General features: G+C 38.8%; 1 pseudogene; it reads left to right on the top strand.

Moving 5' to 3' along the window:
• The first annotated feature begins 15,143 nt into the window (after positions 1–15,143).
• LOC119046598 (elongation factor 1-delta-like) lies at positions 15,144–20,769 on the top strand (annotated as a pseudogene).
• Positions 20,770–60,948: the final 40,179 nt, after the last annotated feature.

Here is a 60,948-nt window from a genome sequence, read left to right as displayed (position 1 = left end):
ACAATCAATAACAGAAAACAAAATAAGAAAATGTAGAAGCTAAGTGGAGGATGCGATAAGAATTCACGATAAAAAAGACAGTGATTGGGCTAGAGACATCAATGAAATCTTTGTAGAGGCTGCAGCATGTAAGGAAAGACAAGAACTGCACAAACAAAAAGTACAGTGACAAGGACTAATACAGGTGTCTGTCTATCATAAAGAGAGGACACCAACCAATTAGGAAAAAAGTTAGAAGATCTGGGGCCTTGAGAGCCAGACAGAGGAGTTTGGCCTGGATGGGGCTAGACGACAGAGCACTGTGAAGGTTTGAGCTTAGGAACAATTTAGGGAAAGCAGAACTGCAACAACAAAAAACTAGTCAGGCAGGATGAAATTAGGAGAGAAATAGCCAGAAAGGAGGTGGTTACTAAGCTAGAAGGAGATGATGAGGACTTAGATTACAGAATAAGAAAGATAACTAGAATTAGTAGGGTAAAATGTGCCAGAGCTGAAATGTTAGACAATTTGGATTTAAAGTAATTTTTGTCACTGACTATTGTGTAACTATGATGTTGCTCTTAGGTAAACAGGAATCAGAATTTTGTGTGTGTGTGTGTGTGTGTGTGTGTGTGTGTGTGTGGTGTATTTTACACACTTAGGTAATTTTCCCTGTGCCTTCTCCTGCTTTTCTGTATGGAAATGTTATTAAGAAAATGTAGGTGATCATAGGAACTAGTACATATGAATATTTTGGGCTTAAATTAGTGACATTTCTTATTTCACTTAATAGGAAATCCAGAAGCAGAGCAGACTCCAAGCACAGTTCAATCAGGTGCTGTAACAATTGGGTATTCATACAAAGTAAAATGAACCTCAAACCTTACTTCATGACATTACACAATAATTAACTCAAAATGATTTTCTCAATCCAAACACTTGACATAGGACTTCTATTCAGAATATATACAGAACTCTTGCAACTCAATAATAAGAAAACAAACAATCTACTTTTTAAAATAAACAATACATTTGAACAAACAGTTCACAAATAACATATAGGAATGGCCAATAGGCATGGTAAAAGATGCTCAGTATTATTAGTCATCAACAAAATGTAAAATTAAACCACAATGAGATACCATTACTCACTCACTTGGATAGCTAAAATTTTAAAAATTTAATAATACCAAGTGTCAGTGAGTTTGTAGATCAACTGAAATTCATATATTGCTGGTAGTAATGAAAAATGGTATAGTGCTTTGGAAAACACTTTGGTAGCATCTGGTAAAGTTAAACATATAATAACCATACATCTGAGAAACTCCACTCCTGGCTAATTACCTAAGAGAAATGGAAACCAATGTTCAGAAAAAAGACTTACATATGAATGGGCATTGTAGCTTTGTTGATAATGACCAAAAACATAAAACAAATGTCTAACAACAGATGTCTAAAATGGTGTGTATCCATACAGTGAAATGCTAGTTAGCAATACAAAGGAACATACTACTGATACACTTACTGCATGTACAAATCTCAGAATTCTTATTCTGAACAAAAGAACCCAAACACAAAATTGAAACTGCCCTGGCTGGTATGGCTCAGTGGATTGAGTGCCAGCCTGCGAACCAAAGGGTTGCTGGTTTGATTTCCAGTCAGGGCACATACCTGGGTTGAGGGCCAGGTCCCCAGTAGGGGGCACGTGAGAGGCAACCACATCTTGATGTTTCTCTCCCTCTGTTTATCCCTCCCTTCCCCTCCATCTAAAAATAAATAAAATACTAAGGCAAATAAAGAACATATTTGGAAAAAAAGATTGAACCTAATGTGTGATTCATTTACATCCTTACTACAAAGTGTAAAACTAATTCATAGTGACATAAAGCAAATTTATATTTGCCTGAGGTGGTGGGATTGACTACAAAGGTGCATGAAAGAAATTTTGGAACAATGTCCATGTTCTACACTTTTATTATAGTGATGGTGTAATGGGTGTATATATTTATCAAAATCCATCAAAATCCATCAAACTACATTTTAAAAGGTGCATTTGATTGCATATAAGATGTTTAAATCTTTTTTAAATTTTTATTTAGTTATTTTTCAAGTACAGTTTTTTGTCTATTTCTCCCATCCTAGCCCCCCCCACCCCGTGCTCCCCACCTCCCTCCCATTTAAGATGTTTAAATATTTATTGTTCATCATGGCCCCCAAAATGGAGGTAATATAGTGTAGTGATTAATGAGTGTACTTGTATATTCATTACTTCCCCCTTTTTAGTAAAATGTATAAAATATCAATTAATTTAAGCACACATATTACAAAAAATAGTATACCAGTAGTGTACATCTTTGTGCTTACCACTAACATAAAACAGATGTAAACATTTTATCTTATGGAGCTCTTTAAAAAAGAAGGAACAAAAGAGATAACATTACTATTATAAGTAAAGTCACACTTCCTTCCAACCCTTCTCCTTCCCTCTTCCCTCCCCAGAGAAAACCATTTTCTTGGAGTTGATGTTTATTAATTAGTAGCTTGGTTTATACATTTATTATAACAATGTATGTCTATAAATAATGTGTGCCATTGCTTGTATATATTTGAATATATATAAATGGAATCTACTGCATGTTTCTTCTTACAAATTGCTGTTATCACTTAGCATTATTTTTTAGACTATACATTTTGATATAGATAGATCTAGTTCATTCATTATAACCACTGTGTGAATAAGACATAGTTTATTTACCCATTCCCAGCTGAGGAATGATACATTAATTTGACATTTTCACTTTTATACACAGTGCTATAATAAACACCCTCATATACATTTTTTATTCACACCTACAAGAGTTTATTAGGGTAGATATATAAATTGCTGGTTTGAAGAATATTTTGGTTACCAGTGCTACATACCAAATGACTCTAAAGCTTAGTGGCTTAAAAGAGTAACTATTATGCATTTTTACTCATGAATCTGCAATTTGGATGGGATGGGTCATTGCTACTCCACACAGAAGATGACTACTAAAACTAGAGTATCATTTTCAAGACAGATCATTCTCATTATTGGCAAATTGGTGTTAGGTGTCAGCTGAGAGCTCAGCTGGCACTGTCAACTAGGGAACTTAGTTCCTCCTATATATTACTCTCTACATAGCTGCTCGGATTCCTCACAACACAGTAGATGGAGTCCAAAAAGTAGCAGGCAGAAGATCAATGTTTCTTCTGATCTTATCACTAAGGTCTTAGAACATCACATCCATTTTATTCCATTATTCTAAGCAATTCACTAAAGCTAGCCTGGATTCAATGAGATGACTGACAAAGAATTTGCAGCCACTTAAAATCTATCACATTTCCCCTCTAAATTATTCATATTTCTCATACATGCAAAATACATTCAGCTCCTCACAAAGGCCTACAGAAATATCAGCCTATGTTGACATCAGGTTTAGGTTTGAGAACAAGGATCTCATCAGCTAAATCAGATCTAGGTGGGGATAAGGCTCTTTCAGTGAGATTCCTTGAGTACAGAACCTCTAGATCTGAAGACCTGTGAAACAAACAAGCCATGTGCCTCCACACTCCCAATGTAATGGTGAAATAGAAATATGACAACAGCAGTAGATATTCCCATTCACAAAGGAGGAGAACAGGAGACTTATAAGCAATCCATTGTAAACCTGAAATGCCGCTGGACATGTATCATTGTTTGTTTTTTTTGTTTTGTTTTGTTGCTGCTGTTGTTTTAAATTGGGCTCAGTCCTGCTCTCTGGGAATGACTGTCCATAGCTCTTGGCTTCACCTCCTGAATCATGCATCCTTATATACAAGAAATAGCCCATGGACAGCTGGGACTTCTGAAATGGTGAATCTTTGTGCAATGAAACAACCATTTAAGCATTGGACAATTATTTTTGAAAAACATTTAAAATCTCTGGAAATACTCTTAAGGACACAGAGCAAATTAAGAAACAATTTATCCAAGAATATCTACTAAATCTCAGTGAGAATAGTAAGAGTCTGTGGTATCTGAGCCATGACCCCATGGCTCTACTCAGGGCTGGTGTTAACAGGAAGAGAGGTACTCCCTTTTCTCACAGCTGCTAGTGTAGGGTTACAGTTTCACCCTGGGAGGGGAAGGAAGGTTTCTGGTTTCTTTATTCCTTTCCAGACTGATGTTTCAGAAGCTATTCTAGGCAGGTGACTTTGAGAGGACTGAAAACTCCCTATACCCATTCAGCTCATACTCATAGGACAAGTGTTCTGCCAGAGAAAAGACAGGCTGAGAATACTGGAGCCCAAGTGGCTCCACCCCAGCTCACTCATACAGTAGAGATTCTACTCCAGCAGCGGCAAGCTACCATCATCCCCAGTGCCCACTGATAAAACAAAAGTGTCACTCCAGAAGAATCAGGCCATTCCAATGCAGTGGTGCAAAGATTCTTCCCGAGGAAGGGGAGTGGGAAGGGGGAAGCCATAAGTACCAAGAGATTGGCATCTTTGCCCAAGATGATGGACTTTATTTAAAGGAGAGCATCAAGAAGTTCATACTTAAGGACATTGTTAAAAACAATGGAAATTTTGGTGGCAAGCATTTAAGACACTGGTTATTCCACAGCAATCATCAAAATGGCAGACCAGTCTGAAGATTAATAGAATCTTGAAAAGAGACAGCCAAGAAGAGCCTGTCCTGGGATCACACTCTACACAGCCCTAGATATGTTTGATGAGATATTGTCATTATACTATATTTCTTTAATCGTGGTTTACTTTGGTTCTTTGAACATATTTATAACACCTGCTTTGAAGTTTTTGTTTTTTCCATCACTTAACATTCAAAGACACGTTAATTAGTTCCATTATCTTATAAAAATTTGATCCCTTCTTTAAGGTAGTGACCTCAGCACTGCAAAAGTATCTTTTTCCCTTTGTAAATAATGCTAAAATTGTCCTAAGATTGACTAGTGAGAGGCCTTTTGAGTAAATTCTTATGTCCTTTTGCCATATCTTCATAGTCTTTGGGCACTTCAATTATTCTTGGCATCATAAATTATTCCAGGCTCACCTGCTTTTTCCCCTACCATAGATATGGATTCAGTCATTTATCCAAGGAACTATGAGACTGTAGCCCTTTGAGGGCTCTAGTCTTATGTAGGAGTCAATTCTATTTCCTCATCTCATGTAGGTCAAGGGGCTTATCTCCTATACTTATACAAAATTCCATAAACTCAGGTGCTTGGATTGCCAAAACTAACATCATTCCATGCCAGGCAAGCCTTAGGTTCAGCTCACATGCTTTCCACTCAGTTTCAGTTTCCTTTTAAGGCCTATACTCCTGGAGATTTGTCTTCTTAATTATATATTCAACTACACATTTGCAACAACTTGGATGCATCTTGAGAACATCATGCTAAGGAAAATAAGTCAGATGGAAAAAGTCAAGAACCATATGATTTCACTCATATGTGGGATATAAAACTGAAAACAAATGAACAGACCAAACAAACAAAATTCATAAACACAGAAAACAGTATCGGGGTTACTACAGGGAAAGGCGGTGAGAGGAGGTGGTAAAAGGTAAAGGGGGTCAAATATATGGTGACAGAAGGAGATTTGACTTTGTGCAGTAAACACACAATACAATATACAGATGATGTATTACAGAATTGTATACTAGAGACCTATATAATTTGATTAACTAATGCCACTCAAATAAATTCAATAAAAAGGAAGGAAGGAGAAAGAAAGAAAGAAAGAAAGAAAGAAAGAAAGAAAGAAAGAAAGAAAGAAAGAAAGAAAGAAAGAAAGAAAGAGAAAGAAAAAGATTTATCTAGCAATAGGTGTTTATAATCAGAATTTTAAAGCTATCAAATCTGTTAAATCATCTTTATCTCTAACTGTAGGCTTTGAAGTATTTAAGAACTGAGAAGAAAGTCCAGACAGAATTATCTTTGGTTCCTTCTTTCCTGGACAATTTCATGACAATTTTAATCTCCAGGTTGAATCAAAGACTACAAGAGCCCCTTCTCAGTTCCAGACCATTGTCCATGTTTCTTTCTCTATAGCAGGCTACAAGTCCCCAGCTTCCTTTCATTTCCTTTCCAAGGTTGCTACCTCTTCTACTCTCCATAGTTGTGGTTATAAAAAGGGGCCACAATCTCCCTAGCCTCCTCCTTCCTCAGGGCTCACCTACATTTAAGCCCTTCTCATTTGGAGGGGGCTTTATAGCTGACCATGTGAAGAAATATACAGAGGTTAGCAAACCATAGGAATAGCACACAACTTTTAGTCATGGTCCGTGTTCCTTCTACTGACCTTTTATATAAAAAGGTCCCTGACACAAGTTTTTCGCAAATATGAAGACCAGTGGACAGACCCCAAAAATCGCCTTTATGTCTCAACACTGGATCAACTCCCTTTGGCTCAACCTTGCCTCTTTTCCTACTCAATGAATGATAATTCTACTATTGAGGATATGTGCATTTTTTAAGATTTCATTGGGAATAGGAAGATGGTGATAATGTAGGTGGGAGCTGAGCCCACTTACCTATGTACTCAACTGGGTCACCTAGCCAATCTTCTGAAGAACAGAGTGAACAGCCAACATAATCCCAGCTGATAAGAAGTTTGGAAGACAAAGTATACAGAGGACACTTAAAAACAGACAGTAAGGAAATTTTGTATGCCAACAGAAAGGTTCCTGGGCCTTTTGCCAGAGACTGCAACTGTCCCCAGGAGCATTGGAGGAGTGATGGATCAGTGATAGCAACGTAGTAGCTCCCTCTTCTCCCAGAGCAAGGAAGTCCCAGACCAGTGCCAGGGAGACCGGGATGCATAAAGTCACTGGGGGGGACTAAAAGGCAGTAAAAGACACACAGCCAATGGCATATCCCAGCTGGGGCAGTGGTTGCCAGCTGAGACAGTGCCAGAGAAATTGGGGAGCCAGCTGACATTTGGAGCTGGAAGAAGAGAGAGACTGCCACTGGCCATGACACAGTCTGAACTGTTCAGAGAGTTGAACTGTGTAGAAAGCTGGACTCTTGTTAGGAGTGTCAGGCTGACCCCAAGGGACTTTCCCCAAAAGGGGTACTGTGCCTCACATGCCAAGGGACTTCATGCACAGTGGCCCTGCCAGCAAAGAGAGAGGAGAGTGGGCTCAATTTGCTACCACTCAGGGCACCTCACAGACTGATCAAAGGGTTGCAAAACAAGATGAATTATCAGCACCATCTCGGTGCAAATGTGCAGAGTGGGCCACACAGTGCTCTGAGGGCATGAGCTGGAAATAGCACCTGTGATTATTGCAGTCAAGACTGAGCCCCCATCCTTGAGGAACCACAGGAAAGGAAAAAAATGGAGCCCAATTTCCTCTGCCTCCAGGACCAGGGGAGATCTGTAAAACATGCTTGGCAGGTTTAAAATCAACAGGAGGCTTTTTTTCAAGAGTAAGCAAATAAGACCTGGAGCTGTAAGAAAAGCAGAGAAGAATCCAGAAAGAAGTCAGAAGGAGAACACCAACAGCTGAGACAAACTTCACTTTGCTATCCTTCAGAACTTGCATTTTTAAATTATTTTCTTTCTGCTTATTTAGTTTTTTTGTTTTCTTTGTTTTTATTGTTTGATTTGTTTTTGTTTTTTCTTTCATATTGCATTTTAATTTTTCTTCTTTACTTCATTCATATTCCAAATAACACACTACTCTTGGCCTCTTTTTATTCTTTTTATTCAGATTATATACTTCTTATCATACTATTGTTATTTCAAATTCCACACAGCACCCTTCTCTGGTCTTAATCCTTTTCACCATCTTCCTGAACTTTATTACTGTTGTAGTTAATTTAATTTTCTCTCACACTATCCCAAGTTTCTATCCCTTACTCTCACTATTTTTCCTCCATCTAATCTCACATAAGCACTTTTCTTAAGTCAGCTCACATTCTTTCCCTTCTAATAAGAGTCTCCTTTCTTTTTCACCTTTTATAAACAGTGGCTAGTTGAGTGAAATATCATGGTTATTGCTGTATTTCTTCAACAGAACTCCTGTTTGTTCACTACTTGTTTGTACTTTAAATCCCATAGAATACTCTCCTGCTGTCTTACTCTATTTCACCCACCCCTGGCCCCCTGTTCAGTTGAGTGAGGAATTTTATTTCATTGTTTTCTCTCTCTGTGTTTCCTGCATACTCTCAAGCTGGGCTTTACTCCTAAAATCATGAGTTTGCTTCCCCCATCCTCTCAAAATCATTTTTATTTGCTGTAGACATCTTATATTCACTTTTTGCTTTCTACAGTATTCTTATTCCTGTTCTACCATTATTAAACTTCACTCAGCTGTCATTGCTATGAACCCTGCTGAGGTTTCTTGGAAATTTTGCTCCCATTGGCCCAGTACCTTTTCAACTTTACTTAAAGCCTCACAGTATACTCTTCCCTCTTCTTAACCCATTGTTCTCATCACCCTTTCATGTTTTACTTATGTTGTAAATTTTACTCTCTCCCTTTCTTCACCTTGGTTATATCTTAACTCTAATCAATTCTCCTCCCTTTTACCACATAACATTTCCCCTTTTTTAGTCATTTCACAGTCCCTTTGTCATATCATATAATACCCACGATTTCTCTTCACCTTTATTAATCTTAGTTCAATTGTGGTGGAGACTGCTGATGTAGTGGTGGTGGTGGTTCTTTTTGCTGGCATAGGCTTGATTGGTAATCTTAATTTGTTAACCAACATCTGTACAACAGCACACAAGACAAGGTGGGAGTTGTGAATACCAGTAAAGCTACTGGAGGGGAAAACTCACCAAAAAAGGAGCCACCAACATGTAAAGCCCAAGTACAACAACAACAGAGCTCAGACAAATGGAAGAAAAGGCAAACTAAGGGCATCCGTGCAAGTAGATCAAAGAGACTGTACCACTAAACCCCACAGAACCTCTACCTCAGAACTTCACCCTATGAAGACAGCTGGCAAAGCAGAGCATCTGGAATTAGAGAAACACACAAAAAGACTCACCTAAAATGGGGAGACAAAGAAAGAACCTGCAATTGAAAGGAATGGATGACTCCCCAATAAAAGAAGTAAATGAAATTCAGGCAAGCAAACTATAAGATATAGGATTAAAAGAATGCTTATAAGGATGCTCAAGGAATTCACAGATAACTATAAGGAACTGAATAGGAAATACAACAGTATGAAAAAGGAAATAGAAACTAAAAATAAGAACCAGGAAGAAATGAAGAATATAATATCTGAAATTAAAAACACACAAGAAGGAATTAAAAACAGGCTAGATGAAGCAGAAGGCCAAATTGGCAAGTTAGAAGACAAGGTAGAAAGAAATACCCAAGTAGAGAAACAAATTTTAAAAAGACTGGAAAAGTATGAATAGTTTAAGGGAACTTCAGGACAACATGAAACATAACAGCATTCGCATCATAAGAATACCAGAAGAAGAAGAAGAAAGGGAGCAAAGGATAAAACAATGACAGAAAACTTCTTGAAGAAATAATGACAGAAAACTTCTCTAACTTGAAGAGGGGAAAAGCCATGCAAATTCAGGAAGCTTAGGGAGTCCCAATCAAGATGAATCCATAGATGCCTATTCCAAGACATATCATAATTAAGTGCCAAATTTTAAAGACCAAAAGAGAATCTTAAATGCAGCAAGGGAGAAACAGTAATGTAAAAGGGAGCTCCAATAAGGCTAGCAGATGATTTCTCAACAGAAACAATACAAGCCAGACTGGAATGGCAGGAAATATTCCAAGCAGTGAAAAGCAAAGGCCTGAAACAAAGACTACTCTACCCAGCAAAGCTGTCATTTTAAATGAAAGGTGAGATAAGGGGTTTCCCAGACAAAAGAAGGTTAAAAGAATACACCTCCACTAAACCAGCATTGCAAGTCATGCTAAAGGGACTGCTTTAAGAAGATGAAGGAATTGAGTGAGAGAGAGAAGAACACAGGTAGAAAGGGAAAAACTGACAATGAATAAGTACCGATCAATAATAACCTCAAATGTAAATGGATTAAATGCTCCAATCAAAAGACATAGAATAGCTGAATGGATTAGAAAACACAACCTGTATATATGCTGTCAACAAGAGACCCACTTCAAAATAAAAGACCTACACAGACTGAATGTGAAGGGTTAAAAAAATATTTCAAGCAAACAGACAGGAAAAAAAGCTGATGTAGCAATACTTACATCCCCAACAATCTTTTATCCAGTGGCTTTCAAATCCACTGATAATCTGTATCTGACTCAATGAGCAATTATTACACTAAGAGTTACACAGTGATGACATTTCTATCATTCTTTGACATTCTGCTTTGAAAAAGAGCTTTTCTTTTTTGATATTCTGATATAGATATATATAGATAGATAATAGATAAATATAGATAGATCACAATAGACTCATGGATTTTGAAAAATACTAAAGTGTTGTAAATATATAATTATTATTCTTTTGGTACTCAGATTGTCCTAAATTTTTTAAGTATATTTTATTGATTATTCTAGTACAGTTGTTTCCATTTTGTTCCTCCCCTTTATCCCCCTCCTTCCTGCACCACCCCCCTCACCCTCCCCACAGTTCATGTCCATGGGTTGCACATATAAGTTCTTTGGTTTCTCCATTTCCTATACTATTCTTAACCTCCCCCTGTCTATTTTCTACCTACCATATATGCTACTTATTCCCTGAAACTTTTCCCTCATTCCCCCTGTTCCCCACTGATAACCCTCCATGTGATCTCCATTTCTGTAATTCTGTTCCTCTTCTAGTTGTTTGCTTAGTTTGTTTTTGTTTTTGTTTTGTTTTGTTTTTTAGGTTCAGTTTTTGATAGTTGTGAGTTTCTTGTCATTTTACTGTTCACAGTTTTTGATCTTCTATTTCTTGGATAAGTCCTTTTAACATTTCATATAATAAGGGACTCCTGATGATGAACTCCTTTAGTTTTACCTTATCTGCCCTTCCATTTTAAATAACTTTGCTGGATAGAGTAATCTGGGATGCAGTTCCCTGCCTTTCATGACTTTGAATACTTCTTTCCAGCCCTTTTTTGCCTTTAAGGTTTCTTTTGAGAAATCAGATGATGGCCTTATGTGAATTCCTTTGTAGGTAATTCTCTTCTTTCCTCTTTCTGTTTTATAAGACTCTTTCTTTATCTTTAATCTTTGGTAACTTAATTATCATGTATCATGTTGTGCTCCTCCTTGGGTCCAATTTCTTTGGGACTCTCTGGGCTTCCTGGATGTCCTGGAAGTCTATTTCCTTCACCAGTTTGGGAAAGTTTTCCTTCATTATTTGTTCAAATAAGTTTTCAACTTCTTGCTCTTTCTCTTTTCCTTCCAGATCTCCCATGATTCAGATGTTGGAATGCTTAAAGGTGTCACAGAGGTTCCTAAGCCTCTTCTCTTTTTTTTTTTTTTTTTTTTTGCATTCTTGTTTCTTTATTTTGTTCTGGTTGGATGATTATTTCTTCCTTTTATTCCAAATCATTTATTTGAGTCTCAGTTTCCTTCCCTTCACTGTTGATTCCCTATATATTTTCCTTTATTTCACTTTGTGTAGTCCATTACTTTGTCCATTTTGCAACCACACTCAGTCAATTCTATGAGCATCCTGATTACCAGTGTTTTGAACTCTGCATTAGATAGGTTGGCTATCTCCTTGTTGCTTAGTTCTTTTTCTGGAGTTTTGATCTGTTCTTTCATCTGGGCCATATTTCTTTGCCTGAGCACACTTATTACATGGTAAGGGGCAGAGCCTTAGGTATTCACTGGGACTAGGCAACCCTCTTTGCTGCATTGTGGCACTGCATGTGGGGGAGGAATCAAAGAGGGAACAATACCACTTGCGGTTTTTGTCCTACTTTCCAGCACTTCCCTTGCTTCCCACAAGTAGATTGTGCACTTTCAGATGCTGATTTGCAGTTGGGTGGATTTTTGCTCATTTCAGGACCCTGTGGTTCTCTCCAATGAACTCCCTATGAGGCTGGGAATTTCTCCTGCCACCACAACATCCACAGATTTTTTACAACCTGGGGTTTTGAGTCTTTAGTTTCCCATGCTGAAACCCTGGGTTTTGCGGTCTGTCTCACTCCCCCATTGTTCCCCCAAGCTTATCTGCCCACAGATGAGGGACTGCCCATGGAGTCTGCCAGCCACTGCCTTGCTAAATGTCCTCTCTACCTGGTTTCCTTTCTCCACCCCTCCTATCACCTGGTGAATATTTAATTCCTTGGTTATTGGAGTTTCATGCAAATGTTTTTATGGGAGTTCTGGTTGTTCTTTGATGCCTCCATCTTGGCTGGAACTCCCCTCATTTTCAAGATTGCCCCAATTTGACCAGAGTTCCCCTTAGGGCTGGCTCATATGGTCCTTTAATATGACTCCATTATTCTTTGAGTACTTTTTTGCTTTCTGTCACAACAGTATATTCCAGGTTCACTTTGTAGTTTCTCTGCCCTAGATCTGGATCAGCTACTTCTATAAAAGGCCTCTGTTTTCTTTAAGTAGTAAATAGTACTTTGAAACCAAGATCTGAGTACCAGGTGTGTTCATTGATACTGGGGTATCATTAATTCTGAGCCATTTTAGTGGACAGAAATAGAAAATATGTTTTTTGAGTCATGAGTTCATGTTAATACAAGTAAAATTACTGTGACAAACATCTTTAAAGGAAGCATAATTTTCTTCAATAATTTTTATATTCTCAAAACCTATACTTTTTCTACTTTTTCTGGGGTTATACTTAATTATTTCTGTTGATCAAATTAATCTATTCTCATTCTAGAAAAAATATATATAGAAGCATATAATAAGAGCAAAAAAAGGAATCACTTAAAAATACAGCAACACCATATTCGACATGCTTGAATATTTCTTCCCAGTCTTTTATCTATATTTTTCCTTGGTGATCTTAAGAGCACATTTTATATAATACATTATATATTTGTATTTCATCTTGTAAGTACAGTAGTCCCCTTTATTCATGGTTTTGCTTTCTGTGGTTTCAGATACCCATGGTTATATATGCTCCAAAAATATTCAGTGCAAAATTCCAGATTCCAAATAAATAATTTGTAAGTATTAAATTACACATCATTCTGAGTAAAATATGCTCCATATTTCATCCATCAGAATGAAATAGGCATCATATTTCATTCTGATGAAATATGCTCCATTCTACTTCATCCTACCCAGGATTCGAATCATACCTTTGTCCACCCTGCATATCACACCCACCCATTCATCACTTAGTAGCTGTCTCAGTTACCAGATTGGTTATCAGAGAGAGAGAGAGAGAGAGAGAGAGAGAGAGAGAGAGAGAGACCACATTCACATAATTTTTAATTATTAGTTGTTGTTAATATTTTACTGTACCTAATTGGTAAATTAAACCTTATCATAAGTATATACAACATGTATAGGAATAGACATATTATATATAGCATTCAGTGATATCTGTGGTTTATGGCATCCACTGTGTATCGTGGAACATATACCCCATGGATAACAGGGGACTACTGTAGTTTCAAAAGTGATTGAATAAATTGTTTAAAAGATTTTATTTATATATTTTTAGAGACAGGGGAAGGGAGGGAGTAACAGAGGGAGAGAAACATGAATGTGTGGTTGCCTCACGAGTGCCCCCTACTGAGGACCTGGCCTGCAACCCAGACATGTGCCCTGACTGGGAATCGAACATGTGACCCTTTGGTTTGCAGGCTGGCACTCAATCCATTGAGCCACACCAGCCAGGGCTGAATAAATTTCCATAAACATAATTTTAAATGACTAAATAAATATATTTTTAAATTGTGTTAATTTTCTGTTGCTGAATAATGAATTACCACAAAATTAGTAACTTAAAACACAACTTAATATCTCACAGTTTCTAGAGGTCAGGATTCTAGGCATGAATTAGCCAGGACATACACTTAAGGTCTCACAAAGCTGAAATCAAGTGTCAGTTGGGGTTTTGATCTTATTTAAGGCTCAAGTTCCTCTTCTGAGTTCATTCAGGTTCTTGGAAGAAGACAGTTCCTTGTTGTTTTTTCTCAGCAGTTGTCTGTCAAGGATTACTCTTAGATCTTAGAGGCCACAGTAATAACCGGGCATGTGGTCCTCTCATGACATGACAACTAATTTCTTCAGAACATATACAGAACCTATGCAGTCTGCTACAATATAATCATGGGAATCAGTATCTCATAACTTTTTTCACATAATGTAACCTAATCAAGGGAGAAATTATCCCACCACTCGTATATCTTGCCCACACTTCAGAGGAGGGTATTGTGTCAGATGTGTTAAATCATGGGCTGGAAACTTGGAGGCAATCTTAGAATTCTGCCAAACAAAGTATATAATACTTCATTCTATCATTGTACCATTAATTGTTTAACAAATATTCTATTGTATGACATTTAGCTTGATTCCAAAATTTTTAAATTACAAGAAATATTGCACTGACTAATATGAGAACAGAATTTTTTATCAAGTTTCTTTTAATAAAGTCTCTTGTTATGAAAAGTTGCTTCTTATCAAAAGCATAGTATATATGTGTGTATATATTTATCCAATTACAATTCTAAACATGAAAATTAACACTGTCTTTATCACATGACACTTCAACTTTTAGACATTGATTTATGAACAGAATGTATCAGCAATAGAAATTACAACTGTTCTATTGGGTCTCCAAAAAAAGCCACTAATACCAATAACTGTAATGCTTTTATGAAATGAACAAATGGCAAATCCTTTTACATTTTTCATTAAGATTTTGACATTAAGACACTTGACCCAATGGATACATAAATTGATTCCGGGTAATGGTGTTGTGTCTGAAATATCAGAACATTTTTTTCCACCCTTAAGTATAACACAAGAAAAAAATGGAATAAACTGAAAAATACAAAAGGGAAGTAAATGAGCATCATTTGTAAGTTTTAAGGAGAAACACTACTCAAAACTAGAGGGAATAAACTGAAATTTAATTTGAACATTTGGGGTTGGTTGCTCCAAGCATGTAATATTGGAGAAGTAGACTCTTAGAATCAGAGATCTGAGATGACAGCATGGTGTTTTAGGTGACTATCCAAATCTTCCCTCACCTCATCCCCTCACACACATAGGACATGGGAAATTTAAGCATGAAAGAATATTCAACAGGATCTGAGGACAAAGTCCCACCTGTAAGAGTAGGCTTTGCTGATGTCCCATATACCTTGCCCTCAGTTATATGCAAAGGACTCTACTAATTCTAGACTTCAATGTTTCTGTGACATTCTAACTTTAGGATTCATATTACTTCCCAAATAATTTGAAATTAGTTTTAATATCAAGCATAATGCAAAATGGTACAAAAACATGAAAGCAGAACAGATGCCTTTAACAAAGTAGAGAAACTTGTACTTATCAGAAACTTAAGGAGACAAATACCAATGTAATGTCTTTCAGAATAGTGAGAAACTAAGATGCATTTGGAGAACATCACCAATTGTATCTAAACAAGAACTGGTGCCATTATATTTTTTCTTCTGAAAAAAAATTTTTTTTGAACCACTGGTTCCATGACCACACTGTCTATGTTATAATTCTTGCTAACATGATGAATGGCCCTCCATAATCTGTCCCATACCCATTTTCCAGTCTCACATCTTTTAGCATCCCCTTCTCACACTAGGTCGTGGACATACAGAAGTATTCCACTTATCTGAATGTACCATGCTACTTCAAACATCCATGCCTTTGCTCATTGTTCCTCTGCCTGTATAGCCTCACTGTCACCCCAATCTATCTGTCATATCTCATCTATGAAGCCTTCTATGAATCTCTTGTTGAAATGACCATTTCCTCATCTATGGCCCTGCCATCCATTGCAATGTTGTAGAACACCTACATATTTCCTGCTACAACAATATGATCTCCTGAAGGGGAAAGAACATTTCTTTTCATCTCGGTACCCTTAGTATCTAGTACATGCACAATAAATGACCAAATTTATCAATATCGAGGCTGGGTTATAAAAGTAATTAAATATCTATTTTTAACATCATTTAAATTATTACATAATCCCACAGTGACTACTTTGAAGGCAAGAACATTAATTTGGGGGATTATAAATTCTGGCAAATTAAAAATCAGTCACATTAACTTTATCCTCACTTTCAAACTGTGTCCTCAAAGACACTACTAGGTATTAAATTAAGGGACACTTTAATTTTATTTGGGGGGGCATATATATATATAAATCAAGACAGGCCAGGTTATGCTGTAATAGTAAATGATTTCTCAAGATTTTAGTGGGTTAAAACAGCATGAGTTTCACCCTGAATGGTATGGTTCAGTGGGTTGGGCATTGTCCCGCAAAATGAAAGGTCACTGATTCAATTCCTGGTCCCCCCAGCTGGGGGCATGCAAAAGGCAACCAATCAATGTTTCTCTCCCTCTCTTCCTCCCTCCCCCTCTCTCTAAAAATAAATAAGTAAAATCTAAAAAAATAGCATGAGTTTCTTATACTTTACAAAGTGTTCCCCAATGTTTCCAGTACCCACCTGATGGCATATGTAGTTATTACAATATTATTGACTGCCCATATTTTGCCATATATAATGTGTACTTTTTGCCCAAATTTCTGAGGAAAAAATAAGGAGGCACATTATACATGGGTATAATGATTACATACCATGGGTATAATAATCCTGTGTATAATGTGCACAAAAACATCGGCACACATTATCCATAGCAAAATATAGTATATTCTCTATGCTGTACTTTATATCCTTATGACTACTTTGTAACTATGAATCTGTACTTCTTAACCCCTTCACCTTTTTCACCCAGCCCACAACCTCTCCTCCCCTCTAGAAATCATCAGTCTGTTCTATGGATCTGTGAGTCTGTTTTGGTTTTGTTTGTTTGTATTGTTCTTTAGATGCCACATATAAGTGAAATCTTTCTTTCCCAAACAGTCCACTGCAGGTCTGGATGACTATTTAGGGCAGCTGTCCTCCATTAGATGGCTGAGCAATGTATTTCCATTATCAATAAGTGCTTCCCCATTTGACAAGGCAGAGGAAGAGAGCAATGGAGAGTTGAGAACTAACAAAGGCTTCCACTTAAGAAGAGACACACATCACTTTTGGTCATATTCCATTTACCAAAGCAAGTCATATGGCCACATCTAACTTCAAGAGAGGAGAAAATTATAATCCTAATCTGTGTTTAGAAGGAAAAGCATCAGCAGTATTAGTAAGCAGCACTAATACCTATCACAGCGAGGAACTAGTGGACCCAATCTAGGCAAGAAACAATGGTCCTTAAGCTACCTATTGAATTATGAGCCCAATTTATATATGTTAACTTAATTTCACCTCCTAATATCTCTGTATTCCCTATATTATTTCTTTTTCATTTTTTTAATATTTTATTTATTTATCTTTAGAGGTGAAGGGAAGGAGAGAGGGAGAGAAATATCAATGTATGGTTGCCTCTCATGTGTCCCCTACCGGGAACTGGCCTGCAACCCAGGCATGTGCCCTGACTGGGAATTGAACCACGATCATCTGGTCCACAGGCCTGTGCTCAATCCACTGAGCTACACCAGCCAGGGCCCCTACATTATTTCTTTATAGAGCACCCCTATGTGCCAGACTTTAAGCTAGGTGTTTTCCCATCTATTATTTCATTGGACTCTCACAAATACCCTAAGAAATAGACCCTATCATTACCCCCATTTGACAGTTATGGAGACTGAGGCTGAGAAAGATTAAGCAACTTCAACAATGTCATAAGTTAGTAACCAAGAACAAAGAACCAAGTCAGTAATACTATGAAACCTGTGGTATGTCCCTTGCACCACACATATATTCCTGTCCAAAGATGAACTCTGCAATTCTGCTCAGTCTCCTTCAGGAACTCATCCCATTAATGATTTACCACCCTCACCTACTGATTTGCTTGAAACCCAGTCTCTCCTCTACTACCAACTCCCAGTCAGTCATTCAAAATCACTTAGTAACCCCCCATGTGAAATTTGTTTTCTTCAACCTAAGATCTTCCCTCCCTGTTTGCCCTGTCTCCACCCAACCTCAACATACAGATGTGCTCTATCTTCTCCTCCCTTAATTCTCTACAGTCCATCCTCGGTCCTCAACATCCTACCAGTTACAACTGTTCTGAAGCATCCCTAGTGAACGAATCCAATGTTTGTGCACTTCCATGTTACCTTGTCCATTGGAGTGACTTAGAAACCTTCAACACTCTTGGCTTTGCTTCCTACACAACACTTACCTGCATTATCCTCATAGCACTGTTCTGACCAGTGTCTGTCTCCACTGGTTTCTTTGCCTACTCCTCTGTCTTCATGTAGACTCTCAAGTTCTGTTCAGTTGTCATTCTCTCTTTCTCTTCTTTTCTCTCCCCTCCTGCTACAGACTGAACTCTGTCCCCTCAAAATTGATATTTTGAAGCCCTAAACCCCAGTATGATGGTATCTGGAGATGGAGATTTGGAGAGGTAATAGGGTTTAGATGGGTGAGGTCATGAGGGTGAGGTCAAAATGGGATTAGTGCCCTTATAAGTGCTCTGTCTATCTCTCTCTGCCCTCCCTGCCCCAAATTATCTTCCTCAATGACCACATGTCCTCCTGGAGCTTCAACTATCACCACTGTGTACATAGCTATACAAATTATTCACAGTACAACTTTAGGCAAATTACTCTAACTCTCTGAGATACAGTCCCTTCATTTATAAAGTAAAAGTATTTTACTTTTATATTTAGTGCTCTCCTTTACTGCACTGCTAGCTAAATGACCTAGTGAATGCAGAGCAGTTTGTCCAGTTTATGGCACATAGTAAGTACTCAAAATATGTATTTTATTTTCTTGGGCTTTTTTTAATGATTAGTAGACAGCCAGCAGATAGGGAGCAGTTGTGGGTACAGTAGGGAGGCAATTTTGAGAAAATGATACTTCAGACACTAGTACCAGTTAAACCTCAGTTAAATTCCAGTTTCATCACTTAGTAACCTTGGAGCCATGGGAAGCTTTCTTAGTTTCACAGTTTTCTCATCAGCAAAATCAAAATACTTAAGTATAGATTCCTCAGGTGGGCATTTAAGCACCCCCCTCCAATAATCTGGCCTAATTGTACTTTTCTAGTTTTCTGACCCATTATTTTCCTGTATATACTATATGTTGTAGCCAAACAAGACTACTCAGTGTTCCCTTTGAATAACTGAATCATTAAATTAAATTCTTAAAAAAAATTTTTTTATCCTCACCCAAGGACATTTTCTCACTGCTTTGAGAAAGAAAGAGACATTGATGCAAGAGAGAAGAATCAATTGGCTGCCTTTTCAAATGTGCCCCAACCAGGGATCAAACCTGCAACCTGAGTATGTGCCCTGACTGGGAATTGAACCTGCAACTCTTTGGTCTTTGAGATGATACACCAAGCAACTGAGCCACATCAGCCAGGGCCAAATTGAACTCTTACAAAGCAGCATAGCGTAATAGAGTCAAATAGGCCTGGATTGAATCCCAGCTCTGTTACGTAGTAGCTGTGAAACCAGCAGCACACTATTCATCCTTTCTGAGACTCAGTTTCCTTACATGTAGACAGAATAATACCATATGATCTCACCTATAAGTGGAACCTAATCAACAAAATAAACAAGCAAGCAAAATAGAATATGGAAATAAAGAACAAACTGACTATAAACAGAGGGGAGGGGAGAAGGAGATAACAGGGGAAAGGAAGGGAAAGGGTCAAGTCAAGGAATGTGTATAAAGGACCCATGGGCCTTGGCTGGTGTGGCTCTGTGGATTGGGTGCCAGCCTGTGAACCAGAGGGTCATGGGTTTGATTACCGATCAGGGCACATGCCTGGGTTGTGGGTCAGGTCCCTGATGGGGGACACTGAGAGGCAACCATACAACTGATGATTCTTTCCTTTTCTTTTTCCTTCCCTTTTCCTCTCTCCAAAAATAAATAAATAAAATATTTTTAAAGATTTTATTTGATGCAGAAAGGACATTCCAGAAGCTGATGAATGGGCCTGTGGCTGGCTCCTCATGCCAGAAGAACAACGCAAGCATGATTCTCCAGGACACTGCAAGAGCCAGAGAGAACATCTATGGCCTGGTGGAGACCAAAAAGAGCTCATCATCCAGATCACCAGCCTGGAGGTGGAAAACAAGTGCCTGGGAGGCATGGTACAGAACCTGCAACAGGCCATCTCCAAGCTGGAAGCCATCTGAGTGTGCTGGAGAGGACCATGCCCACCCTCAAGGCCACAGCCCCACAGGCCCAGCAAATGTCTCCCATGTGCCAAGTGGAGCCTCCCACCAAGAAGGCAGGCACCACTGCAGAGGACGATGAGGACAATGACACTGACCTGTGTGGCAGTAACAAGGAGGATGACAAGGAGGCCATCAAGCTGTGGGAGGAATGGCTTCAGCAGTACACAGAGAAGAAGGCCAAGAAGCCTACACTGGCAGCCAAGTCCTCCATCCTCCTGGATGTTAAGCCCTGGGATGACAAGAAGGCCCAACTGGAGGCCTGTATGCACTCCATCCAGCTGGATGGGCTGACCTGGGTGTGCTCCAAGTTGGTGCCAGTGGACTATGGCATCCTTAAGCTGCAGATCCAGTGTGTGGTGAAGGACAATAAGGTAGGGACCAACCTGCTGGAAGAGGAGATCACCAAGTTCGAGGAGCAAGTGCAGAGTGTTGACATTGCTGCTTTCAGCAAAATCTAAGCCCTAGCAGGGAGCTTACTGTCCCTGCTGCTCTTTAAGACTCAGATTTCCACTAAAAAAAAGAGTTGTCAAACAAAAAAGAAGAATACACATCTAGACAGAATATTATTCTAAAGGGAAAGTCAATATGTGTTATCTTAAGGCCTTCAACTGATCACCTGAGGTCCATCCACATTATGAAGGGTTATCTTCTTTACTCAAATTCCACCAATTTCAATGTTATCATCACCCCCCCCCAAAAAAAAACTTCACAGAAATATCCAGAATAATGTTTGACCAAATATATGGGCACTGTGACTCAGCCAAGTGCCCCTAAAGCCATCACAACCACATAGAGCCAATATATACTAAGAACTCAATACAAGAACTAACTAATCTGGCCTAGTTTAGAAAACAATGCAGACTACCAGAAATCTAATATTTTCCCAGCAGATTCTAATTTATATATTTAAAGTAAAAATAGCATCCATGACTTCCCTAAAAAGCCCTTTTGCTAATCTTTCAGTAAATATACTAACCCTACAATAAGAGAGTCTCTACCAATTGCTGCCCTTTCAGGAGTAATTTTACTTTCTATAGGTTAGAATCTTTTTGACTTTTCAATGTTAATTGCTTTAAGTGTTAATTGCTCCCCAGACTGGGGAGAGTGGCAGGGTCATGGAGCAAGGACTCAAATGTAGTTGGGGAAGGACATACATGAGGCTACAACTGTATTGGTGATATATAATTATTTTAAAACTTGGGGGTGAGTACATTTGTGTTTGCTATATTGTTCTTTTCTACCTTTGGAATATTTGAAATTTATCATATTTATTTTTTTAATCTGAGGCTCAGTAAACTGAGGTCGTGTTTTCAAAATCACACAGAATTCAAACCCAAGACTGGGTAATGCCAAAGCCATAGATATTTGCATTATGGCCAAGTACCCATTAATAATGCCCTCTATAAAGTTACACCAATTTTCATCATCGATCACTTTATTCATGGCTAAATAATCCCTGTTTCTTCTTGACCTCAATACAGTCTTCACAGCACACTTTTAGTCATCTAAATTTCAGCAGCACAACACAGCCCTGGGAAAACACCATCAAGAGGATTAAAAGTGAAGGTCCCTGTTTATAAAAATTTCCAAGCATCTGTCATGAGATCTGATCTGTGTATTTCCCAGTGTAGATTAGTACTACATGTGCACTGACAATTCTTAGTAACTGCAACAGTGCCAGGATTAGGAGGAAGCTAGTCACTGCTATAAATTTCTTGGCTTTGATGTTTGGGGGAAAAATTATCCCTAGATCCTGTTACTGTCCTTTGAGATTGTAGTGACAGCTGTATTACCAAGGCAATAATATAAAGGGCCTATATTAACATGGCTCAAATGCATTGGCTTAATGGTGAGATGAGAGGATATAGCTGGATAGTGCTACACAAGTAGGGAACCTATAATAATACTCAAAAACTATAACTATATCTAGAGACAGCACATCTACCTTATGCAGCCACCAACCAAAACATATTCCTCAGAAATCTTCTAAGTCTCAAAATAAGCACAAGCAACAAAACAACAAAACAAGAAAATAATTTTATAGATTCAATAGAAGGCACAGGTGACAATCAGGATACTGATACCATAGACTTATTTTTTTTTTGCTTCCAAGTATGAATACAACGTAATCTAAAGCAGACAAATCTTGTTTGCTCCTATATCCAAACGAGGTCTCATTATAAAGTACTGATGGCAAAAAATAAAACTCAGTCTTCTGCAAAAGCAGTTCACAGATAATTTTTTTATCAATCCATTCCAAGTGACCATGTGGCTTAAAGGAATTGTTGGAGGACAGAGAGAGCCCAAGAAGGACTAGCCATGGGAGGCAGCCAATTAACAACAGATGCTCCAAATAAGTGCATACATGCATTTGATGAGAAAATCAAGGCATAATAAATAGCAGATGCAGATGTAATGCTTTCCTAGTGGGGAAGCGAAGTTGGGACAGGACATGCAGCTATAAGGCAAAAGAAAAACATCCCAAGGAGATTGTTATTGTCAACACTCATTATCGCATGGAAATGACCTTCAATCAGGGCACATGCTCAAAATATTGCATTCAATTACAAGTCGAATATGAAACATGATTGCTGGTGTCATGTTTGTATCTAAATCAGAAATTGGGAGACAATCATGCTAATGATGCATGGTGTTGGGGTGAACTCACATCAGGAGGAGAGGGCAAACCTTGTTTAAGGGCTAATTTCTACTCTGCAGGAGATGAATAGAGGGGAACTAGAGCTCTAAAGCCATGCCAACTAAAGAATACTAAGGGATCTCAGGCTGCAGACTGATTTGCAGCATGGAATGACCAGGAGTGCCATTGAGGTAGGAAGAGAATGAATCCCATTGACTCATGGTTTTCCAAGTAGGACTCTTGGACCCTGGCATCTCAATTATCTATGGTGCTTCTGATTCCTGGGTCCCATTCCAATCCTCCTTAACCTGAATTTTGGAGGATAAGAGCCCAAGAAACTGCAGTTTTATAGGATATCCAGGTGCCAATTCTTCTCTTGTGTCCATCAGAAAAAAAAATGATGGATCAAAGATAAACAAGCTGCTGGATATTTCAGCTAATACCAAGTATAGAATCCTGGATTCCACCATTTAATTCATTTTTTAAAATATGTATTGTTGCTCTGGCTGGGGCATGGGTGTGGTACAACCACTTGATGTTTCTCTCGCACATCTTCTTTTCTCTCTTTCTCCCACCCTCCCTCTCTAAAAAATTAATAATATTTAAAATATAAATGTATTTTACCAATGGTAATAGTGACATTATAAGTTATGTGACAAACCACAGAAGTTCATTATAGCCTTATTTGAGTTTTGAGAATTTTAGCAAAAGGTAGATTATCACACCCTTCTCATTGTAACTTAGCTTAAAATCTTAATTATGAAAACTTAAGATGCAAAGAAAAAAATGTATATATATATATTTCTTTATTTACCCCTCTGTCCTCATGTTTTTTTATTTTTTTAATTGATTCTTTTTTATTTTATTGATTATGCCATTACAGTTGTTCTATCCCCCCCTTCATTCCCCTCCACCCTACCCCCCCATCCACACCATTACCCCCTTTAGTTTATGACCACATGTCTCAAGTTCTTTAGATTCTATATTTCCCATACTATTCTTGCCCTCCCCCTTGTCTATTTTCTACCTACTGTCTATGCTACTTATTTTCTGTACCTTCTCCCCCCCTTCTCCTCCTCCCACTCCGCTGTGGCTAACGCTCCTTGAGATCTTCATTTTTATGTTTCTGCTCATGATCTAGCTGTCCTTTTACTTTGCTTTTGTTTTAGGTGTGGTTGTTAATAACTGTGATTTTGCTGTCCTTTCACTTTTCCTCTTTTTTATCTTCTTTTTCTTGCATAAGTCCCTTTAACGTTTCATATAATAAGGGCCTGGTGATGATGAACTCCTTGAATTTGATCTTATCTGAGAAGCACTTTATCTGCCCTTCCATTCTAAATGAAAGTTTTGCTGGATAGAGCAATCTTGGTTGTAGGTCTTTGGATTTCATGACTTGGAGTACCTCTTTCCAGCCCCTTCTTGCCTGTAAGGTCTCTTTTGAGAAATCTGCTGACAGTCTGATGGGGACTCCTTTGTAGGTGACTGTCCCCTTATCTCTTGCTGCTTCTAGGATTCTCTCCTTCATTTTAATCTTGGCTAATGTAATTATGATGTACCTTGGTGTGTTCCTTCTTGGATCCAACTTCTTTGGGACTCTCTGAGCTTCCTGGATTTCCAGGAAGTCTATTTCCTTTGCCAGATTGGGGAAATTCTCCTTTATTATTTGTTAAAATAAGTTTTCCACTGGTGGCTGATCCTCTTCCCCTTCTGGTACCCCTATAATTCAGATGTTGGAGCATTTAAAGATGTACTGGAAGACTTCCGCCAAGATGGAGGCATAGGTGGATGTGCCGTGCCTTCTCACACAACCAAGATTAGAGAAAACTAAATATTAGCAACAGAAAACACAGCCAGAACATGGAAAATTGAACTTTTCAGAAGTCCGTTAACAACAAATTCTTCAGCCTGACCGGTAAGGGGCGAGACCAGCAGCGGGTGAGGGGTTGCACAGGAGGACTTGGTGGGACGGACTCAGGTGCATGGAATCCAGACGCGCGGAATCCAGGCGCAGGGTTGGACCTAGTGAGCGACCGAGCAAGCCACCAGGCGAGACTGCGAAGGAGACAGTGGGGAAGCGGTGCTGCGTGTTGACTGTGGTCGCTCATTTGTGCACAAGCGGATGGGCGAGGGGGTGGGCAGTTGGACTGGGCCCGGTGGATCCCCGAGGCAGGCGGCGGTGGAGGGCGCCCCCATTTCCCTGCTCTGACCACGCCCCCACATACAGCATCACAACCCAGAGACATTGGAGTCCAAGGCGCCGCTTCTCACACTTAAAGGGCCAGAACAGACCAAAAATGTCACAAGATCTCAAAGCCCCAGAGCCCATAGATCTAAGCGATGAAGAAATAGCAAAACTCTCAGATGCACAGTTTAAAACACTGGTGATCAGGATCCTCACAGAACTGGTTGATTATAGCCACAAATTAGACAAATATATGAAGGCGAAACTAATTGAAATGAATGGAATTGCACAGGACACCAATAGCAATGAAAAGGAAACTGGGACTCAAATCAATGCAGTGGACCAGAAGAAAGCAAATAATGGCCAAACAGAAAAGAGTCAAGAAGCAAGAATTCAAAGAAATGAGGAGAGTCTTAGGAACTTCCAGGACATCTTTAAACGCTCCAACATCCAAATTATAGGGGTACCAGAAGGGGGAAAGGCACAGCCACCAGTGGAAAACTTATTTGAACAAATAATAGAGGAGAATTTCCCCAATCTGGCAAAGGAAATAGACTTCCAGGAAATCCAGGAAGCTCAGAGAGTCCCAAAAAAGTTGGACCCAAGAAGGAACACACCAAGGCACATCATCATTACATTAGCCAAAATTAAAATGAAGGAGAGAATCCTAGAAGCAGCAAGAGCTAAGGGGACAGTCACCTACAAAGGAGTCCCCATCAGACTGTCAGCAGATTTCTCAAAAGAGACCTTACAGGCAAGAAGGGGCTGGAAAGAGGTATTCCAAGTCATGAAATCCAAAGACCTACAACCAAGATTGCTCTATCCAGCAAAACTTTCATTTATAATGGAAGGACAGATAAGGTGCTTCTCAGATAAGATCAAATTCAAGGAGTTCATCATCACCAAGCCCTTATTATATGAAATGTTAAAGGGACTTATCTAAGAAAAAGAAGTTAAAGAAACATGAACAGTGAAAGGACAACAAACTCACAGTTATTAACAACCACACCTAATAGAAAAGCAAACTAAAAGGACAGCTAGATCAGGAGTGGAAACATAGAAATGAAGATCTCAAGGAGGGTTAGCACCAGGGGAGTGGGAGGAGGAGATGGGGGGGAAGGTACAGAAAATAAGTAGCATAGACAGTAGATAGAAAATATATGGGGGGGGCAAGAATAGCATGGGAAATATAGAATCTAAAGGACTTGAGACACATGGTCATAAACTAAAGGGGGGGTAATGGTGTGGATGGGGGGGTAGGGTGGAGGGGAATGAAGGGGGGAATAGAACAACTGTAACAGCATAATCAATAAAAAAATTAAAAAAAAATAAAGATGTCCTGGACGTTCCTAAATCCTCATTTTTTTGAATTCTTGTTTCTTCATTCTTTTCTATTTGGTCATTTTTTTCCTTCCTTCTGGTTCACTTCCTTGATTTGAGTCCCAGTTTCTTTTTCATCACTATTGGTTTCCTGTACAATTCCCTTCATTTCAATTAGGTTCGCCTTCATATGTTCCTCTAATTTGTGACTAAAATCAACCAGTTCTTCAAGCATCCTGATCACCAGTGTTTTGAACTGTGCATCTGAAAGTTTTGCTATTTCTTTGTCGCTTAGAGTTATGGGCTCTGGGGCTTTGAGATCTTCTTGAGCCATTTTTTGGTCTGTTCGTGCCCATTAAGTATGAGGAGCGGGCCTTAGGTGTTCACCAGGGTGGGGCTGCCCAGGTTGCTGGGTTGTGATGCTGTATGTGGGGGCGGGGTCAGAGCGGGTAAATAGCAGCCCCCTCTGCTGCCTCTTGCTGCTGGGGCCTGCTCGGTCCCGTCTCAGCGCCCACTCCCTCACTGGTCTATCTGCACAGGAATGTGCACCACAGTCAGCCCGCCGCCCTGCACCCTCACTGGGTCTGCCAGTTGCTCACTGGGTCGCTCACTGGGTCCGCCTGTTGCAACCCCATGCCTGGGATCTGCACGCCTAAGTCCATCTGACTGAGTTTTCCTGTGCAACCCCACTCTGCCAGCTGCTGGCTTCGCCCCTCTTACCAGTCAGGCTGAAGAATTTGTTGTTATAAGACTTCCGAAAAGTTCAGTTTTCTGTGTTCTGGCTATGTTTTCTGTTGCTAATATTTTGTTGTCTCTAAACTTGGTTGTGTGAGAAAGCACGGCGTCTCCACCTATGCCTCCATCTTGGTGGAAGTCCTGTCCTCATGTTTATGCTTTCTGTTTCAAAACACCTTTAATCAGGCTAAATAAAATGAATTAAGCTTCAAAGTACTCACATATCAATTGTTACATTTTTTATTTAAATGGCTGTTATTGTTATTATTTAAAAAACTATAATTTACTTAGTATCTACCCTATACTAACCACTGAAAATGCATCATTTCACTGAACACCCCCAACAGTCCTCAGATGTAAGTCCCATTATTAGCTCTCTCTTATATAGGAGGAACTGAGGTTCAGAGGAGTTAAGTAATTCGACCAAGATCACACAGCCAGTCCGTAGGGGAGCCAGGATAATAATAAGCCCTGGTGTGCCTTGTACTGCAGGAAAGAAACAAAAGCAGTAATGCAGATTATACAAAACAATAGAAAATCCACAAGCACAGTAGATTTGGTTTCAGAATGCAGTAGGTGATTTTTGACAGCAGAAAAGCCTTCCTAATTGTTTTTCAGGCCGGCATTAAAATTAGTCTATTGGTGTTAACTCTTGTCAGCTGGGGCTACTAAGAAATTAAAGCCTGAACTTGTTTAATGAGAACTAATGAGTAATTCAAAGTTTACAGTATTTCAAAGAGTATAAAGTGCTATGAGGTTAGAGTAAACCAGGAAGTCTGAACTATTCACAGAGTGGTTTGGTGTTCACACACTGAATAGAAGCACTTGCCTGCACACTGAAATTTCTTACTTCTTCTAGCCAGTTTATAGCTTTAATCTTTGTGCTCCCCACAGATTTACTCTTTGTAGTAATATCCATGTCATCTAATGACAAGATGGACTAACTAATGTAAGGTTGCGTCTGACCCCTAATATTCCCACACTGAAACTCTATTAGATTCCACAGTGACAGCTTTTCTGGACTCTAATCAACCAGTTTCTCACTGAGCCAAAGAGTACAAGGTCCCAAGGTCCCTCAAGAGCAAAGCAATTTATTTATATAACACATTTAAGTAGATGGGAAAGTGTGTTGCATTCTAAAAGTCAACATTCTCCCTCATAAAGCAAAAGGCCCAGTGTGGCTGCTCCTGATGCAGTGGCATAACTGACACACTTCCCTCAGCCCCATCCCACTTCAGTCCTTCTGTTGGGTCATTTCCCAGTTTATTTCAGTGGAACCAGCTAAAGTAGTTTCGGAAAGATGTATTTGCAATAAGACTGTAGCCTCTCTATGGGGAAAACCCAGACTTTGGTTTACTGTGCTCAATATCTGGGGACCTCACTTACAAACCCCCAGAAAGGACAGACACTGAGGAACTGACATTCCTACCCCAGAGAGGTGAAACAGAGCAAAAATATTGAGCTTCCTATAATTTAAAGAGTTTCAAGGACTCCTTTATATTCAGAAAGATTAGAGGGATCTTGACTACCATCTAATGCATAAGATCTTCTGAGACTCCATCTTAGAGAAAGTGAAAGAATCTTCTGTTTCTAAGGTCATGTTTATATCATCCCCTTTCAGTGGTAGAGATCTCCTTGAATATCAGATTGTAGTATGTGTGAATGTGGAAATGCAAAGTCTACTCAAGCAGACCTTGAATTGCCATCAATTCCTTTCAAGTGATTGCAGCTTAATTGGTTGTGTAATGAGGCTGCCTAGGTGCCAAGCATAGCCTGCTCTCAGGAGAGAGCTATTTATACTGTCTTTGAAGCCCACCAGAAATGGTGTCAACTCACTGCAAGAAGGGCTGAACCAACTGCAGCTGTCAGGTTGTCTCTGACTTAACCTGAAGAGAATCAGTCAGGCCATAACTCTTTTGGAAGAGACTTGTCTAATGGGCAAGCTTTCAAATGTGTGTTTTGAGAATTCTGCCACAAGAGTGAAGCTCTATATGTAGACCTATACCAACTTTTGTTACTGTTTCCTTTTCTTGTGGCTCATGCTCTTCCTCAAAATATTTCCTTTCATCTCTCCTCCTTTAGTCCCATATCTGAAAAAGAAAGCAATGCTCCTGTCCAAGGAAAACCCTTGCACTAACTTCCTCAGCTGTCTCAGCTATACTCCTGTAATTGCATTGTATGAATTAGCCAGCCTCTCCCCACATTTCTAGTGTCTCTCTCTCTGTATACCCCTTCCTCTCTGCCTTCAAAGATGTTTGACTTCACAAGTCATCCCTTCAGGCCCCTGAGTCTTCGAGTTGCTAAGGCTAGCTCACCTCCTTTCCACTACACACTCATCTCTTTATATCTTTTAAATCTGGCTTCTATTCCCACCATTGTACCAAAAGTATTCTTTAGGGGAAGTCTTGAATTCAGCTTCATGCTCATTCTTTTAACCTCTCTTCACCTGTTGTAAGTGGAATCTAATCAACAAAACAAACAAGCAAGCAAAATATAACCAGAGACACTGAAACTAAGAACAAACGGACAGTAACCAGAGGGGTGGTGGGAGGGTATAATTGGGGGAAATGAAGAAGGGTGGTCAGGAACATGTATAAAGGATGCATGGACAAAGCCAAAGGGGGATAGAATCAAGGGTGGAAAGTGGGGATGGCTGGGGTAAGGGGGAGTGGTAGGGAGAAAAAGGAGATGACTGTACTTGAACAACAATAAAGAAAAAAACTAAAAAAACTTTGGCCACCAATTCTGTCATCATAGTTATGCTAGTAAATAAATTCACATCATTATTCTAGTGCTCAAAAATCTTCAGCAGCTCCCTAATATGTACTATATAAAAGGCAAATTCTTAGCCTAGCAGTCCAGGCCATGATCCTTCATCCCAGCTTCACTCTCCACTCTTCCTTCACCTTTTACTCTGGCCTAAAGCCCTTCCTGTTTTTAGTATACATTATGAACATTCTTAATTTATTTTATTTTATTTTACTTTATTTTGATAAGAACACTTAACATGAGATCTACCCTCAACAAAATTTTAAGTGTAGAATACAGTGTGTTGACTATAGGTACAATGTTATACAGATATTCTGAGCTTATTTATCTTGCTTAACTGAAACTAAGCAATTTGATTAGTAACTCCCTATTTCCCACTACCAAAAACCAACAATCTATTTTTCGATTCTATGAATTTGACTATTTAAAGACACCTTCTGTAAGTGGAATCATGGAGCATTTGTCCTGTGACTGGCTTATTTCACTTAGCATAATGTCTTCCAGGCTTATCAATATTATCACATATTGCAGAATTTCCTTCTTTTTTAAAGGCTGAATAGTATTTTATTTATGTATATACCACATTGTCTTTATCCATTCATATGTCAATGGACATTTAGGTTGTTTAGGTTGTTAGGTTCTATTTCTTGGCTATCGTAAATAGTGCTTCAATGAACATGGGGTTGCAGATATTTCTTTCAGATCCTGGTTTCAATTATTTTAGATAAATACACAGAAGTGGGATTGCTGGGCCAAATGATAGTGCTATTTTTTTTAGGAAACTCCGTACTGTTTTTTATAGCGGCTACACCATTTTGCATTCCCACCAACAGTGCACAAGGGTTTCCTTTCTCCACATCCTCGCCAGCATTTGCCTTTAGATTTGTTAATAGTCATCCTGAAATTATGACTGTTCTTGCCTCTACATGTTGTTCATATCACTCATTCCATTTATAGTGCCCTTTGTCATACTTTATTTGTCTAACCCCAATTTAATAAATATTTCTTGAGCACATATTTTGTGCCAGAGTCAGATATAACTTCCTTTGTGTGGCTTTTTCCAGTCCTAAAGACAGTGTATTCCCATTGATCTTTTCCCCTTTTTTAGACTTTTTTGTGGACTTCAAATTCTACAAAGACTTTAACAGTTGTTTAGCCCTGTATTAACTCATATTATCTGTAAGGACAGAGACCATATCTTTGTATTCCTGCAGTATTCAGCACAGTGCTTTCTTCATAATGCACAAGCAATAAGTTTCTGTCAAATAAATTCAGACCAGGCAATTAATGATTCCCACTCACAATTTCACTTATTTCCCTGCAACGTTAATCCTACTGAACCCTTGCTCACCACAAGTTCAGTAAGATAAATGTGCTCCCTTTCACCCCTCTTCAGGGTAACAACAGTGAGGCTCTAGGAACACCATATGCCAGCAGTACTAAACAGGGCTTATGCCAGCAGTACTAAGGGGGCATTTTATTTCAAAAAGAGGTATCACAAAAGCTGGAGATTATCAGATGCCAGAGCCAACAATGCCATACGCCAAAAAAACAAAAACAAAAAACCCTCAAGCCAATGGTGTAAGTGCAGCATCATATAAGGGATGAGAGAATCAGGTAGGCCTTCTGAAAACATGAGGTCTAAAATTTTTATGTAATCCAAGCCCAGCACTAGCATCATTCTCACAAAGATGTTGAGTTCCAGAAAATGCTTAGACCTGAGGCCCTTGTGTTTAGGGCAGCAGTCATCAAACTGAAAGTAGAAACTTGCCAAAAGGTAGATGCTTAGCTAGAGATGAAAAGGCTGAAACATCAGAAACACCTTTGTTTCACAGAAATAACACTAATTTACTAAAAGGGGGAAGTAGACTTTGAAAAAGCAGAAAAAATAACTCGAACAAACTGAAGGTAACAAACAACTCATTTTCCCTGGAGTTGAAAGCAAGTAAAATGAACAGCCAGGGTACCTCAAGGGCTAAGGAACATATTTGGGGTTTGATGTTGTTATTATTTTAAAGTGATAAATAACATTCTGCTCCTTATTTATTATTATTAAAAATAATAAGAATATTAATAAAATAATAAGAATAATGTTTCTGGGAACTATCACAGGCTTTGGGGCATATTAATCATATTTCAAATTGTAACCTTAATTTTATTAATTGTTCCTTAAATGAACCCTCTAAATATTGACTTTTTCAACTGTAAAATTGGGTACTCATCCTTACTTTGTAAGGTGGTGGAAATATTAATAATAATAACAACAGTATTTACTAGGTAGAAGACACTTTAAGGTTACTTCACACTAATTATTATCTCATGTTGGGAACCTTGCCCCAGGTCTCGTACTTCCCCAAAATGAGCACCTGGCCTTTAGCTAAGAACATTGTGATTAGCCACAAGGCACAGTCCGTTGACTATCGGAACCTCTAATTAACAAGGACTTTCCAAATAACCTCCGGCTAGCCCCCGTGTGCACACGCTCCACAAGCCAATCGACTACAGACACATGAGGTGTCCACGAGTACAAGTTACACCCGAGTAACCAATAAGCGGGCCCTCCTTTGTCTTAAGCTAGCCAATAGCAAGCAGCCTAATCTCCTTCCTCTCCCTTCTTCTCTATATATATACCCAGTACAGAAAAATAAAATTTTCAGCTTGATCAGAATTTATTGTCTTGCTGCCATTCTTCGCTCCTCTTGTCCCCTCAACCCATTTGTTCCAGGAAGGTGGTTGAGCTCCAGCTGACTGCTCTGCTGGCCAGAGCAATCTCATATGTGTTATCACACAGCCCTCTGAATTAAATTCCATTAGTGCCCCCATTTTACAGATGAAGAAACTGAGACTCTGAATACTTGAGTGATTTATTAAAGCTCATACAGCTAATGAATGATGCAGCTAGGAATGACAACCAAATCTGGATGTGCTCTTATTCATTACAATATTTAGCCTTGCTAGAGACTATTTTCAGAAGTAGTAATATCTTCAGTTCCAGTCAAGATGGCAGCATAGGTAAACATGGTTCTTGGACCCTCCTACAACCACATCAAAATTACAACTAAATTACAGAACAACCATCATTCAGAATGCCTGAAATTTAGATGAACAGAAGTTTTATAAGGACTTAAGGATATAAAAAAGAAGCTACAGGGAGATTGGTAGGAAGTGCAAAACAGTCTGGCGCCACATCCACATGTGGCAGTTAAAAATCTGGAGGGATATCTCAGCTGTAGAGGTACACCCTAAGGAGCAAGGGGTCCCAGACCCACACCAAACTCCAGCCTAGGGTTGCAGTGCCAGGAACAGAAGTCTCCATAACTTCTGGATGTAAAAATCAGTGAGGACTGTGACTGAGTGAGGTGGAAGGCTTCTGGAGTCCCAGGCAGCTCCTATTAAAGGGCCCACACATGGACTTACTTGGACTCACTGTCTCTGAGCTCCTGCACTTGGACAGCAGCTGAAAAGGCCCCAGGGACATAAGGGAGGAAATGAATTGTTGGGCATCAAGGCAAGAGATGGAGGGACAGCTTTCTCCCAACAGAAGTGCTGGCAGAGGCCACTGTTCCTTTTCTGAACCCTCCCTATAGAGCTGGCAGTCAGGAGCCATGTCTGAGTCTCCATAAACCTGGTTCAAACTATTTACCCCACCCTGGTGATTTCTTGAGACCTAGGCTCAACTTGTGGGCCCACCAAAGCTGCTCCCAGTGACATTTCCATACAAATGGCCCATCTTGCCTCATGCTTCAAACTTTATTAAAATCTCTCAGACAAGCAGCATCTGGCCTCTGTGTACCCTGTACCTCTTGCTAATTGGCACCAGGCCTAGCACTAGTTGCAGCCAGCCTCAGCTCACAGCTTGGCCTCATCTGCATACCTCCAAACCTAGTGCAAGTAGCAGCCATCTGCAGATAGCTCAGTAGCACATGCCAAGTGGCCCTGGGCAGGATACATATGGCAGCTGACCTTGCACCTCCCAGGAGGCTCCAGAGCCAGTTCACCTGGTAGATAGCTTCAGACTACATCAAAATACCAACCAATCACCTCCATGAATAACACTCAAGGGGTGGACTTGGTGAACACCAAAGCCTCACTGAAGCAAGTTCTAATCCATGGGGTTGGACCCTGCACAGAAGCTCCTTCACTATAGCCAAAGCCTGTCTTTGGAACCAATTGGCCTGGGAGTTAACCTCCAACTAGTGATGTGCCAACAGCAAACAAGGCTTAACTACAGTGAGACAGTGTACACAGCCCACACAGGGGGTGCACCTGGAGAGAGAAAACTACCAGATATAGAATTCAAAACAATAGCTATAACAATGCTTAAGGGACTTAGTGAGGACTTCAAAAGCATGAAAAATGACATGGAGATCATAAAAACTAACCAGTCGGAAATGAAGGATACACTAACTGAAATGAAGAATAAATTACAGGGAATCAACAGTGAAGGAAAATGAAGCAATCAAATCAGTGATTTGGAAGAGCAAAAATCAGAAAACACCCACTGACAACAGCAAAAACAAAAAGCCCCCCCCCAAATAAACCTAGTATGCAAGGACCTTCTCAGACAACATCAAGTATACCAACATTCACATCATGGAAGCACCAGAAGGAGAAGAGAGAGCAAGAAATTTAAAACATATTTGAAAAGAGATCCAAGATGGCAGAGGAGTAAGTAGAAGCTACACTAACCTCCTTCAATGACCAATCTGGAAATACAACTAAGTTGTAGAGAAATGATCTTAAATAACCAACTGAACACTAGCTGGAAAGAAGCCTTACAACCATGGATAGACAGAAGAAAACACTTCAGTACAATGTGACTGGTAGGGAGTATGAAGGAGATGTGAGAGCGTTTGCTGAGCTCCCATGGGTAACAGCTGAATTGCTGGAGGTATATTTCAGTGGTAGGGGTGTTCTCCCTGAGAAATGTGGAGTCTAAATCTCAAGCTGGACTCACCAGTTTACAGCAAGAGAGCCAAAAAGGAACCCAGATAACATCCAGTTGTAAAAAGCAGCGAGGGTTCTGTCACACAGGGAGAGTCAGCTGGAGATGCAGAGAGCCTTTTAAAGGGCCAAAGCACAAATTTTCATTTGCAGCCTCCTACCCTGGGTGCCAGCAGAGGGAGGGCAGAATGAACCACAGACGCTTGAAGAGAGTCTGGGATTGGTGGCTCTGGGGAGACAACTGAGGGATCAGCCACCTGGATCCAGTGCTGAGTCATCCCCCATGCTGCAGGAGCCATCTCTCTCAGGCAGAGCACTCCTCTCTGAATGGCATCAGCCTGAGGGGCAGCAATAGTTCTGCCCACAAGAATTACTCCACTGACCCTGTGGTTCTTAAGCCAGACTGCTGATTACAGCTTGATTACATTAACAAATCATTGGTTTGATGACTGATTATCTTAACATCTAAGGCAGAAAATACAAAGAAATAGTCAAAGTGGAAAGATAAAGAAATAGACCTCAAATGAAAGAACAAGAGAATTTTCCAGAAGAACTAGAAGAAATGGAGACAATAATTTATCAGATAGAAAGTTTAGAGTAATGATTATAAGATACTCAACAGCATGAAAAAATATAGATACCACACAAAAGGACCAGTGAGAAATAAAAGAATGCAATATCTGAGATAAATGATACACTGAAAAGAATAAACAGTAACTTAGATGAAGCAGAGCATTGAATCAATATTTTGGAAGACAGAGTCTCCGGGCCAAGATGGATGTGTAGGTGGAAACACTGTGCCTCCTCGCACAACCAAGTTTACAGACAACAAAGTTTTAGTAATAAAAACACAACCAAAACACAGAAAATTGACCTGTATGGAAGTCCGGCAACAACGAAGCAGACCAGTGCGACCTGAACAAAACATTATGGCTCAAGAACAGCTCAAAGCCCCAGAGCCAATACTTCTAAGTGACAAGGAGATAGCCAACCTATCAGATGCACATTTCAAAACACTGGTGATCAGGATGCTCACAGAACTGGTTGATTTTAGTCACAAATTAGAGGAACACATGAAGGCGAAACTAATTGAAATGAGGGGAAATGCACAGGAAACCAATAGTGATGAAAAGGAAACTAGGACTCAAATCAATCGAGTAGACCAGAAGGAAGAAGAAAACAACCAAACAGAAAAGGATGAAGAAACAAGAATTCAAAAAAATGAGGAGAGACTTAGGAACCTCCAGGACATCTTTAAATGCTCCAACATCTGAATTATAGGGGTACCAGAAGGGAAGAGGAAGAGCAACAAGTGGAACACTTATTTGATTAAATAATAAAGAAGAACTTCCCCAATCTGGCAAAGGAAATAGACTTTCAGGAAGTCCAGGAAGCTCAGAGAGTCCCAAAGAAGTTGGACCCAAGGAGGAACACACCAAAGCACATCATAATTACATTAGCCAAGATTAAAATGAAGGAGAGAGTCCTAGAAGCAGCAAGAGATAAGGGGACAGTCACCTACAAAGGAGTCCCCATCAGACTGTCAGCTGATTTCTCAAAAGACACCTTACAGGCAAGAAGGGGCTGGAAAGAAGTATTCCAAGTCATGAAATGCAAGGACCTACATCCAAGATTGTTTTATCCAGCAAAATTTTCATTTAGAATGGAAGGGCAGATAAAGTGCTTCTCAGATAAGATCAAATTCAAGGAGTTCGTCATCACCAAGCCCTTATTATATGAAATGTTAAAGGGACTTATCTAAGAAAAAGAAGATAAAAGATGAACAGTGAAAGGACAGCAAACTCACAGTTATTAACAACCACACCTAAAAAAAACAGCAAAGAAAACAGCTAGATCAGGAGCAGAACTATAGAAATGGAGATCACATGGAGGGTTAGCAATAGGGGAGTGGGAGAAGGAGAAGGTACAGAGAATAAGTAGCATAGATGGTAGGTAGAAAATAGACAGGAGGGAGGGCAAGAGTAATATGGGAAATATAGAATCTAAAGAAATTGTGACACATGGACATAAATTAAAGGGGGAATGATAGGGGAGGGGTGTGTAGGGTGGAGGGGAATGAAGGGGGAAATGAGACAACTGTAATGGCATAATCAATAAAATATATTTAAAAAATATTTTGGAAGACAAAGTAAAATAAAACAATCAGGCAGAGCAGCAAAAAGAAGAAAAATTTAAATGAGAGCTTAACTAACATCTTGCACAACATGAAGAGTAATAATGTCCACCTCATGGGAATACTAGGAAGAGAACAGAATGAGTAAAGGATTGAGAACCTATTTGAAGAAATAATGACTGAAAATGTCCCTAATCAGGTGAAGGGAAAAAGTCATACAAGTCCAGGAAGCTCAGAGAATCCCAAACAAATTGGATCCAAAGAAGCATATACTGAGACACATCATAATTAAAATGACAAGACTTAGAGATAAGGAGAGAATCCTAACAGCTGCAAGAGAAAAGCAGGTATTTACATACAAGGGAGCACCAATTACACTGTCATTTAATCATTTATCAGAAATATTTCAGGCCATAAGGGAGTAGCATGAAATATTCAAGGTGATGAAAAGTAAGGACCTACAACCAAGGCTACTTTACCCAGGAAGGCTATCATTTAAAATCATAGGAGAAATAAGGAGCTTCCCAGACAAGAAAAAAATAAAGGAGTTTGTTTACACCAAACCAACTGCTACAATTGTTAAAAGGCTTGCTGGAAGAAAAAGAAAGAAGAAAGAGGGAGAAAGACAGAGGGAGGAGGAGGAGGAGGAAAAAAGGAGGAGGAGGAGGAGGAGAAGAGGTGAAAGAAAAAAACAGGGAAAATAGTCTAACAATAAAATGTCACTACATACATATATATTAATAATCACCTTAAATGAAAATGGCTTAAATACTCCAACCAAAAGACAGAGGGTAGCTGAATGGATAAGAAAACAAGATCCATATATATATATGCTGCCTCCAAGAAACCCATCTCAGATGGAAAGATACACACAGACTAAAAGTAAAAGGTTGGAAAAAGATATTTCATGCAAATAGAAAAGAAAAAAAGCTGAGAGTAGCAGTACATATATCTGACAAAATAGACTGTAAAACCAAGGCTATAGTAAGAGACAAAGAAGGACACTACATAATGAAAAGGGAGGAATCCAACAAGAGGATATAACCTTACTAACCATTTATGCACCCAACATAGGAGCACCTAAATATGTAAAGTAAATCTTGATAGACATAAAGGAAGAGATTGACAAAAATACAGTCATAGTTGGGGATTTTAACATCTCATTGACTTCAATGAATAGATCTTCTAGGCAGAAAATAAACAAGAAGACAGTGGCCTCAAACAACACACTAGAGCAAATGAATTTAATTTATATCTTCAGAGCATTTCATCCCAAAGCAGCAAAATATACACACTTTTTAACTTCACATGGATTGTTTTCTAGGATGGAACACAGAGTGTGACACAAAACAAGTCTCAATAAATTTAAGAAGACTGAAATCATATCAAGCATGTTTTCTGACCACAATGCTATGAAAGTAGAAATTAATCACAAGAAGAATACTAAAAAACACACAAAGGCAGGGAAGTTAAATAACATTTTATTAGCCAATGAATGGGTCAACAATGAGATCAAGGAATAAATCAGAAGATACCTTGAAACAACTGAAAATGAGAACACAACAGTCCAAAATCTGTGGGACACTGGGACAGTAGTCCTAAGAGGGAAATTCATAGCATTATAGGCCTGTCTCAAAAAAAAAAATAAAAAGAAAGAAAAGGGAGGAAGGAAGGAAGGAAGGAAGGAAGGAAGGAAGGAAGGAAGGAAGGAAGGAAGGAAGGAAGGAAGGAAGGAAGGAAAACAAGGAAAAGCTCAAATATACAATCTAACTTCACACTTAAAGAAACCTGGAAAGGAATGACAAACAAACCCCAAAGTGAGTAGAAGGAAGGAAACAATTAAGATCAGAGCAGAAATAAATGAAATAGAGTCTAAAAAAAAAACCAAATACAAAAGATAAATGTATCAAAGAGTTGGTTCTTTGAAAAGATAAACAAGATTAACAAACCTTTAACCAGACTTATTAAGAAAAAAAGAGAGTGAACCCAAATAAATAAACTCAGAAATGAAGAGGAGAAATAACAACTGACACCAAAGAAACATACAGGATTGTAAGAAAATATTATGAACAATTATATGCCAACCAACTGGACAACCTGGATTAAATGGATAAATTCCTAGAAATATACACTCTTCCAAAAGTAAATCAGTACGAATCAGAGAATCTGAATAGAAAGATTACACCTAATGAAACTGAAGCAATACTCAAAAAGTTCCCAACAAACAAAAGTCCTGGACCAGATGGCTTCACAGGTGAATTTTGCCAATCATTCTGAGAAGAACTAACACCTCTCCTTCTCAAACTATTTCATAAAATTCAAGAGGGAAGGCTCCCAAACTCATTTTATGAGGTCAGCATTATCCTAATTCCAAAATGAGATAAAGACACTACAAAGAAGAAAAATAATAGGCCAATATCACTGATGAACATACATGGTAAAATTCTCAACAAAAAAAATTAGCAAACTGAATACAACAATGCATAAAAAACATCATACACAATGATCAACAGGGATTTATTCCAGGGATGTAGAGTTGGTACAACATTCTCAAACCAATAAATGTGATCCACCACATAAATATAATGAAGGGTAAAAAAACACATGATCATATAAATAGTTGCAGAAAAAGCTTTTGATAAAATCCAGCATGCATTTATGATAAAAACTCTCAGCAAAGTGGGATTAGGGGGAACATACCTAAACATAATAAAGGTCATATATGACAGACCCATTACTAGCAGTATACCCAATGGGCAAAAACTACAAGCACTTCCCTTAAGATCAAGAACAAGACAGGGATGTCCGCTTTCATCTCTTTTATTTCAACTTAGTACTGGAAGACCCAGCCACAGCAATCAGACAAGAAGAAGAAATAAAAGGCATCCAAACTGGAAAGGAAAGGTAAAACTGATTTCATTTGCAGATGACATGATTTTGTACATAGAGAACCCCAAAGATTCCACCAAGAAACTACTAGAACTGATCAATGAATTCAGCAAAGTAGCAGAATACAAAATTAATATCCAGAAATCAGTTGCATTTTTATATGCCAATAACAAACTAACAGACAAGGGCAATTAAGAAAACAATCCCATTCATAAGTGCTTCAAAAAGAATAAAATACCTAGGAATAAAACTAACCAAAGATGTAAAAGACATATACTCTGAAAATTATAAGATACTTAAGAAAGAAACTGAAGAAGATATAAATAAGAGGATGCATATAACGCATTTATTGATAGGAAGAATTAACATCACTAAAATGTTCATACTACACCAAGCAATCTATAGATTCAATGCAATTCCTATTAATATTGGTGCAACCACTGTGGAAAGCAGTATGGAGATACCTCAAAAATTAAAAAATGGATCTGCCTTTTGACCCAGCATTCTGGTAATATACCCCAAGGACCCTAAAACACTGATTTGAAAGAACATTAGCACCCTATGTTCTTTGCAGCATTATTTACAATGGCCAGGATATGCAAGCAGCCCAAGTGTCATTCAGTAAATGAGTGGATCAAACGAATAAGGGACATTTACACAATGGAATTGTGTACGCAATTTGGACCCCCAAAAGAAGAAAATCTTACCCTTTGCAACAGTATGGATGGACCTAGAGAACATTATGCTAACTGAAATAAACCAGTCAGAGAAAGACAAATATATGATTTCATTCATATGGGGAATGTAATGGAGAAACTGAACTAACAAACAAAACAGAGAGACACACTCATAGATGGAGAACAAATGACAGCTAGTTGGGAGATGTTTGGGGGTGGAGGGATTGAGGAAAAAAGAAAAAAGATTCATGGTCATTGACCACAGTGTGGTGATTGCTGCGAGCTCAGGGGTATAAGGGGACTAAATGTTAATGGAAAATATAGTATAGATTATATATTTATTTTTTAAAGATTGTATTTATTTTAGGCAGAGGGGAGGGGGGGAGAAAGAGAAAGAGAGAAACATCAATGTGTGGTTGTCTCTCAAATGCCCCCTACTGGGGACCTGCCCCTCAACCCAGGCATGTGCCCTGACTGAGAAAGGAACTGGTGACCCTTTGGTTCTCAGGTTGGCACTCAATCCCCTGAGCCACACTAGCCAGGGCAGATTAAATATTTAAGATGTCAAAAAATTACTTTAAAAAATAATGACAGAAAACTTCCCTAACCTAGTAAAGAAAATAGATATACAAGCCCATGAAGTGCAGAGAATCCCAAACAAGATGAACACAAAGTGGCCCACACCAAGACACATCATAATTAAAATGCAAAAGTTCAAAGACAAGGAGAGAATCTCAAAATCAGCAAGAGAAAAAAAGTTAGTTACCTCCAAGGGAGCTCCCATAAGGTTACTAGCTGATTTGTCAACAGAAACTTTGTAGGCCAGAAGGGATTGGCATTAAATATTCCATGTGATGAAAATCAAGAACCTATGGCCAAGATTACTCTACCTAGCAAAGCTATCATTTAGAAGCATATCATTTCGCTTCCCACACAAGAAAAAGCTAAAGGAGGATTTCCAGCCAAGATGGAGGCATATACACTTTGCTTCCTCACAGAGCCAAAGGAAGGACAACAACAAATTTAAAAACAAAAAAAAATATGACCAGAACTGCAAGAAAATTGAACTGTATGAAAGTCTGAAAACCAAGGAGTTAAAGAGGAAACATTCATCCAGACTGGAAAGAGGGGCAGAGATGGGCAGCTGGGATGGAGAGGACTCTCAGCAAAGTAGTGGCAGAAGAACCTGGGCAGGTGAGGTGGTGGTTGGTGGACCAGGTGATCCCAGATTTGTGTGCAGATAAACCAGGAGGAACAACTGGGAAGTGAGACAGACCATGCAACACAGGGTTCCAGTATGATAAAAGAAAGCCTCAAAACCTTTGGCTGTAAAAACCTGTGGGGATTGCAGTGGATTCCTAGCATCACAGGAGAGTTCACTGGAGAGAACCACAGGGTCCTAGAACATACACAAACTCATCCACCTGGAAGTCAGCATGCAAAAGGCCCAATTTGTTTGTGGGTACTAGGAGAAGTGACTGAAAGTCAGTGGAGAGCCAAAACAAGCAGCATTTTCCCCTCTTGGGCCCCACCCCCACATACTGTGCCACAATGCAGCAAAGTGGGTTGCTCCACCCTGGCAAATACCTAAGGCCCCGCCCCTTACTACATAACAGGCATGCCAAGACAAAGAAATATGACCCAAATGAAAGAACAGATCAAAGGTCCAGAAAAATATATAACTCAGTGATGAAGAAATAGCCAACTTATCAGGTGCAGAGTTCAACCTATCAGATGCAGGGGAATCACTTCATTAGTCAAATAAATATTTAATCACTGGGTTGTACAACTGAAAGTAAATACTGTTGATAGTGTTGTATGTCAGCTGTAATTTAAAATAAAAATAGTAAAAGAATAATAAAATTGATGTTTGTGGAATTTTTTTTATTTCAAACCTTCTGTATCAGCAATTTTTTATTTTGTTTTTTTAATTTTATTTAGTTATTTCTTTTACAGTTTTTTGTCTATTTCTCCCATCCCAGCCTCCCCTGCCCCTTGCTCCCCACCTCCCTCCCATCCCCCCCCTCAGTCCTCATCCCTGTGTCTTTCATACTTGTTCCTCAAAATCCCTCCCCATTTTTCCCCTTAAATTCCCTTCCCTCTCCCCTCTGGTCGCTGCCCACTTGTTCTCTATTTCAGTGTCTTTGTTTTTATTCTGTTTGCTTGCTTGTTTTGTTGTTTAGCTTCCTGTTAAAGGTGAGATCATATGGTATTTGTCCTTCAATGCCTGGCCTATTTCACTCAGCATAATGCTTTCCAGTTCCATCCATGTTGTTGCAAAGGGTAGTAGCTCCTTCTTTCTTTCTGCTGCATAGAATTCCATTATGTATATGTACCACAATTTTTTGATCCATTCATTTACTGACGGGCACCTAGGTTGCTTCCACCTCTTGGCTATTGTAAATTGTGCTGCTATGAACATTGTGGTGCATAGGTTCTTTGAAATTGATGTTTTAGGATTCTTAGGATATAATCCCAGCAGTGGAATTGCTGGGTCAAAAGGCAGGTCGATTTTTATTTTTCTGAGAAAATTCCATACTGTTTTCCATAATGGTTGTACCAGTCTGCACTCCCACCAACAGTGAACTAAGGACCCCTTTTCCCCACAACCTCTCCAACATTTGTTGTTTATTGCTTTGTTTATGATAGCCATCCTGACTGGTGTAAAGTGGTATCTCATTGTGGTTTTAATTTGCATCTCTCTGATAGCTAACGATATTGAGCACCTCTTCATGTGTCTCTGGATATTCTGTATGTCCTCTTTAGAGAAGTGTCTGTTCAAGTCCTTTTCCCATTTTTAATTGGGTTTGATGTCTTCCTAGAGTGGAGTCTTGTAAGTTCTTTGTATATTTTGGAGATTAAACCTTTGTCTGAGGTATCATTGGCAAATATGTTTTCCCATACAGTTGGTTGTCTTTTTAATTTAATACTGTTTTCTTTGGCCATGCAGAAGCTTTTTATTTTGATGAGGTCCCATTTGTTTATTCTTGGAAAGAATTCTTGAAAGTCCTGAAAGGCAAGGGCCTACATCCAAGATTACTCTATCCAGCAAAGCTATCATTTAGAATGGAAGGGCAGATAAAGTGCTTCCCAGATAAGGTCAAGTTAAAGGAGTTCATCATCGCCAAGCTCCTATTATATGAAATGTTAAAGGGACTTATCTAAGAAAAAGATTATGAAAACTGTGAACAGTAAAATGATAACAAACTCAAAACTATCAACAACTGAGCATAAAAAACAAAAAACTAAAATTAACAACTAGAACAGGAACAGAACCAGAGATATGAGGATCACATGGAGGGTTTTCAGCGGGGAGAGGGAGGGGAAAATGGGGGGGGTACAGAGAATAAGAAACATAATTGGTAGGCATAAAATAGATTGGGAGAGATTAAGAATGGTATAGGAAACAGAGAAGCTAAAGAACTTATATGTACAACCCATGGTCATGAACTAAGGGGGTGGGGAATGCTAGAGGCTTGCAGGATGCAGGGTAGAGGGGGATAAAGGGGAAAATTAGGATAACTGTAATAGCATAATCAATAAAATATACTTTGAAAAAGGCAAATATCTCATTGTTAGCATGATAGAAATCACTATAGTGTCTTCTGCAGTGCAGTAGGCTTGCCTAAACTAAAAGAAAAGCACATGTAGTAGTTGGTAATGAAGAACAGTGAGTTGAGCCTTGGCTGGTGTGGCTCAGTGGATTGAGCACCGAACTGTGAACCAAAGGGTCACTGCTTCAATTCCCAGTCAGGGCACATGCCTGGATTATGGGTCATGTCCCCAATAGGGAACACATAAGAGGCAACCACACTGATGTTTCTCTCCCCCTCTTTCACCTTCCCTTCCCCTCTCTCTAAAAATAAATAAGTAAAAATCTTTTTGGGAAAAAAGAACAGTGAGGTGACTATTGCTAAAGCGTTTGGAGAGATGACATTAATCAAACATATATTACTGTAGCTTACTCTTTGTATCTAAACAATTTTTTAAATGAGAATTTTGTACTTTTCCAGTTTTAGGTATGATAGAAAGCAGTCTTATTTAGACCATATCCAGGTATTTTTTCTTTGTTTTGCAACACACCAATTTAACAATTGAGGTTAAAAAACTATAAGACTCTAAGTATTGCTTTTATTTCCAAAATTATAGTAATTTTGGGAATGCTTCTCCACATAATGTGGTTCCCATGGCCATCAACTTACTACCAATATTAGTGTGTTCTTCATTTTCTCACCCCCTTGCCAGCTGCTCAGTTGGTCACTACATTCAGCTTTGGCCTTTTATCTACAAGGTACACAAATGGGCCTTCTTTCAAAAGCTTTGTTAGTAGCATTCAGCATCTGATCACATTCCAAGCATCAAATACTAAATCCACAAAGTGATTGGCATATGGCTGCATTGGTCTACTTGAAGAAAATAAAAAAAAAAGTAATGATCCCTAAACTACTGACCTTGAAAGCTTCTAACTACTACTGGTTTAAAAAAAAAAAAAACTTCAAAGAGCACCTTTTCTTTGAATGTATGTGTATATGTGTATGTCTGTGTTCACACATATATCTGTGTGCACACACATGTTTACTTGTAAATGCATAGAAAACATCTGAAAGTATTCACATTGAATACACATCAATGTTTTTAAAATATTTTATTTATTTATTTTTAGAAGGGAGAGAGGGAGAAAGAGAGGGAGAGAAACCTCAATGTGTGATTGCCTTTTGCATGCCCCCTACTGGGGACCTGGCCTACAACCCAGGCATGTACCCTGATTGGGAATTGAGCCAGCGACCATTTGCTTCACGGGCCAATGCTCAATCCAATGAGCCACACCATCAAGGGCAAATACTCACCAATATGTTAATGCTTATCCCTGGGATTAGGGATGGGGATGTGAGGAACTTTCACTCTATACTATACTCTTTCGGTATTGTTTGAAAATTTTATAATTACACACTCCTTTTATTATTAAAAACAACTAAAATATATATAAGAATAAAAAAGTTTGTAAGGGCTTATATCTATTTGTTTAGAATTGTTACCTCTGGAAGGTAGGATTAAAGACAACTTTTGCTTCCATAGATTATATATATATTTTTAAATTTTATATGGTTGTATTAGGGGCATGTTTTCTTTGTTTTATATGCAACACTATGTCAGTTTTAAATTAAACTTTTAAATTGCATTTTGAAAAAACCACAGTTACAGAAAAGTGTTCTAGACCTCATGAATTATATTAATGTCTATTACTTGCAAGTACTCAATTGGTATTTCCATGTGCTAGTGATATGATTTTAAGTCTAATAATTTCTCATTTCATTTTCCCATCATCATGAAGTATTTAGGGCTATAAACAAATCATAGTTGTACATCTTGTCCATATTAGAGAAAATTAAGGTATGAGGCATAAACTTTATGTACATTCTGTAGAATGTAAGCTTCACAAGTCAGAGATCTTGTCTGCTTGTTCACTGCTACGATCCTAATGGCCAGCATTTTTGCTTGGCATGTATTGAATAGTCAAGAAATATTTGTTGGATGAAGAAATTAATATTCAAATACAAAGACAAAATGAGCCATTCAGAGATCTATATAGTGAAAGAGCAGGGGGTATGTCATATAGGTGATGAGAGAAGAGGAAATAAGCATGGTTTATTGGAAAAAAAACAACACTGAACTGAGAGGTAAGAGACCTGGGTGAAACTGACAGAATGAGTGGCCTTGGACAGGTCTTTTTTGTCTCTAAAACTTAATGCCCTCATTTGTAAACTAAGTGGTTTAGAATAAATCTATAGTATTCAAACTGTTTATGGCAATGGATCCATATTATTGAAAAGAAATCCAAGAGCATGTAAAATAGTTACACATATAAAAATTCATACAGTTGTCTGATGCTTACCTGGTGTTATTCACGGTTATTTGCAGGGTTTTAAAAAATTATTTTACTTTTCTCAATTACTTGAATATTTTACAAGGATCATGTGTCATTTTTACAAAAACAAACATCATTGTACTGGTTTAAAGTGATGAGAAGTCATGAAAATAAAAGACACAAAGGAAGTATTACAATTACCCAACAGAACTACAAAGGAAACCTAAGGGTTACAATCCCTCCTGGTAAGATAAATTCTACTCTAGACTTCCCAGCTCTCTGGAGAAAATCAGGGGTAGCCCAGTGTTCTGCATGCTCTTGGTAAGACCACCAGTCCAGTTCCCTTATATTTCCCGTTATCAGTGACTACTCATTATATAAGACACCAGTCCCAAGAAGACATTATATTTAAAACTGACCATCTGGCCCCCAGCCAAGAGATCATAAAAACTCATCATGCTGTAAATACCTATCACTTGTCACCACAAAAAGTTCAAACCACCCAGATAACCCATTATCACTCACATTTTTTTCCATGTGAAAAATAAATTCCTACATCTCCTAATCTGACTCAATCTACCACCCCTCCCCAACCCTCCCAAACCTTTCTGTCCTGTTCTATGCAAAGTCCCCAGCAACCTCAACTTCTCCATAATTGTCCTTGAACTTCTTGCTTTATCAAAAACTTGGTTACCATGTGAGAACACTGCTTCCTGAACAGCTCTTGCAAGTGAAACTGACAGCTCTTTTTTCTCATACCCGATGTACCACTGGGCCCAGAGGTGAAGTATGTGTCCTTGTTCCTCCTTGCCATTTTGTTTCTGTAGGTCCTCCCTACCCCCCAGCCTCATCTACTTTCAATCACTTTACTATAAGACTATATCACCCACTAATCCTTATTGTAGTCATCTACCCTCCTCTTGTTCGAACTCTCTTAATCACTGATGATTTTAGACCATGGCTCATTCTTTCTCACAACTGATGATGTCATCTTTCTTGGAGATTTCAATATCCATGTAATACTAGGACATTTCAGTTGTTTAACTTCTAGTCCAAAGATCATGTCCTTTTACCAACATCAGCCACCCACACCCATGCTCATTTCCTAGACCTTGCCATTACAAATTACCACACCATCTTAAAAATCTCAATTTTAAACACCCCACTAACCCCTCTTTCTATCTAATTCCCTCTAATATCTTCACTCTAACAATCCTCTGACCCCTTTTTTGTTTTCTATCACTGCCTTCATATTCTCATGTTCATATTTATCCAACTTAGATTCCATGATCCATTATTATAATCACTCCTTAGCACCCATCTTCAACTCTCCAACTCCCTGTTCCACCATCAACTTATCTGGAAAAACCTGAACCTAAATTGAATTTGACTCTCCATCTTCTCTACATCTGTGCCTCAGGAACTAAGCCTAACTGGAACAAGCTTCATTTTAAGCTTTACGATCTCAAATTGTAAGTGGCTCTTCGTGGTTCCTAGAAATCACTACTAAATTTTTGTCTTTAGCTCTGAACTTTTCCCAGAATTCCAGGCTCATGCATCTAACTGCCCACTGTTCTGGACATTTTCACTTGAATGTCTAATAGGCATTTCAAATTTAATTTGCCCCAAATCAAACCATAATTTTCCCCTAAATCTGCTCTTCTATATTCACCACCTTGGTTGTTATTAACTTCATTATTCCAGTTGTTCAAGACAAAAACCTTGGAGTCATCTTTGATTAATTTCTTTATCTCAGGCCTCACTTCCTATTCATCAGTAACAATTTTTAGCTCTACCTTCAACATATATTCATAACCAGATCACCATTATTGTTGCCACCCTGGCCCGATTTCCCTTTATCTCTGTCCTAGATTACTGCAATTTCTTCCTGTTATGGGTTAAATGTATTCCCCCCAAAAAAGATGCTAAAGTCCTACCCCCAGTACTTCAGAATGTGACTTTAGTTGAAAATAGAGTCATTGCAGATATAATTAGATAAGTCCAGATGAAGTCATACTGGAGTAGGATGGGCCCTTAATCCAACATAATGGTGTCTTTACATGAAGAGAAAGACATACAGAGGAGAGGGCCAGCCATGTGCAAACAGAGACAAACAGGAAGAAAGTCTTATGACAACAGAGGCACAGAATGAAGTGTGGCAGCTGCAAAGCCAAGGAATTACAGGATCAACAGCCACCTGTAAGAGCTGGGAAGAGGCCAGGAAGGATTCTACCCAGAAGCTCGAGGGAGGGTAGCCCTACTCACACCTTGATTTCATATCTTTAGATTCCAGATCTGTGAGACAATAAATTTTTATTTTTTTAAACCACCCAATTTGTGGCACTTTGTTATGGTTCCAGGAAATAAATATACCTCCTAAATGGTTTCTACCCTTGACTATCCACTGTCTAATTTCAACCAGCCAGAATGATCCCATTAAACCTTGGAGTTATATCATGTCTTTCATCTGTTCAAAACCCTGTGATAGCTCCACTTTTCATTCAGAGTGACCACCTTACAAACATCTATAAATCCTCCCAGAATCTGGTGCTCTTTTATTAAATGATTCCTTCTGTTCCCGTCTCCCTTACTCAATCTATTTCACCCACACTGACCTACTTTACTGCTCCTCAAACTTCCACACAACCTTCCATTAGGTGTTTTCACTTCATGTTTTCTGTTGTGACAAGAATATGTGCCAAGCGTAAATTCCCAATGGCTTGATTAGCTTAAAGCTGAATGTGGCCCATGTGTACATTTTTGCTCACTTACTTATACAACTTTACATAAACAGATGAATATAGGCTGTGATTGGAGTGGGGAGCATAGTTTTACAAACTGTGAAGGCCATATGGTTTAATGGTTGAGTAAATAAGACTTAGAGTACAACAGACCTAAGTTAAGTGATCAAATCACTTAAAGGTGAAAAAATAAAAGTGACATATGTGATTTTAATGTTAAACATCATCCCTGGATGCTGTGACTCAGTGGATTGAGTGCCAGCCTGTGAACCAAACGGCCACCAGTTCAAGTCCCAGTCTAGGGCACATGCCTGGGTTGCAGACCAAGCCCCCATTAAGGTGCACAAGAGGCAAACACACATTGATGTTTCTCTCCCTCCCTTCCCCTCTGTAAAAATAAATAAAAATCTTTTTTTAAAAATCACCCCCTGCATTATGGAGGTTCCTCAAAAAATTAAAAATGAAACTGCCAAATGACCCAGCAATACTACTTCTGAATATATATTGAAAGAAACCCAAAACACTAACTCAAAAGAATATATGCACCACCTATATTCATTGCAGCATTATTTACAATAGCCAAGATATGCAAGCAACCCAAGTGCCCATCAACAGACAAACAGATAAAAAAGCAGTGGTACATGATGGAATATTACTCGACCATAAAAAATGAAATCTCACCATTTGCAACAGTATGAATGGATAGAGGGCATTATGCTAAGTGAAATAAGTCAGTCAGAGAAAGACAAATACCATATGATTTCACTTATATTTGGAATCTGAAGAACGAAATAAACAAACAAAGAAAATTCAAACAAATTCATAGCTACAGAGAACAGACTGGTGGTTGCCAGAGGTGCGGGGGCTTGGAAATTAAGTGAAAAAAGTGAAGGAATTATGAAGCACAAGTTGGTAGTTACACAATAGTCACCGTACAAAGTACGGTGTAGGGAATATCATCAATAATATTGTAAATACTATGTATGATGCCAGGTGGATACTGGAAATATCAGGGGGAACACTTTGTGGAGTATATGATTGTCTAACCAATCTGCTATATACTTGCTATGCTATATAGGTCAAACACAATATAATGTTGAATGTAAACTGCAATGAAAAAATAAAATTTAAAACAATCATCCCCTGAGCCTCTCTTCCCTCACTTACAAAGTAGGAAAATAATAATGTTAACCACACAATTAAATCCATTGATGCACACAGTGCTTGCCACATAGTAAGCATTCAGTAAATATCAGCTATTATTATTATTAATCAATGAAATTTAAAAGTAGTTTAAGTACATGTACTGAGATATGAAAAGTAATTTTCTGGGGTACAACCTATAATAAACTAGTTTGGCATTTGAATGTATACATTGTTCTCTAGTGTAAGTTTGGACTTCAAAATTTCTCAAGAAAATTCACATCAAACATTTATGGAACCCTAGGATTTCACTAAATACAGATAGGAAATGATATTGTTTGTTTAGGTCTCTCTCACTACTGATACTTTTGGTGTCTCAATGATTTATTCATCATAGCAACTGTGAGTTGGCACAATCTTGGGTCTGGCAATGGGTTTGCTTCATGGCTAAATATCCATCAGCAAGTACTGCCACTCCCAAACACCTTCTTGAATAAAACCAGCTCCCACACATCCCAATATCAGGATTACTTTGGATTTCAAACAAGGAAAAACTCCTTTCCCTTTTTTTCAGAACCATCAAATTTACAACAAAAAACTCTTACTCTATAAAAATAAAGATGTGTTTCATATCTCCAAAAGGAGGGTGACATATCTAGGACAGGACCACTGACAGAGTGACTACATAGCTCTGAGTAATTTCACCTCTGTGGAAGTGTGAGAAAAAGTGTAGGGAGAACCTAAGAACCTCAAGGGGGTTCATGCTACTACCTAGGGCAAAGATGTAGAATTAAACTCAATGAAAAAAATGTAATCTATTGACAGCCAATACATACACAACAGTAGATCCCACATCTTACTATTCTAAAAGTAAAGTAAGCAGACAAGAAAAATGAGGAGGATACCAAAATACCATGCTGATGTTTTTAAAAAGGGATGAAAGTTTATTTGAAGCTTTTAAAAAATATTTCAAAGAATGTTACAATATTTTATTTTCAGAACTTAGAATGGTCTTTGATAGGAGTGTGCCCTCTAGTGATTCCAGCAATGTCTTGCAAGTGAACAGGCACCTTAAATCTAACTAACTTGAGCAATTTCAACTTTTCCTCTAAAAGTGACAAAAAGGAAAATTAACCAACTGGTTTTAGCTTTAAAAAATACCCATCCTTCAACAATGGAATACTACACAGCAGAAAGAAAGAAGGAGCTCCTATCCTTAGCAATAGCATGGATGGGACTGGAGAACACTATGCTAAGTGAAATAAGCTAGGAGGTGAGAGACAAATACCATATGATCTCATCTATAAGTGGAACCCCATTTAAAACAAAACAAACAAGTAAGCAAAATATAACCAGAGACATGGAAATAAAAAACAAGCTGACAGTGACCAGAGTGGAGGGCATAGGGTAATAACAGGGGAAAAAAGGGTGAGGATCATCAAGGAACATGTATAAACACCCATGGACAAAGCCAAAGAGGGGTAGGATGGAGGGTGGGAGATGGGGAGTGGGCGGGGTGGGGTGGGGGAAAATGGTGGCAGGAAAATGTAGACAACTGTACTTGAACAACAATTAAAAAAATCTCAGACATTTCACATAGCAATATTTTTGTCAATGTATTTCCCAGGGCAAGTGAAACAAAGGCAAAAAATAAACAAAAGGGACTACATCAAACTAAAAAGTTTCTACACAGCAAAAGAAACCATCAACAAAACGAAAAGGGAATCCACTGTGTGGGAGAACATATTTGCCAATGATACATCTGGTATGGGGTTAATTTCCAAATGTATAAAGAACTTATACAACTCAACAGTAGAAGGACAAACAATCCAATTTAAAAATTAGCAAAGGACCTGAATAGACACTTCTCCAAAAAGGACATACAAGTGACTGATAGATATATGAAAACATGCTCAACATTGCTAGCCATCAGAGAAACACTAATCAAAACCACAGTGATATATCACCTCACACCAGTCAGAATGGCTACCATTATTAACAAATCGACAAACGAGCGCTGGCAAGGATGTGGAGAAGAGGGAATCCTATTGCACCGTTGATAGGAATGCAGACTGATGCAGCCACTGTGGAAAACAGTATGGAATTTCCTCAAAAAATTAAAAGTAGAACCTGGCTGGTGTGGCTCACTGGATTGAGTGTCAAACTGCAAAGCAAACAGTTGCTGGTTCTATTCCCAGATAGGGCACACACCTCAGTTGTGGGCCAGGTCCCCTGTAGGGTGCATGTGAGAGGCAACCACACATTGATGTTTCTCTCCCTGTCTTTCTCCCTCCCTTACCCTCTCTAAGAGTAAATAAAAATAAAATCTTTTAAAAAATTAAAAGTGGAACTACCTTTTGACTCAGTAATTCCACCGCTGGGATTATATCCTAAGAATCCTGAAACAACAATCAGAAAGAATGTACACACCCCTATGTTCATAGCAGCATTATTTACAATAGCCAAGATCTGGAAACAGCCCAAGTGCCCATCAGTAGATGACTGGATAAAAAAGGTGTGGTGCATTTACACAACAGAATACTACACAGCCACAAAAAAGCAAGTCTTACCTTTTGGGACAACATGGATGGACTGGGAGAGTAATAAGTTATTTCAATTATTTCTAAGAAGTTAATTCACTTAGGAATCAGTGAAATAACCTAGTCAGAGAGAAACAAAAACCATATGATTTCACTTATATGTGGAATCTAATGAACAAAATAAAACCAGATACATGGAACAGACAGAGCTGTTATGGGAAAGGGGGTTGGGGGGACTGGATGAAAGAAGGTGAAGAGATTAGGCAAAGAACATATATGCATATACCATAGACACAGACAACAGTGTGGTGATAGCCAGAGGGAAGGGGGGTTGCAGGCTGGCTGGAGGTGAGCAAAAAGGGAAGGGGTTGGATAGAGACATCTGCAATATTGTCAACAATCAAAAATAAAGTTAAAAAAGAGGTAAGCAGCCCTGGCCAGTGTGGTTCAGTTGATTGGAGCACCATCCTGTAACCTAAAGGTTATGGGTTCAGTTCCTTGTCAGGGCACATCCCTGGATTGGGATTTGGTCTCCAGTCCAGGAGCAAATGATCCCTGGACTGGTCATGTACGGGAGGCAAATGATTGATGTTTCTCATATCAATGTTTCTCTCTCCCTCCCTCTCTCTCTAAAAGCAATTTTAAAAAATGTTCTCAGAAGCCCTGGCTGGTGTAGCTCAGTGGATTGAGCACAGGCCTGCGAACCAGACAATCACGGTTCGATTCCCAGTCAGGGCACATGCCTGGGTTGCAGACCAGTTTCCTGCAGGCCAGTTCCCAGCAGGGGACGTACGAAAGGCAACCATACATTGATGTTTCTCTCCCTCTCTCTTTCCGAAGATAAATAAATAAAATATTTTAAAAAAATGTTCTCAGGTGAGGATAAAAATAGTTATTTTTTTAAAAAAGAGGTAAGTATATTTTGCATATAGAAGAAACAAAAATCATAGGGGCCAGAGAGTGGACTGGCTATATTGTTATATTACTCACCTCCAATGAACAACTATTCTTTGTAACCATGCTCTTGGTTAATCTCCTATATAGACTCTGGGCTTGACCATGTGACTTTCTTTGGCCTATTTGACACAAGCAATTCTTGACAGTATTTGCACTTCAGGGCTTGCCCTTTGCTGCCCTAAGACAACTCTGTGAAGAAGTATGGCTTTACCTCCTAGAAGATGAAAAAACTTGAAGAGAAAGTCCAAATATCCCAGTCATTCCAGCTGAGGCCCCAGAATTAGCCAAGCGAAGAAGGGGCATAGTCATGCAGGGCAGAGTAAAAGATCTGAGTAATGAACAGAGCTATGAACCAGCAGGCTGTGTGCAGAGGATCAACTGGAAGCAGTTCAATATTACTGTAAGGTGAATTATCTGATGTAGTATAGGAATCAAGTCATAAAGACATTTTATGTTTTGTTTTCATTCTTCCTGAGGGTCATTTGGGGTGTTAAGCAGGGAAGAGATGACATCAGTTTGCATTTTAGAAAGATCACTTTAGTGGCACTATGAAAAATGGATCAGAGAGGTGAAAGGTGGAAGGAAGGAAGTTGTAATAATGGTGCAGAGAAAAAATGATGAGTGGATTATTAAGAGCACTGGTATAAGAAATGGCAAGGAAAGAAGAGACATGGAAAATATTTAAAGATTTTATTTATTTTTTTTAGAGAGGGGAAGGGAGGGAAAGAGAGAGGGAGAGAAACACCATTGTATGGTTGCCTCTCATGCACCTCCTACCAGGGTCCTGGCCCGCAACCCAGTCATGTGCCCCAAATGGGAGTTGAACCAGTGACCCTTTGGTTCACAGTCCCACACTCAATCCACTGAGCCACATTAGCCAGGTGCAGAAACATTGGAAATATTTAGAAGGTCAAAACAGTAGGATTTAGGTATTTACAGAACATCACGTTTGCAGGAAAAAAAGAGGTATAGGAACATTTTCTAGTTTCTAGCTTGGGTAGAAGTGGCACCTGTTACTGAGAGAAGAAACACAGGGAAATTATGAGGCCTTTGTTTTATTCTATTTCAGGAAGGGGAGGTTGAGTTGAGTTTTGAGTATGTTGATTTCAGTTGCTCATCAGACATCCATGTAGAGATGTTTGACTGCCAGTAGAGTATCTCAAAAGGCTATAGTAGTAAATGCGGGATCAATAATCATATATGTGAAATCAAAACAACAACACATGTAAGAGTGCAGGTTATTGATTAACAATACAGTTTTGGGGGTCAGTTAACTTGGATTCAAATTTCAGCTCCTTTACATATCAGCTATTGACATGTGAGCAAATTCTTCATCTACTGAGATAAAGTAAATATTGATTGGGCTGCTGTGAGGATTAAATGTGGTGAGTGTTTAGCATACCATCTGAAATTAGTAAATTCTCAATAAATGGTAGGTATTGTTACTAAATGGCCAAAAGATAACAAAGAAGTGCACCAAAAACATGGAGATAACAAATGGCCAACAAGTATATGGAAAGATGCTTTACATCACTAATCATCAGAGAAATGCAAATTAAAGCCACAATAAAATATCACCTCATATCCATTAGGAGAGCTATTAATAAATAAAATCAATAAACAAAACAAAAATATAACAGAAAATAAGTTTCAGCGATGATATGGAGAAATTGGAATACTTGTGTACTGTTGCGGGGATTGTAAAATGTTGCAACCACTATGGAAAACAGTATAATGATTCCTCAAAAAATTAATCATTGCATTACCATACGATCCAGCAATTCCAAATCTGGGAATGTATCAAAAAAATTAAAGTAGGATCTTGAAGAGATATTTGCACACTCATGTTCATAGTAGCACTATTTATAGTGGCCAAGAGGTAGAAGCAATTTAAATGTCCATGATGGTTGAATGGATAAAGAAAATGTGGTCTATATATATTATTTAGAGCCTTATAAAAGAAAGAAATCTTACCATATACTACATGAATAACTTTTGAGGGCACTGTGCTAGATGCAATAAGCCAATTACAAAAAGACAAATACTATATTTTACTTATACCACTTATATAAGGTATATAAAATATTCAAGGTCACAGAAACAAACAAAAAAAATAGGCAGTTACCAGGGGCTGAAGGGAAAGGAGAAAAGGAGAGTTGTTTCATGGGTATAGAGTTTAAGTTTTACAAGATGAAAAAGTTCTGGAGATCCATTGTACATCAATAGTGTGGATATAATTAACACCACTGATCTGTACACGTAAAGTGGTTAAGACAATATATTTCATATTATGCATTTTAGCACAATAAAACAATACATTAAAAACATGGAGACAAAGTGCAAATTCTTGACACATGAACTACTGTCTTAGCCCTTAATACATTTAGTCTAGTGATCTCCTAGTCAGCAGGGACTATTTTTTAATCACTTTTGTATCCTCATACCCAGTGTCTGGTATAGAGCAAGTACTCAATAACTGTGGGATAATCTAATGTGAAGATAGAAAGAAAGGCATCAAACAAAGAGAAAAGGTAAGGAAAAGAGGGTAAAGAGATGAAGAGCCCAAGACCAAACTGAGGAAGACAAGGGAAGAAATCATTGAGCCCTGGAAAAAGCAATATATCCTAAGTGGGTCCTGGGGGATGGTATGGCTAATGGAAGTGTGGGGAGGGTCACAGTGTCTATAAAGGGGGTAGATCTGGGAAGCCAGCCTTCTGGCCCTTGTACAAACTACCACAATTACTCATGGACAAGTGATGAACAGCTCCTTAGGGGCTAGGAATAATTAGATTACAGCCAGATTCCATTGGCAAAGCTTGATACATTCTGGTTTGCTTTAAAAAAGGACTGCTAGTTTTAGAGACAAATGGAATCTCAACTGTGGCGCTCTGAAGCATTTTAGACCACTTTCCTAACTCCGAGGTGCTTAAACCTTGGGGCTTGGGTACTGTGCATGTGCCAAAGGTTCAGGCAGCAGTGTGAACAGTCCCGCTCCTCCTCCACTCCCTAGATGGGTAGGATGGGTAGGATGGGTAGGATGAGTAGGATGGGTAGGATGTTAGGTAGGATGCAGACTGACGAATCAGAGGTCCTGCCTGGAATACCGCATAATGAGGAACATGTCCAGAAGGATGTGTTACCATGACCATCACTGTCTTGGTGGCCCATAGCTGAACAAAGCCTGGAGCAGTAAAGGTGTCCGTGAAGAGGAGGAAAAAGGACAGTTTGCTGCACAGTCCCTGGCTCCCTGGGGGCTGATGGCAAGCCTTGGATCTGTACTTCAGGAACTGCTGTAAAATTGCCAAAGCTGCTGCCAAGAGCCTGACTATGTGGAGCACTGTGGCATCATGAGTGGTGGCCAGTCCATAGTCGTCCTCTTCCGAGCTCCCGGGCAGAAGGCACAGAGATCTCAGAAGAGCAGCAACAGAGGGAATGGGCAGGTCCTTGACGACTCAGCTTCAGGATCCCAGGTTTTGGGTAGCCAGTTGGCTAGGTGCTCCTCTGGCCCCAGTGAGGCCATGGGTGGGGCCAAGAGATGGACAGGTGAACCCGGGAAGCTGAGAGGCCTTCTGGGTTGTTGGCAGGGCACATTTTTCCAACCCCAAGTTTTTGATTCTTTGGTTTATTTGGTGGTATTAGCCCATCAAAGTATGAGTAGAGTGGTCTAAACTAGTAGACTAGTTCAAGGAAAAAAGACAAACTTTCTAATTGTATTTGATAGAGCTCACCAAAAAAAAAAAAAAAACATTACAGAGGTAGGGGCATCTCATCTACTGGATCTACCTCATGGGGTCAAGCTGCCTTTTCTCCCAGGAAGAAATAAAGTATTCTACACTACAAATATAAGTGAAAGGGCAAACTAGTGCTTCAGTGATTTTCTTTACCCTTTTCAGCTTGGCATTAAACTTGAAATACTGCTTCGGCTTTTCTTTGAGTCAGCTTCAATTTCACATACCAAGTGAAATTAAATGACTTGATGTGTGTAATATCTGAACCTCACTTTAATGGTAGAAGGCTCCTAATATGCCTCAGCCACCCAATTCAGCCTTACCTCCAACCCAGAACCTTAGTTGTGAAGTTTGGTGTCTTCCCACCTACCCATACATACCATGCTAATTCCTACTCCTATGCTTTTCTCACCTGCCCTGTACTCTCCTCCTCTCCTTTCTGACCTTCAGTTTGAGATATCTTTCAAGAGCCACTATATGAAGACTTCCCCATGTCAAAACCCCCAATCTTATCTTTCCTTAGAATTTACATTGCCCTTGGTCTACAGATTATCTCACTCAGAACTGAATCAGTACTCTTAGTGTTTCACTGTGCTACACTCACATTGTACACACTTTAAGTCCTTTGCCTAACACTTCCCACCCCATCCTTAGCTAGGCCAAACCTGAAGGAGGTTCAGACATTTCTGGATGAGTGTATGCTGTGATCACAGTAACAAAAAGTTTCTACAGAAATAATTATGATCTTTACCCTTCTACTGTCTAGGGTGTCATCAGGGATGATTAGGGGCTCCTTGGTATTTCTGATACTTACCCAATATGTATGATTTTTTAAAATTTATTGTTGTTCAGTTACAGTTGTTCCACCTTTTTCCCCTTGCTCACCCCTATGCTTCCCCCCATTCCCACAGTCAATCCCCTAACTGTCCATGCCCCTGAGTCTTCTATACATGTTCCTTTGCTTGCCCCTTCCTCATCTTTACCCCATTACCCCCTCCCCCATCCCATCTGGTACTGTCAGTTTATTCTTTATTTCCATATCTCTAGTTATATTTTGCTTGTTTGTTTTGTTGATTAGTTTTCACTTATAAGTGAGATTATATGCTATTTGTCTTTCATTTCCTGGCTTATTTCACTTAGCATAATGCTCTCCAGTTCTATCCATGCCGTTGCCAAGGGTACAACTTCCTTCTTTCTTTCTGCTGCGTAGTATTCCATTGTGTAACTGTACCATAGTTTTTTAATCCACTTGTTTACTGATGGGCACTTAGGCTGTTTCCAGCACTTGGATATTGTACATTGTGCTGCTATGAACATTGGGGTGCATAGGTTCTTTGCATTGGTGATTCGGCATTCTTAGGGTATATTCCCAGCAGTAGGATTGCTGGATCAAAAGGCAGTTCCATTTTTATTTTTCTGAGGAAATTCCATACTGCTTTCCACACTGGCTGCACCAGTCTGCATTCCCACCAATGGTACATTAGGGTTCCCTTTTGTCCACAACCTTTCGAACACTTGTTTGTTGATTTGTTTAGGATGGCCATTCTCACCAGTGTGAAGTGGTATCTCATTGTGGTTTTAATTTGCATCTCTCTGATGGCTAGTGGTGTTGAATATTTTTTCATGTGTTTCTGGGTCATCTCTATGTCCTCCTCAGAGAAGTGTCTGTTCATGTCTTTTGCCATTTTTTAATTGGATTGCTTGTCTTCCTGGAGTGGAGTCAGGTGAGTTCTTTATATATTTTGGAGATCAAACCCTTGTCCAAGGTATCATTGGCAATGTTACCAGTGGTGGTTCCCATATGGTTGGTCCCCTTTCCATTTTGTTGATGTTTTCTTTAGCCATGCAGAAGCCTTTTATTTTGATGAGATACCATTCATTTATTCTTGCCTCTGTATCCCTTGCCCTAGGGAATTTATTGGTGAAAATAATGCTACATGGGATAGCTGAGATGTTCCTGCCTGTGTTTTCCTCTAGGACTTTTATGGCGTCAGGACTTATATTTTGTGTTTTACCCATCTTGAGTTTATTTTCATGTATGGTGTAAGTTAGTGGTCTAGTTTCAATTTTTTACATGTATTTGTCCAGATCTCCCAACACCATTTGTTGAAGAGGCTATTTTTATTCAATTTTATGTTCCTTTCCCCTTTGTCAAATATTAACTGATAATATTGACATGGGTTTGTTTCTTGGCTCTCTAGGAAAACAATGTTATTTCTCTTCTGAAAACTAATACATTCTAAGTATATGCCAACTTCACTGAAATTGGGCCATCAAACGCCCACAAATTACCTTTCCTAAAACATCTCAGAACCTGTTTCACTACTAGTAATAACACTCCTATTTGGTTTGTAACTGGTGCCCTCCTTATCTGTTGGCCACTTCCTCAAATACTTTTCATTTGCCATATTTATATTCTGTTCTTCTGTTATTCACTTGTTAGCTACTTTTTATTTCCAGGTTTTTCTATACTTATTTATACTGACTCTCTATATTTTATTATATTGATTACTATAAAATGTATGCATTTTACTCATAAACCAGGGATTGCATTCAATTCCCTTGAAAACTAACTTTGTGGGATCCTTGTCTTTTAGCAGAATCTTCTCAAGGAAGTACGGCTTTATATCTACACTTTCCCTTTTTTAAAAAAAACATTTTATCCTAAAGCTGCTTTATCTAATGTCACAGGTACATAGCAGCAGATTTCAGACCAAAACCATTATCTCCTGACTTTAAAGCCAGAGTTGTTCACTGGACCCTGCTGCTTCCTGAACTGCGGACCCCTTTAGTAGAGCACTATGAAAATGGAAAATTTAAAGGTCTTTTACATTGTTTTGAATGCAAGTGGAAACAAAATTATTGTATTTTACTATTTTATATTAGTATACTTGGGTAGCAACTGTTCACAAACTCCATTAATTGATTTTATTGTAAAGTTAATAGTAAATAGTTTGCCCATTAACTTACACATTTTGCTTTCAACACAAAACATGTTAACTGAAAAAGCAATTTGCATAGCTTTAAAAGTCTCCCCTATGATCTCTCACTGGCAGGTAGTGGTGATATAATAGAGTGACTCTTCAGTTCAGTAAAACCGATTATTTTATTTGACACAAGAAAACTTTCCCTGGGCTCAATGAATAAATTTGTTTTTGGTTGGTATGTCAGTAGCCCAGATTTGTTCAACACATACCTGTGAATGACAAAGGTCAACAGCTAAAAGAAGAAGAAATAGAAACAATGATCAATCCATTTTAATTGCAGCATTATTTCAGTTGCCATCACTGATGATTGTTTCTCTTCTCAGAACTATGTGGGCTTCCTGTCTAGTTTCACTGTAAATTAAATCTTTGCCCAGAAGTATGTCTTTC

The sequence above is a fragment of the Artibeus jamaicensis genome, unplaced genomic scaffold (genome assembly GCF_021234435.1).
Source record: "Artibeus jamaicensis isolate MK-2021 breed Jamaican fruit bat unplaced genomic scaffold, CSHL_Jam_final contig_240, whole genome shotgun sequence".
NCBI classification, from domain to species: domain Eukaryota; kingdom Metazoa; phylum Chordata; class Mammalia; order Chiroptera; family Phyllostomidae; genus Artibeus; species Artibeus jamaicensis.
Note: the sequence above shows the minus strand (reverse complement) of the source record. Positions and strands in the feature narration are given on the sequence as shown.